At 41.4% G+C, this 67,642-nt stretch overlaps 2 protein-coding genes across 7 annotated transcripts; one reads left to right on the top strand and one right to left on the bottom strand.

Moving 5' to 3' along the window:
* Positions 1-9,751: 9,751 nt before the first annotated feature.
* PCNX4 (pecanex 4) lies at positions 9,752-25,960 on the top strand. Of its 6 annotated transcripts, none has more exons than XM_054198946.1 (13): positions 9,752-9,965; positions 10,676-10,729; positions 12,690-12,740; positions 13,437-14,163; positions 15,785-15,964; positions 16,056-16,570; positions 17,412-17,512; positions 17,661-17,783; positions 18,042-18,405; positions 21,070-21,173; positions 21,630-22,660; positions 23,221-23,407; positions 23,771-25,959. In XM_054198946.1, exons 4-13 carry the CDS (start codon positions 13,475-13,477, stop codon positions 24,020-24,022), a joined length of 3,546 nt encoding a protein of 1,181 aa, XP_054054921.1. In that variant the 5' UTR covers positions 9,752-9,965; positions 10,676-10,729; positions 12,690-12,740; positions 13,437-13,474; the 3' UTR covers positions 24,023-25,959. The 6 variants fall into 6 exon arrangements, with proteins under 6 accessions (XP_054054921.1, XP_054054918.1, XP_054054920.1 ...); XM_054198943.1 differs by having other exon boundaries at positions 10,315-10,729; XM_054198945.1 differs by lacking the exon at positions 10,676-10,729.
* A 2,494-nt stretch (positions 25,961-28,454) lies between these two features.
* DHRS7 (dehydrogenase/reductase 7) lies at positions 28,455-51,008 on the bottom strand. The gene is made up of 7 exons (XM_054198949.1): positions 50,840-51,008; positions 45,732-45,884; positions 38,120-38,226; positions 36,864-37,103; positions 31,101-31,223; positions 29,396-29,611; positions 28,455-28,661 (listed from the first exon to the last, which is right to left on the bottom strand). The coding sequence occupies exons 1-7, from the start codon at positions 50,973-50,975 to the stop codon at positions 28,626-28,628; spliced, it is 1,011 nt and encodes a 336-aa protein (XP_054054924.1). The 5' UTR covers positions 50,976-51,008; the 3' UTR covers positions 28,455-28,625.
* Between the last annotated feature and the right edge of the window lie 16,634 nt (positions 51,009-67,642).

Raw genomic sequence — 67,642 nt, 5'->3', positions numbered from 1 at the left:
AGTCAGTGACATTTCACAGCCAGTGTTTTGCCACATTTTGTATACTTGGGAAACAACACGGACACTCTACTTCCTCACCACAGGTGAGCTGAGGGCAGAGGCGGTGAGGCCCTGTTGTTGGAAACAAGAACCTTGCAGAAGAAACACAGTATACAGAGAAAAAGATGAATTTCAGTTATATAAATACACAGAAAATAAGTGGTTCGTTCATAATCAAGAAGCTTCCGTTTAGACGCATTTATTTTTGGGCAGAATTCCTGTTGTTAAAAAAGAAATGCTATAAATACAAAATTTTAGGACTCAGATTACAATATGGAGAATTAAATACCTACAGTATCTCTTTCTTACAAACTTATAAAGCTATTCCTTGTGCAGATTGCTTTTGTCCTCATTTCAGATTTCTGACAGCCTCCAGAGCTCAGGATGATGACTTGGTCTCAGCAGAGTCATGAGGAAAAAAATCAGATGACTAACGATGTGGACTTTGTGGGAACCTGAGACACCTAAATCTCCATCCCTCCAGCTCTATCCCAAGTGGTTCTTTACAAAGACTTACAGCAGGCAAACAGCAATCTCATCCACTTCAACAAAGAGGACTGGAAAGTCTTGCACCCAGAGATGAATAACCCCAAGTACCAGTACAGGTTGAGGCTACCCAGTTGGAAGGCAGCTTTGCAGGAAAGGCCTTGGGGGTCCTGGTGGACAACAAGCTAGCCATGAGCCAGCTATGTGACCTTGCAGCAAAGAAGGCCAACAGCCTCCAGGGCTGCACATGGAAGAGCATCTCCAGCATGTCAAGGGAGGCGATCCTTCTCCTCTCTTCAGCACTGGTGAGGCCACATCTGCACTGCTGGGTCCAATCCTGGGCTCTCCAGAGCAAGAGAGACATGGACTTACTGGAATGAGTCTGGCAAAGGGCCACGACGATGGTTAATGGATTGGAGAATCCATCATATGGGAAGAGACTGAAGGACCAGGGATTGTTTAGCCTGGAGAAGCTCAGAAAGATCTTACCAATGTGTATAAACTCCTGATGTGAAGGAGTAAGAAGACAGAGACAGACTTTGGTGATGCCCAGTGCCAGACAAGAGGCAACGGACATGCACTGAGGTACAGGAAATTCCATTTAAACAGAAAAAGGTTTTACTTTTTTTTTTACCAGGGGGTCAAACACTGGAACAGGTTGCCCAGAGAGGCGGTGGAGTCTCCATCCAACTGGACACAGCCCTGAGCAGCCTGCTGTAACTGACCCGCTCTAAGCAGGGCTTGGACTAGATGACTTCCAAAGGTCCCTTCCAATCTCAGCAATCTGTGATTCTGTGACTACCTAGACAGTTTTTTTCCAAGTTATTGATGTGCTTTGCAACAGGAAGAGCAACAAGCTGTATCAACAAACTCTTACCACTGGAAAAGCTGAATTAATTGCTAGAATCACACCAGCCAGCTGGAGTGAATGTCAGTTTCTGTTCCAAGGCCTGCCAATGTAAACATTATTGTTGCAGAATTTGAGCTCTAGCTGTGGGCTATATGCCAGATTTCTTAATGTGCCTCAGGAACACAGACATCGTTAGCCACAGTATTAGCACCCTGATAAGAGCTGCATGTGATAGCAATGGGAGGGACTGGCTGAAACAGTGATTGAGCCTGTGCTGCAGGCTCTGCTGCACCAAAAGGACTATGGATGCCTTAGCCTGGCCAGAAAATCATCCTGTGACAAACATATGCCAGACAGGAAAGAACTATGAAGATGGTTACAGTGTACCCAACAGAGAAGCCTGGGAGAGCTGACCTTCTTGTACTGTGGGGAAAACTGTCAGCAGCCCCCCGATTCTTCTTCCATTTCTAGTCTTCCACCTGGCCCCTGGACAAGAAGCATTTCAGGAACATTCATTTTAACAGAAATATTGTACTATTCCATGACTGTAGGTGGAGTGGGAGTAATGGCCAGGCACCAGAGCAGAAAAGGGACGAGGGATAAGCAAGACGGAGCACTGCTGGGAAGGGGTGGGCTGGCAGTCACGCGTATATTTACTGTGGCAGGAAAGAGAGAGGACAAAGGGGGCAGTGGACTCTCGTTAACGCTGCGTGGTGCAATAGGCACAGAGGACTGTGGCATGGGGGACAGACACATTGCTGTGTGGCCATTCCCTACCACCATTCAACCTGACCCGTCCAGCGCCGCAGGCTGGTACAGGACATTATCCCAGCCTGAATGCTGCATTTATCTGAGTATCAGGGTGGAACCATCTAAACCTCTTCACGCATGGAAAACAGAAACGGAGAGAGAATGGTCCTCCCCTTCCATTTCCTGGCTACGTGATGAGCTGCTTGGTGGAGATAAGGGAGGTTTCATCGCAAACCTTGCCTATTTGGCAGAGGGCTTTTTTTAAGCTCCAGCTCCTGGAATACATTTAAGCTTTCATTTTTTTTCAGACCTAATGATTCCAGAAAAAAGAATGTAAATGTAATTCCTAAAGACACGAAGCTGAGAAGCAGTACTCTTCCCGTCTCAAAATCAGTCAGCCTAGTTTTTAAGTCCATCACATAAGTTCAGGGAGGAGGTCTGCCTAATTATTTACTGAGCATCCGCAGATGAAAATACTATTCTAAAGTACATCTAGTGTATTGCTGCCTAATTATTTAGTGAGCATCTGCAGATGAAAATACTATTCCAAAGTACATCAAGTGTATTGCAAAGACCGATTTTAGGCCTAATAGTGTGGTCTGTTACATCAATCACAGGAAGTTATTTCAACGTGAATACGGTTCTAGGTTTTATAGATTTAATTGTGATGCTTGTCCGCCCTCTTCTATACAGATGACATGAAATGAAACAAACTGGAGCTAGATACTAAGGAATGATTTATTTTGAAAAATGACTGCACGTTTTTAATCAAGTTTGACATGGTTGTTTAAGTAGACCTGTTCAGGAACAAAAGTAATCTTTAGACTGGCTTTATTTTTCATTTTGTAATATATTATGTCACTAAATGTTGCACTATAATTTATTTCTAACCATACTGGTGTTCTTGTTGTACACTCGATAAATTAACGTCTGAGAAAGGACGTCCTCTGCATTTTGTTACTGCTCAAGCAATTTTTACTTCTAACCGTGTTATTCTTTACTCCCTGCTTTCTTGTCCAGTACTGCGCATCAGATATCTATAATTGCCATCCTCCAAATTGCAAATACAGCCTGTTTATTTCTCACATCCAAAACAGGAGCACAAGAATAATGGTCAACTGAGAAAAGTATAACTGTTCTTCACTAGAACAATCCCTCGAGATCCAAACCTAGCAAAGTTTGTAAGCATACATTTAATTTAAAACATGTTAGTATTTCCATTGCCTTTGAAAGAATACATTTTAAGTTAAGGCTTCTACAGAATTCTCATACTTCAAATACATACAGGCCAAAGAACTTCACTGGATAGAGGTCTGAGTATCTGCAAGCTGAGCAGACCTACTACACTAAACACAACCCTCTTTGTCGTTCAGAAACTAAATTCCTTTATTGTCTTTATACTGTAATAGACTCAAATTCAATTTAAGATTTAAAATGGATAATAGAAATATGACATATATATTAAGCGAAATTTCAGATATAGGGTTTCCTAATTTGCAAAAACAGCTTTGCTGGAAGCGGTTCATTCTTAGCAAATTACCTGTGACCAGTCAGAATTTCACTGACAAGCCTCTCAAATACTCCAGCTTCTGTTCAGAGGAGTATCTAAAACCTCCTCATGCCCAGTCCTTGATGAAGAACAAGAATTCAATTCAAACTGAAAAGCGGCAGTGCTGGGAAAGGTTCTGACATTCAGAAAGGGTAGGAGGATAAAAGAGAGAGAAAAATGACAGACTCAGTCTGCACCATTACTAAAATTAGATAATTTCTTTTGTTCTCCTGAACCTTCTGCTCTATTTGCCAGGAATCATATTAGCAACAGAAACTGCGAGAATCTGTCCAACCTTATTAGAGAAGCTGGACACAAAGAAATTACGAAAACCCTTTTTAAATGTACTTGCACATACAAAGAAAAAAGGCAGAGTTTTAGAATTCTGCAAGATGAGATCAAAACCCATGTCAGAAAAACTGGACATCAAACTAACAAAGCTTAATTAACAGTATTGCAGTGTGCTGAGCACCAGCACAGAACAAGACTTTACCTTTTGTGTCTATATATACATATTGTTTTACTACTTAGGACAGACCTGGACAGGCTTAAACAGAGGCATGCTCACAAGGTCTTCTCAAGAGCAACAAGTTCACCCAAGATGTTCCTTTACTGTCTAAGCATCCTATCCAATACTGCCACACAGAAGATCTCTGAAGGGCCAGCTCTGCTCCTGGGAAGCATTTTGATGGCTGGCAGTGGATCTCTTCTCCGTGTGGGAGATTCATCAGCAGACCTGATGGTCTGTAACGCTGTAGGAGCAAGTGATGATTCTGGTATATACCAAGACACCATAGCCGAACTCCTCAATAATGTGGAGATTTCAAGTGAGAATCTTCACATTGAGATCTTCTGTCACTGGTCTACTTTTCTGAAGACATAATTAGAAGCAACAGGTAAGGACTACTTAATACTTTAAGTCAGGCACACAAGGGAAATACTCATCCTTGGGTGATGGGACCAGGGTCCCTCTCTAGTCTGATTTTACTACAATAGTAGATAATGCCTCTTTCATAGTCTTGTCTGCAGCCTCACGGTTAGGACATCTTTTACGGAGTGGCACAGTGAGTTGGACTCTTTAAGGCTAAGAAGATCCTCAGCCTCCTTCCTCCCAGGGCGGATGGTCACTAGCCTACTTCACAAAAGGCAGTTCCTGGCATCATACTGCTGACTTTTGGTCCTTCTTAAGCAGGTACCAGCCCTGCCAGGGGCGTCACCGCTCCAAGTGGATAGAGGCACTTTATGCACAACCACAAAACAGATGCACTAAGACAGCAGCTCAGACCTGCTCCTGCAGTGATGTTTCACAATGGCTAATATCAGCAGCTCTTCACCTAGTGAGCACCAAACTATCCTCCAGAGACACCTACTTCACTCTGTTCCCCATCTTGCCCAAAGCCGAAATGTCTCACTTAGAGCTCTGAATTAATTTCTTCGGTCAAGAATATTTTCTTAAGCGATTGCAAAGTTGGATGCCTGATGACAGAGATCTGAACCTAGTCTAACAACTAGCGCGTGTGAATATGACCATTCTTAATTGGGTGAAGTGCAAAAGGACATAGGGTACATTGCCTTACATGTAGACAATACAAACTTTAATACTGCTGTGGCAGCTACAAATTGAACTTAAGCTCCAGCAGTAAAAGGTTTAGTGTCGCTGGAGTGGAGTGTCTTGCACATGATCTGTCTCCATGTATAACCACATCTGTGTGGCCACAGACTGTGGTATAAATGACAACTGTGAAGTCTGCATGGCCTGTCAAACTAAAGATGCAGAATATCCCATAGTCAATCCCGGGTTGTCACTTATGATTCTAGTAGTACACAGATTTGCAATTTGTAATTCTTTCTCTGTCCCTTTCTCCTCAGATCAGTGATAGATTTTCAAACCACAGCAATTGAAAGAGACTTCCAAGGCAAGTGAGTCTTTCCCAAAACATAAAATATTTAACTACATTGCTTCCACAATGAAGAGGTTTTCAGCATTAAATACAAGGAGGGAAAAAAAAGGAAAACTTTTCTTTGTTAAACAACAAAAGGAATTCAGCCCACAGCTCCTGATTTTAAGTATATTCTATACAAACTAAAAGGAAACCTGCAAACTCTGACTGTTTTATCCTTCACTGGCCGCAATATTGGAAGAATACGGTTCTCATAAAATCCAAACCATATTACACACAAAACTAAACTGATAAATACTTTTTATATTGCTTTAATGTCATAATAAATATCTAGGTATCAAGTCTGAAATTATTTGAAATACATGCTTAGCTGCCATACAGGAAGGGTAGCTGAATGGGAGTTGATGCTTCAGTTGATAAAACTCATGACATGGATGAATGTTACCCTTGAACTCTTAATGGTAGTTCAGAACTGTCATCAAAAGCCTTTGCCTTCAGGAAAAAATAGGTATCTTTCACATGTAAGAATGGGGTACTTTTTCATAAAGTTTATTTTAAAGGGATAAAGTCATCCAGAAAGAAGGAAGCTCCCTAGTATGTCATATTTTCTGCCAGCCTAAGGCCATATTGTCAAAAGGCATTAATTCCAAGGGAGCCACAGAAACGTCATCAGGATAACATACATCCAGCACATGCAGCTTTCTAAAAAGCCACACAGACAAATGCAAGATGGGTCTGGTATGGGATGCAGAACAAAAAGCCTGAGTAAAATGAGGAGTCAGATTTCACTCTGACGTCTCCTGCTTGGGAATGACAGATTACAGATCGCAATATACCAATAATTAACTTTGGGCATCAGGAAAAAGAGGATAAATAACTTCCATGATCTGATTTGAAAGTAACCATTTTTTTTACCTAGCACTAATTCTCTTTAAAATAATATCTTCCTACAAGCTCTGTCTTCCTTAATGATCAGTAAATGCAATAACGCATCTGTTTCTCCTACTCTGATCATTGTATAAAGATGCATTCCAAAACAAAAATCATTTTTGGGGTTTATCTTTAAAGAGAAGAAAGGTGAGTAAGAAAAATATTTGCTACTGCATGCATCATTCTAAACAAAGTAAACCTAAAAAATACGGAAATAGGCAAAACGATTATTTGGGGAGTCGGGACTACGAGCCCTTTCACAAACTAAAAAGAAGCAAACACAAACTAAAAAGAAGCAAGCCAGAAACCAAGCCCCAAGTCTGCAAACAGTTTATGTATATCTTAATTTTAAGCAGATGAGGAGTCCTATTAATTTCAGTGGGATAGTTCACATGCTTGCAGTTACACATTGTGAGATAACCTGCAAAAGACAGCTGGAGGTTGGCAGAATTTACCTAGAACAGTTTACTCTGTTAGCACATTTTATCTAACCCAGAAAATTCTTAGAACTCTTAAGAGAAATAAATTAGTATGCTCCCTTCTCCAGTAAGTAGCTTGGAGTTTGCACTGACTGAAATTGTGATTTATTCTGTTGAGCAAGGGAGAAATCATAGGAAATGAGGACAGGCAAAAAGCCTTCTCTGAGTTTTGAAACACAAGCAGCCAAACTTGCAAAGAAATAAATCTAATGTCTGCTTCCCCCCCTGCCAATGCTATTTAGGATTTACATATTCCAGAACAGAATCATCATCTTTACAAAATTGTAACTGAATTAGTGAACTGGTACAGGATGAAACTTGTGAACAAAGAGTAAATCCCTGCTACAGACCTTTAGTGAATTGTACAAAGATGCTATTTATCTTGGAATATCTGTAAGACATAAAAATACTCTATTTGAATAGGATTGCAACAGAAACATTTGAAGGACAAGGTGAATAAATCCGAAGTCAAGGATCCTGAGAAAAACAGACAGTTTGTTTGAGATATTTGTCTTCCAGCAGGCTGGACTTCAGTATCATTTGTACCATTGAACCTCATTTAAAAGAAAGTCAGTGAAAGTAAACGAACGTTTTTGTTTGCTAGCATTTCCAAGGTTTTACACTGGATAGCCCAATCTAACAGCCTTTTTATTATCTCCGAAGAATAAAGATTAACAGACCAACAAAAAGGTTCTGATGCGTCTGATAAGAATTAAATTGATTACAGTAATTCTTTTAGTTTATCTAAAATTCTCAGCATATGCCTGTGTGTTAAATTTTATTAGGGATTCAGATCAAAATGGATATAACTGTTTGTAAGAATTTATACGGTGATTGTTATAACATAGATGTTAAGGTAGACATATGCATGCCCTGGTGCTCTAATGAACAGAGTGAGTTATAAATTTTAGATTTATTAGGTATAAATTACATTAAGCATGCTCACTCTATTAAATATTGTCAATGTTTAATGGGTGTAATTTGAAGTGTTGTATTGCAGTATCTGAAGTATTGCAGTATTTGAAGTATTGCAGTATTTGGATTTACATTCCAACTTGCCAGTGAATGCTCAAATTTATTTAACTTAAAAGAAAACTGAGAATGCATTTTCCTCTACCTGGGGCTAGAATCAGTGTTCTCACCTCCAATTAGTTAAGCAGAGAAAGACCATTGACATTCATGATTAAGGAAATGTTTGAGTGTTTTAGTATCATGTCAGAATGCTGTGGATTGAGTATTTGTGCTAAATGTTTTAATGTAATACTAGAACGTTGCCTATTGAATGTTAATGTTAAATGTTGTAATAATTAAAGAAACAGACTAATTTGTTTGGTTTTGCAGTTTTGTTAATGTGGGAAGATTATGGAAACGAATAAAAAAGTGATGAAAAAACAACCTTTGACACCTCCATGCCACCTCTCAGAGGCACAGAAAGAAACTTGAGGAAACCAAAGCCATCTGGGTGAGGAATTCATCAGCTAAAGAGGGACCAGCCTTGAGAAGCTAGGCTGCTAGCAGAGGGGACACGGACCAATGTAGACAGAGGGGCCCCAGGAGGCGCAAGGCCTGGCTCACGGCTGGCGATGGTGGCCACAGGGAGCCCCTGCCTGCCTTGCCACGGCTCCTCTGCGGACCGAGGGATTTTCTTCACCCTTTCTCTCTTCTCCTTTGCTTCGGGAACCTGCTGGCAGGCCACAGCTAGAGGGAGCGAGATGCTTCATGCCTAGTTTTCCAACAGAAGGACAATGGTTATGTGTGGAAAGCACAGCTGCAGAAACCCATAGCGGTGAGGGAACCGCGGCCAGGCAGGGTGGCCAGGCAGGGCGGCCAGGGGCCACCGGGCTGGTGGCAGCTCCGCCGCAGGGGCGCGGGAAGGCCGTCAGCCCCTCGCCTTTGCCCGCCACTTGCAGCTCTTGTGCCAGCCCCGCCAAAGAGACGCCCGTGTTACCAAAATCCATACCGGAATTATCACTCTCTAAACCAGGTTTGTAGTTTAGAAAGCTGACAGTAGTTTATTTACGGCGCCGGGTGCACGGGTGATCTCTCCCCCTGTCATGCACCCCCATCAGAACTCTCCACACAATTTTTATACACATTTTACATCATCATTATAGTGTTAGTACCTCCTACCTATACTTGATTGGTTAGTAATTTACATATGATTACACCATCATGTTATAGCTATCATGCATGCTCAAGGGAAGAGTCTTCACCTGGGCAAGGGTCTTCTTGACCTATGGGCGTGATTTTTAGTATTATAATGAAAGTAGTTCCGCTTAGGACACTTAAGAACTTTCACTTTCCTGCCAAGGTGGCTAAACTTCTCGAAATGTGTAGATTAGTCCCATCCTCAAGGTCCTTATGCTCGATGTGCTTCCTCAAGAATGATATGCTACTTGCCTCCCTTAATTAGGAGTTCTTTTCACTAGCTCATGCTTGATAAATCAAGGATAGAATCCTGATTATTCGTGAGAATACACATAAGGCCTTTCGACACTAGTTACTGATAACATTTCAGGGATATGCTTTGGTAACACCTGGAGAAGCCACCCGCTACCACTCCGCTGGCCGGAGCCATTTCCCGCCGGCGGCGGGGACCCCCGCAGCGCCTCGACGCCACCGGCTGCCTCAGGCGGCCAAAATGGCGGCGACCGAGGGGAGGGAAAAGGGGGCGGGGCGGGGGCGGCTAGCGCGGCGAGGCCGGGCGTCACCACGGCTGTTAGCCACCGCCTCCTTCTTCCCCCTTTTCACCGTCCTTAACAGCAGCAGCACCGGGGTGGAGGAGCTCTGCTGGCGGGGAGGAGCGGCCGGCTGCGGCCTGCGCTGTTCACGCTCCCTCAGGACAGCCTTGGGGCGAGGAGGGGGGAGCGCTCCGCCATCCTCCTCCTCCCTTTTCTTCTCCTCCCACCGCAGGCTCAGCCCCGTTCCGCTTCTCCCCCCTTCCCGCAAAGCCCCTGACCTACTCCGAGCCTGGGCCAGAGGTAGGTTCCCGCCTCGCAGAGGCACTTTACCGTGGCTGCCTCTCGCCGGCCCCGGCCGTTTGCCGCAGGGGCGCAGGCACCCACCTGCCCGCTTCCCCCCGCATCCGGGAGCCGCGGAGCCCTTCACCGAGGCAGGCAGAGGCGCCACGGCCTCCCCGAAGCGGGGAGGCGGCGGTGCGGTAGCAGCGCCTGGCTCTGCCTGACCGGCGTTACCTTCCCCTGAGTCTCCCCACCGGCCGTGCCTCGGCGGGCCCGGTGGCTGCCTGGCCTCCCCATCCCCTCAGGAGTAAAAAACAGTACAGGCTTTGTTTTTGGTCGCTTAAGTTGATTAGTTCCGTTCCTGCAGAAGATCCGGAGGAGAGGTGGCTGGGTAGAAGGTGTGGTGGCTCTGGTGGAAGCCCATCTGGTCAGGTGCAGAGGTGTCTGGAGAAGGAGGTGGTCAGCGGCTCTTCCCAAAGTGGTCCCAGGACGCTGTTCCCATAGCTGGAGCCCATTGGCTTAAAACGCTTCATCCCCTGGTCGTGCCAGGGGTTGGCATGGATGCTGTTGAGGAGAGGGCCCCCAGCCTGCTCCATCTGGCTCCCTGCTGGCCTGCGGCACAGCTGAGTCTTTAACCATGGAGTAGAGGTGCCGGTGTCAGGGCAGGGGATGTCCGTAGCCACCCCACCCCGTGTCTCCCACGCTGGCATTCCTCCCTCCTGTGCTAGCAGGTGGTTTATAGCCATCACTCAGTCTTGCATGAAGAGACCTCGAAGACCACTGAGGTAAGTATTCTTAAGCCTTATGTGCTTTGGCAGCTTAGACAGCTGAGAGCTGTACACCTCTTCTCCTCTAATTGCTTGAAATAAAACCAGACTGAACGGAGCTGATCTGCTGTCAGTGGACGTGAAGGATGATGGTCGTTTGGACAAAAATTCATGCCCTCCTGTGAATGTCTGCCTGAATTTGAGCAAGATTTGTTTTGTTTCTTTTTATAATGAGGACAGAGAGAATATTGGGTGGGGGGAGTGGAACATGTTAAATGACTTTGTGGTGGTAAAGTCCTTTTACCGTCCTTGTTATGATAGTACTGAAGTTGCATGGATCACTGCTGGTGATGACAAACTGTTGTGGTGCAGGTTGTTTGGGTAACCAAGCAAGTTGTCAAAGTTGGGCCAGTCCTGTATGTTAGGAATGTATATTGAAGCCAGGTCCTGTAAACACTCACTTTTGTGGGGAGCCTTGTTGCTAGGGCTTTGCACAGAAATAACAAGACACATGAGTGTCTTTTTGAAGTCCTTACGTGCTACCTGGCTATTTGGAAGCCAGGAGGATAGTCGAGGGTGTTGTTTCCATAGTCTGTGACCTTCAGTCTTAGTATTTTCATTTATAAATAAATTCACATCTTTTTATGGCTTGTTTTGGAGTGTAACCAAGTAGAACTATATTGTTTATGTACATTTTTTTTTTGTCTCACACAAAGATGTCTATTGTTTACACAGAAACTGTAAGAGGAATGTTTTGTTAACATTTTGTTAGCAATATAAACCGACAAACACAAATGCAGACTCAAACTGGAAACAAAAATAGCCCTTCTTAGAGCAGAAAACCACAGCTGCCCAAAAGTATGTACCTTATGGTTCTACAGCTCTTTTAAAAACTCAGCTTGTATCATTTAGGTGCATAAGAATCTTCTATGATGTGTAACTTCCACAGCAACTTAGTTTCATGCCTATGTAGCCCTCTAAGCAGTGTTTCTTTTTCTAAATGACACTGGCTGAATTGTGATTATTTTTTTCTTTAATTACATTGAAATTTGTTTTTAGTTGGGCGTGTCCCTGTTACATTTTCAAATTCCTGAGCTGACTGGAATGAATTCCCCTCTCCATTGTCAACATGTGTCTTTTCCATTAGGGCTGTCTGCTGCCCTCTTGTTCCCTTAAGAAACTTTCAATGGCTTGAAACAGTATGACCAAAAAAACTCTATGGTTTCAATATTCCGTAGTCAGTATTCTATGTGTAAAAATTCCAATTTGTAAGAAAAAAAAAAAAAGCCATTCCACAGCCTACATGGAGAATAGTTACAGAGCCTGTGGGGTCCTGCTTTTCATTGTGGAGTGTATGGACTTCGTGAACCCTGAATGCAAATTTCCAGTTGTGGTAATGCGTACAAATGGCCTTTATTCTCTCTCATTTGCACTGTTTCTAACTTAGTCGTGTGATGACCAGTATCTACCTTCAGTCAAGTGACTGATAACTGTTTATTAAGGAGTAAATTGGTCTCAGAAGCACCTAAAAGCATTTAGTATTGTATAAAGAAGGGATCACAGTAGTTTGGAAACTCCACGGCAGCAAGTCTAATTTTTAATATATCAGTAATGATGGCTAATAGGTATTCATCAGATTAAACAGGTCCAGTAGAAGAAAGTTAGCATTTCAGTACTGGTGCAACTCCAAATGCATACCAGCATCTCTTTTCTTAAGAATTATTATTAATGAAGTGCTTTAGCACTGCATTTTTGTGCTGTTTTATCACCCTGTTTCTTAGCTGGAGTATTTCTACCTGTCATTCATGGATTCTTGCTTTTGTGACTAGTAGCATAAAATTATATTTGAATATCATAGTTACCTTCTTACATTCATTACTTCTACATTGCCTGATCATGTCTAAATGAGTGGTCATATCTGATTTCAATTTGATGATTTATTGTAAATGTTTACAGGTATCTTTTTTCCTCTTTTCAGCTTTCTCCATTGACAGACAAGAATATATGCCGATTCTGCTACAACTCACAAGTATTGTGTTTATTTTTTTTATTTTATATGTTTTAGGAAGCAGAAAGTGAACTGTTTACTTTACATCTTGTGTAGTGCTTAGTACAGTGAGATCCTGTTCTGCAACTAGGCTGTGTAGGACAGTAAAAATGCTGATGTGGAAAACAATACTAATAATTTTATTTTTTTTTACAGTTAGTTTATTTCATAAGGCTTTGATTTTTACAGGGACCTTGGTGTGACTGTATCCTTGCACTTATATGGCTATTCAGTGAAATCACTGACTCTTCTGTTTGTTTATGAAGATGCTTTATAGGATTAATTTGAGTTAGAGGTCTGTAGCAAGAAGTGATTGTAATCAGACCGCATGGGGAAAAAAAAAATCAGTTTTAGGAAGGTGTTCTGGTGTCGAGATGAGTTGGTTTTACCATCTCCCAAGAACTGATTCTATGTTTTATTTGAAAGCTTCAGATCGTGAACATATTCTTTATTTTAAAATAAATAATGTTTTTCCATTTTAAGTGTTTGCTTAGCAGTTTCTTTAGGTGTTTGCTAGTTTCTAGCAGATTCTGTTGGTGCCTTAGGATGATATCTACTAATGCTAACATGTCAGAATTCCACTGTAACTTAGTAAATGAAAACAGGACCGAAGAATTCCCTGGATAAGTTCTGAGTTCCAGATTCAGTAATGTTTCTTTCTTTTTCTCTCTCTTACAGGAAAAATGATATTCATCCAGCATTCCTGAGTAATAAGAATGGGTCCAGATGTACCTCTGCTGAATGATTACAAACAGGAGTTCTTTTTGAAGCGCTTTCCACAGACTGTGCTGGGAGGTCCCCGGTTTAAATTAGGCTATTGTGCCCCTCCTTACATATATGTGAATCAGATTATTCTTTTCTTGATGCCATGGGTTTGGGGAGGAGTAGGAACACTTTTGTACCAGTTAGGAGTTATGAAAGACTACTATACTGCAGCACTTTCAGGAGGACTGATGTTTGTTACAGCACTTGTTCTTCAGATGACAAATCTATATGCAAAACAGAAAACAGTGACAGTAGAAAGAATACAAATTCAGAATACCCTAACAGATGAAGATGAGTTTGAATTTTCCAGCTGTGTAGGTTCAGAGACAGTAAAATTTATTATTTCTGGCAAGAAGTATATAATCAACACTGTATTTCATTCCCTTCTGGCAGGGGCATTGTGTGGGTTGGGAACTTGGTATTTGCTGCCAGACAGAATAACCTTGCTGTATAGCAACATTGGAGGAACGGTTATGATTTTTGTATTTGGATGGGTGACTATATGTATAGGAGAGTATTCATTAATCATAAATACAGCTACTGAAACAGCTACTTTCCAAGCACTGGATACTTATGAAATCACTGCTCTGATGAGACCTTTCTACATTTTTGTCTTTTTTGCAGTGGATCTTGCACACAGGTAAACATAATACAGCATTTAGTTAATTAAATTAATGGTTATTCTATATATATTTTTAATGAGAAAGATGAAATGATTCTTCTGAGGAAGATTTGAGATTTTAAGCAACTGTAGGAACTACAAAGGAAGAAGCTAGAAGAGTATATGGCAAAAATTGATGCTCTACGCTGTGCATAAAAGGTTGTTCTTAAATTTTTATAGCATTCTATGTAAATTAGGAAGAGCCGTTTCTAAGTAAGGGACAGCTAAAATTATCATCGAGTGTCAATTTCAGTATTTTTGTACAAAAGCATTTGCATCAACATCCTTTTTTAAAGAGCATGTTTTCGAAAAACATGTTCCAGACCTGGAATTATAGACATAAGCACCGCAAACTTCAGGAGCACTGGATTTATATCCAGATCTCATCCTAGAATATTTTCTAATTTAGTCTCTGCAAAGTGATTGCAGAGGGTTATAAATTACATGCAGAAAAAGCACAATGAATTTGTTTTTAATGAATGGATAAGCAAATGTGAACATTGCTATATCTCTATTATGTGGATTTTGAACTTGGATTTTTAAATGCTTTTGTAATACAAAATAACTATATCAGCCTACAAATAGGAGACTTCTATATTTTCACTTTTCCGAAGAATGTCTTAGCTAAAGTATTTGTAGAATCTCTTAAAGCAAGATGCTTTTACGTTTACTTTATGCATTCTTTCTCCCTGTCAGGTGATATTTATATCACTTTGTCACATGTACATATTTTATGCTTGGGGTACTTCAAGTGCGTTTTTAAAAAACCATGTTTGATTTTATTAGTTTTGTGCTTTGAGATGTCTTTGTTAATGATTTGCCCGAGTTGCCTCTTCAGTTATGATATGAGAATTATACACGTGGTCTTGGATCCCAAATTCTTTTATCTAATTTCCTGAGGAGAAAATTCAGATGTTCTTTAAAGTCCTGACAAAATTCCTTTGAGGCTTATTTATTTATTAAGAAGTAGAGAGAAACCAAATATCTTAGCAGTCCACCTTTAAGTTAATTAGCTACATGGCGAACTATATATCGCTTAGAATTTATGCAGATTTCTAATACCGATTTTTTGCATTTTTACAAAAAGATTTTAATACTGCAATGTAGAAAATAACTTTTTGTATTCATAAAGAGAGTTTATATCTTAGTGTACAGGCAACATGCCAGTTCTTTCAGTGTTAATGCTTACATCTTGAGTCTTAGACTTGCATAAGGTTTTGCTTTTGTAATTTTGAAAAAAATACTTAGCATTTTTTTTGTTCAACAATTGTGGTCTGGGCCTTTTGTTTTTGCACAAGTATTTCTTGAGTGTATTATCACAATGGTATCAAAACAATTAGGATAGTTATGTCACTTGACTCATCTGTGTAATCTGAAGGCTTCAAATCTTTTGAATTAAAAATTATCCTAATTACTGTATTACTGCCCCAAGCATAAATTTATGTCCTTATTTTTCCTCTTACAAGATACCCTTTGATATTTTGTAGATAGAATCTGTAATGTTTATGTTTCTGGATTTGCTGTAGTAGTTAAAAAGCCTTCCCACACATCAGTTATCTTTTCCTTCACAGAATTCACATACATTTATTCTTTTATCCAGGTTTGCTGTCAACACACCCATTCTAGAACAGACAAACCAGATCTTGCACATCATATTTCTTTTTCTGCCGTTCTTATGGGCAGTGGGAATTCTGCCCCCGCTTGACGCACTTTTTCTGTGGGGAATGGAACAACTGTTGGAGTTTGGACTAGGAGGGTCACCTATGTCAAGTAACACAAAGTAAACCTTGTTTATATAATTGTAAAATATATCAATATCGTTTATAACCTTTTTCTTTTCAAGCAAATCTTTTTTATTTTCTCCTTCACAGGTTATTAGTAATGTTTCTCATTTCTGCTGGAACAGCAATAGCATCGTATTTCATTCCCAGCACTCTCGGTGTGGTCCTCTTCATGACTGGATTTGGGTTCATACTGAGTCTTAACCTAAGCGAGATTGGTTTTGCCTTCAAACACACCATGATAAGCCATGTAACCTCCAGCAAATTTAAAAATATGCACAGAGGTCTTAGAATACAATTTGGGTGGAGGGAATTTATTTTTTATTTGACTGTATTGACGTTTACTCTCATAGAAGCCAGCCTGCTTCATCAATTTGCAGGCTTTTCATCGTTTTCCAAAGTCAGTCCTCAGGCTATAGTGAGTTACATTCTGATCATATTACTTATAATTGTATGGATTCTTAGAGAGATTCAGAGAGTGTACTTGTTTGGAATCTTCCGAAACCCCTTTTATCCAAAGGATGTCAGGACTGTGACTGTGTTCATGGAGAAGCAAAGAAGGCTAATGAAAGTTGGTGTTGTCAGGAGGATTTTACTAACACTAGGTAGGAATACGCACTGTCTGTTGTTTGTTAGATGATGCTTGTAGGAAGATTGAAACAACGCTAGAATTACTGTATGTGCAAGGTTCTATGAATGAAATAAGAAAATCCAAGTTGATGGAAATATTTGTTGATGTTTGCTAAATTGTGCAGTGAGGTCAAAATTACTGGTTCAGAATATCTGAAAGTGATTAGTGATTTTATTTATTTCTTTTTTTAGGGATAAACCTAAAAAGTTGAGCCTTCTAAAAGTCCAGCTCAGAAGGCAAGGTGTTTTAAAGGATTTTGGTTATAAAATCAGTACTCACTTTTGAAAAAATGGCTCTTTTAGATTTATTTTTTTTTAAAAGATACTGAGGAACAAAAGTGAGTTGAGAGTCTTCAAGCTGACTAAATATTTAGTTCTTACAACTTGCTAGTAAAGAGAACAGTCTCTTTTGTGGTAGGTTAGGGAAAATGTATCTACTTTTGGGGAACCAAAATTTGATCTAAATTATTTAATTTCATAAAGAAGCATCAGTTTGGGGAAGTGGATTGATGAGTGCTATTCCCATGTTTATTTTTACTTATTTGAATATTTCCATTCTGTTGGGGAAACAAACAAACAAAAAAAAGTAATAGCAAGTAACAACTAAGCATCGACATAAATGTTTGCCATCTTGGGCCATTAGTGCAAATACGCTGTTTGATGTCCTGGAAGCATAATACAAAGAGGAATTTGTAATAATGAAGGAAAGAGTTCTCTTTACACCAAGATTTCCATTCTGCGATAAAACTGCTTACCTCTGTAGATTTTAATTATGTTTTTGAAAGGAAATAAATGATTCTCTTATTTCAATTACAGTGTCCCCGTTTGCTATGATAGCATTCCTGTCACTAGACCGTTCGCTACAAAATCTTCATTCTGTGTCTGTTTGCATTGGATTCACAAGAATATTTAGGATGGTAATTTGAATTTTAAATATGTTAGCCTAAGAAATTCTCTTCTACATGATTTGAGTATTAAGGTGACTTGGAAGAAATATTCCAGGTCATGAAAGCAGAGACAGAAAAATACATTTTTAAATGTATGTCTAACATACCTCTATTTTAGGTCTGGCAGAATACAGAAAATGCCCTACTGGACATAGTAGTTGTGTCAGTAGCACAAATGTTGGTGTTAAATCCAGACCTCTGGTGGAACAAGAGCCTTGATACAGGAATCAGACTCCTGCTGGTAATTGTCATGTTGTAAATTTAAGCAGATAGTTGCTACTTAAAGTCTTTGTTTCCTTGCCTTCCCCTATTAGAGAATTACAGAATTCGGGACCTAGCAAACAGAGGCTGAAAAACTGTACTAAGATATGCACTCTAATACCAGTCAATGATGATAACGCTTCATTTTCTTAAAATTGTAGATAAGGCAGCTTTGCCAGTGCTGAATATGATACGATACAGGACACAAATAAACATGCTGCTTGTATGTATCTTGCAGGTTGGTATCCTACGGGATCGACTGCTTCAGTTTGTCTCAAAGTTACAGTTTGCCATAGCTATTGTTTTGACATCATGGACAGAGAAAAAACAGCGTCGCAAATCTACTGCCACTTTAGTCACACTCAATGTCGTTTTCTTCCCGATCCTGCTGACCTTCATCGCTGTCTCTGCGCTCCTTTCTTCTCCCTTGCTGCCGCTCTTCACGCTACCGGTATTTTTGATTGGGTTTCCTAGGCCTATCCGAAGCTGGCCAGGACCTGTGGGTGCTACAGCTTGTGTTTGCTCCGATACCGTGTACTACCAGCAGATGGTTCCAAGTCTGGCTGTTGCTCTGCAGTCTGCACTAGCAGCCGGTAGCCTAGGTAGGTGTGCTGGCAACACTGTGAAGGAACACAACTAAATATTTTAGGAGACATGATTTTGCTGGAGAACAGAAGAATCATAGCATCTGATTTAAACCACATTTCATGGTGTAGGTTAAATCTGACATTCAGAGACTGTTCAATCGGGGAAAAAGTGATTACTTTTATCCTTCTTGTACATCTCTACTTGTTACGTTCTTGTAAGAAAATAATTGTGGTTTGTTATCCTTAAAATAAGGAGAAACTAAATGGCGATGAAACAGTATCAATCCTAATCCTTTTATACTAAACAAAAGAGGATGGTATGCATTCATGGCACCTAATTGGAGGCAATAAATAGAGCTCTCTTGACAGTAGAGAGGAGGTGGTATGTCAGACTGTTCTTTGTGGTTGTGTATATATGTGTCTTTCTCTGCATCAATCCCATTACTCACCAGAAGGTGATTTTGCTAATTTGGCTGTGTTCTTGAGGTATGGTGAATATGGACTGGATGTCTGTAAAATACGTGATGTAGCCTAACTAGCAGTAAGCAGTTGAGAACTGAACCAGTTGATAAGACTTAATGTCACATCTTGTTAGGGTAGAGTTGTAATGGGACTTCTTGTCTTAAAGCCTATGAAAGATGTCATGATGGGTATTTCACAGAATTATATAAACAGAGGTGAAGAAATGCAGAGTCTTTTTCCCAGCTGGAGATAGAATAACTGTTAAAATTGCAAGCTCGTTTTCTTGAGAAACACTCTTTGTGTAACCTAAATAATCAAAAGATTGTTGCCCTTAGACAAGAGGCAAATATTTACATGAACCTCTTGGAAAACGGCTTATGACTAGAAAAAATGGACTAATATTTGAAGACAGTGGAAGTTAACCTTAATCATGCTTTTCTGAAGACTATATGGAAGTGCTTTACATTTGCTGCAGTTTTAGTACTGGTGTAGAGAGGTATTAAAAAAATAAAATTAGGAAGCTTTTTTCCTCTAAAGAGGAGAACCACTTCAGTTTGCCTACTTCATCAGCCTATGTATGGGTTTTTTTATATATATAATAAATAACAGACAGATATAAATATATCTATCTGTCATATCTATCTGTACATATTATAGAGATAGATATGTATTTCCCCACTGCCGTCATGACTGTGGTGGCAGGTATGCCTCGGGTTAAATAATTTAAACATGAGCCTTGAAGGGGAGAAAAAGTCTCTTCTTTAATATGAAAATCTTTGAATTAATGTCTTCAAGCAAGAAAAAATGTGATGTTCTCAGATGAGTTCAAAATGAAGAGGTACCACTTTGTGTGTCTCTATTTTAATTTAAAACCATACTTTTTTCTATGTAAAGGAGCTTTAACAGCTAGCAAGAAAAGAATTAAAATCTTTGCAAAGTGTTAGCAAGAAAATGCACTTCATTAGCTCAGTGGAATAGAAAGGTTACTAAAATTTTAACTACAGCTTAATGGTTGGTTTCACTGATTCCATCTTACAACATTCTAAAACTAAAATTCGCTGTGCAAGTGAGTGATCACTTGGACGTGAGTGAGAGCAGAAGCAGGTCATAAACTGGCAGCAAACGTCATGCCTGGAGAAGTTGACAGTAAGCTATAACTTAAAAGAAATACAGTATAACCACCAGTTGATAGGAAGTCTGACATTGTGCTTTTTGTTAAATAGGTAGAAGAGAGAAAAAGTACCTTTTTATTGGCCATAAGTGTCATCTAATTTTTACAGTGACAGCCAGATTGTGGGATTTTTGAGTACTAATACTTTGATGTGTGATCTGAGGTTGTTCAGGACGTGATTTTCAAATTCCAGTTTATTTTGTGGGGCTGTATTTTTGGTGATGTCAAACTTAAAGACAGTGGGATCCGATTTATTACACATACACGCAGAGGTATTTCAGAAACACTACAGATGATTTCTGCTGTGTCTGCTGTTAGTGTTCAACATGTACAATACCGATTCAAAAATCTTTAAAGATGAGCAGGTGCTCTTGAAAATGTAGATCTTTATGTATCTGTAGAATGGGTGTGATATTACGTCATTTGTAAGCTAACACTTTAGCAGAATTGTTTACACTCTGGGTTTCGCATCCTAAGGGATATTTTCTAATCATTCTGGAATACAGATAAGTCAATGTAGGACCTGGTAGTGTAAGTAACAAATCCTGTTAAGTTACATTTTTTATTTCTCCCATAACAAATAAACTTCATGCTCCACAGCAAATAGCGGCATTAAGGTACTCATGTGCTAGATGACAATTCTTTAATGTATTCAGCAATCATAACAATTTTAGATCTCCAGGTGACATCAGTGGGAACTGTGCGCTTGGAAATACAGCCAAAGATTATCTCTAATCATGAAAGTCATGTCTACAAAGGGAATTGAGGGTGGGGTTGCTTAACCCTGGTCCAGTGTGAATGTTGTAGTCCTGCAGCTCTCTGAGGATTTCCCAGATTTTCACAGCTTTTTCAAAGATACCACTACAATTTCAAGATCTAGCTTTGCAGCTATTCCTTTAAGATTCTAGGGTACTAGGTAGCCAGTTTTAACTGATTTTTGATGTTGATGCAGAAATATTTTGTGTTTGCAGTTGAATTCTGCAGGTTTTCACCAATATAATGCTACAATAATACCATAGTTTTTGTTTTGGATTTTTCTTGTCTAGGTCTCTCTCTACCTGGATCACATTACTTGTGCCGTTTTCAAGATAGACTGATGTGGATATTGGTACTGGAAAAAGGCTTCACATACTGTGGTGTTAACATTAAGGTAACTGCATGCCGAGGGCTGACATATTAATGTTTTGATATCATGCAAACATTTTTCTGCATAATATTTCAGCAATGTAACTGCCTGATGTTACGGTCATTTTTTTAAGCTGAGTGTTATTGCTATATTAACTAGTCTTGCAACTGATGTGCTTAGCAGATGTGAATTTTTTTTATTATCTAGCTTGTGACACATCTTTAATAAGCTGTCTCATAAGATCTGTATGAGGCAAAGATTTATTTTTTTAAGACACAGATCTGTGTCTAATATTGTAGTGAGTGCCTTGCTATTACTATTATTTCTAGTTAGATTTGTAGGTCGAGTTGTGGAAATATTGACAATGGAATGTACCTTTACTTGTTCGGAAGAATTTTGTTTGTGAGAAAACAGCTTGCTATCATTTAAGGATACGTACTGGTGAAGACTAAAGCATAAATGAAAACAATTTGGTTTTAGGGGCTAGAATTGCAGGAAACATCCTGTCATGCTGCTGAAGCTCACAGAGTTGATGAAATTTTTGAAACGGCCTTCGAACATCAGGAGCAGACAAAGATTCTCTCTCCTAATCACTATTTTGGACACATTTTGACTCCTTGTACTGTTCTACCTGTGCGGCTGTATTCCGATGCCAAAAATGTGTTATCTGGAATAATTGACTCTCATGAGAATTTAAAGCATCTGAAAGATGATTTCGTTAAAGTTCTTGTCTGGATGCTTGTCCAGTATTGTTATAAAAAATCGAAAACATGGGAAAGCCTGGGCAATGCTGACGAGAACAAAAAAGGATCATTTCCAGAAAATCAGCATAGCTGTGCAATAGAAAGATCTAGGCCTCTGAGGGAAGAAGATAGTTTTAGCGTTGATACAATTGAGGACTGGACTGATGATAGTGACATTTTTGATCTTGAACCCAGAATGAAAGACAGAAAAGAACCTCGGCAGTGGGGAACTACACCAAAAGTACATCTGTCTATTCCAGGATCTGTAGAAACACAGAGCCAAGACAGCCCACAAGAAATGTCACCAGAAGATAAGCTATACAGGGCTGTTGTGCTTGGGCTTCCTGCTGTAGACAAAGGGAAACAGCAAGAAATTTTACCTAAGGTTGCATTTAGTTGCTCTTACTCGGAGCTATTGAGCATTCCTGAGGAATGGAGAACAGCCCCAGTGCCTACTTCCAAAGTCAATGAAATGAGGCAGAGGTTTCCAGAAGAATGGTACCACTTCATTTTGAGTCAGCTGGACTTCTTTCATCTGAAAGAAAAGCCTTCTAATTTACTTGAAGACCTTATGAAAGATAAAGCTTTGAAAGACTTGTACATCCATGGAGTATTGTCGTGTTGTTTTGGTCTGTTTGGACTGGATAACACCGTGCCTGCCCCGAGCCACGTGTTCAGAGCGTACACTGGTGGTATTCCGTGGTCTGTTGGTTTGGACTGGCTAACTGGCAAACCGGAGCTATTCCAACTTGCATTGAAAGCATTCAGGTAAAAGAAAAATATTCCCTCCTATCATAACAATTATATAAAGACTCCTGTACTTTGAAAGAAAGTATCACTTCTCTAAGAGTAGTTTGTGTTAAAACCGTATCATTTAAATATATTTGTAGCTTCTTCCTCCATAAATATTGCCTGTAACCCCAGGCAGCGAAGACCGTGATATGGAGGTTGCTTCCTTCTTCCCCACAACAGCTGCCTCCAACACTGGAATCTGCTGTGTTAAGTGGGGTAAAACCCACCCATTTTCATTGTCCCCGTAAAGAGAACTGCGATAGAGTTAGATGTTCTGCACTTTCCATGATCAGGCAGCAGTAACAGTGTTTGAGGTGAATGAAGGATGTTTAAGCTAATGTGTTTTACGTCTGGGTGAGCTAAAAGCATCCCCGTACTAACTTTTGACTCAGTGACTCAGCTGACAAGCAATAACTTCCAAAGTTGCTGGTGCCTGATAACACTTGATGGTGCCTCTCTGCCTTTTCTAGCCTGAAGAGGCTTTTTTCCTCCTGTCGTTTGCTGCGCTACTTACTGTGTGGCTCTGTACCTTTCAGATACACGTTTAAACTTATGGTTGACAAAGCAAGCCTGGGTCCAGTTGAGAACTTCAAAGAGCTGGTTAACTATCTGGAGGAATATGAAAACGATTGGTACATTGGACTGGTATCGGATCTTGAGTGGCAGCAAGCAGTTCTTCAGGAAAAGCCATACCTTTTTTCACTGGGGCACGACCCAAACATGGTAAGAAGAAAAATTACTAGTAAGCGAGCTCAAAGTTTTTCTTTTCCACTGTTTGGGTTTTTTTTTTTCCTTCTTTTTAATTACGTTCCAAAACATGAAGGCTGAGCAACCAGAGTTTGCTTGTACTAGACAGGAGCTGACATCGCTATTGCTGAAAATCACACCGCATTGTTCTTTAGATGCAGCAATATTTCCTGACTGTCTTCCTAGATGGAAATGTTGAACCGAGGAGGCTAGTTTATACACTCTGCCATTTTTAAAGGGACCATACCCATAGCGTGTAGCCCCACAGCTTGATTTCGTGCTTTGTAACTAAAATGCTCAGAGACTGTACTGAACACTTTGATCTGTTTGTTCTTAAAGGGAATTTACACTGGGCGAGTCCTCACTCTTCAGGAACTCTTAGTACAAGTGGGAAAACTTAATGATGAAGCTGTCCGAGGTCAGTGGGCAAATCTGTCCTGGGAGCTGCTGTATGCTACAAATGATGATGAAGAACGTTACAGCATCCAGGCACACCCCGTTCTTCTGCGAAACCTTACTGTGCAAGCTGCAGACCCGCCTCTTGGCTACCCCATTTATTCTTCTGAACTTCTGCATTTGCCTTTATTCTAGAACGTCTGTAGCACTTTTTTATTGTTATTACTTTCTATTTTCTCATCTGCATGTTGGGAATCAAATGTTCACGCTACATTTATACACTACAAATAAGATTTTACTCTCAAAGTGGTGTTGGATGGCAGTGCCAGGCCAGCATACATAATTTGCATGGAAATGGTGCTAGACAGAACCTTCAGCAGGCAGGAAGTTTTGAACTGTTTTCTTGCTGCTGGAACACGTGAGACACCATTGCCTGTGTGGCTGACAAGCCAGGAGATGCTGAAATTCTCTTCTCCAGTTTAGAGAAGAGCAGCATAATTCTGATCATTAACGATTTTTGGTGCATTCTGATTTTTTTTTATGTTTGTTTTTCTCTTTTTAATAGTTGGACAGGTGACTTGCACTGACAGTCAGGTTACAGCTCCCTGTAGTACCGTCAACCATAGAGTTGGTAACCAAAGTGTACATACAACTATTTATATGATTTTTTTTTTTTATTCTGGCAATTTTATATTGGACTGAATTGTTAAAATATAAGACTTTAGCTGATCTTCCTTAGTTGTAGTATCAGCCATGCTTTAACAAAGTAAGTTGCAAGGGACGATTTTTACCAAAGTACTCGTTTTGGGGCAAAGAGAATAAAACTGTGCATTCTGACACATTAAAAACCTGTGTGACCTACTGATGAAATAAACGTGTAATTAGGGGAGAGAAGGAATTTAAGTTCAAATGGATTAACTTTATTTCCTTCTCCCAATATCCATGTATTTTTATATATATAAAAATATATGTGAATTTTTTTTGCAACCTACGTCTGTGTCACTAACCAGTCTTCCACAAATACAGTGAGAGCCTGATGATGGGGGGGCAGAATCCAGCTGTCTGTGCCAGAATTAATTTTTTTTTTTTTTTTTAGCCGTACCAGAGGTTAGAACGGAATTTGGCAATCGGTTTGCAATATTACAGGTCTCCTCGAAGACAGGTCTGGCTCCTCTCTCTAGTGGCTTGTTTATCCTGTTCGTTACCGCCCGTCTTTAGCACATCAACATGTCTTCTCTGTAGATCAGTAGTTACAGGGTGGTTACTGCTGGCGTAGGCCAAGCAGGGTGTAGGTTATTATCTTTCTTTAACCTGTAGAATCAATTTAAATCAGATCTGCTCCGTAACTGAATTAGTACTAGTTTAGAACACCCAGTGTTGTATAATTTGGAGCATGCTTATTACTTGGCTATTAGCCATTTCTTTTGATCTGTGACCATAAATGTTTTTTAAAAAAAATATGCAAACCTTGGGGTGGAATTCAGAAGTGGAAAGGAAACACCTGTCAAACTCCATGGTATAATGCTTTAATGTACAGGATGGAATTCGCACAGAACGTTGTTGTAAGCAGCTTTTTAGGTGGTGATTGGTGTGTGGGAGCATGAATAATAAACTGCCACTAACCTAAAATCCCATTGCTTGGCCATGAACTGTGCCTGGCAATAGTGATGGAAATTGAGCTGGAAGGGGCTTTTAGAGAGAACCTGCTTCATCTCCCTCTCAAAATGAACTACTGGCAAGTTTAATCTGATCTAAAACTTTCAATACCAGGAGTATCATGAACTTGTCAAGTAGTTTGCTCCAGTTCTTTGCTGTTCTTGCAGCAGTTGGAAAGTCTGGGGTTTTTCCTAAATCTAATTAAACCTCCCTGCCTTATTGTAAGCCTCTTACTACTTGTCTTCTGTATGGTCACAGAAAACTTACTTACCTTTTTTTTTGCAGCAGTCTTTTATTTGAAGATGGTTATAATTTCTGCCCTCATTCTTTGTCTTCTGTAAACTGAATAAACCATTTGAGGAAAAAATGAGAGCGCTGTGATCGTTTTCTCTTCCTTTCCTCTGGTTCTCTCCATCTGCTGTCAAGTCTTCTTGAAAAGCGCTGCTGGTAACCAGCCCTGGTGTCCCAGCAAGAGATCCTGATTGGTACCAGATGGAGGAACAGAATTACTGATGTGCAGAATTCCTGTTTGTGGACAGGAATGTGGAGCTGGGCTCTAACGCGCTGTAAAATCCTGTCCCTGCTACTGCAGGGAGTGTGTCCTACAGCCCCTTATTTGTTGATATTCTGAGCCAGTTCACACATCCCAGTATGTTTTGCAACAGTATGACCCTGATTCATGTTACAATTTTCTGTAACTCTCTTTAGAGTCTCTTTTTTTGGCAGAATCATGAGTTACAGCCTCTCGTTCTGTATCACAAATTTGTGCAGCTGAGTGCCCCTGTGAAGCATATTGTTTTGTCTGCACATCCTTGAACTGTGTCCTGTTTGTTTTGCAGCATTTCTTTGATTATCAGGAATTTAGAACACCTTCAAGCCTGGTCTTGTCTGCACCTCTCCTAAGCACATAATATACGCTGTTAGTGAGATTACTGAATATCTAGCACTGTCTTTGACAGGCCCCCCCCATCGCTTTCCTGTGTGACTATGGGGAATGTTTTTAACCAGCTGTGTGCATCAGCTTTACTTAATTCTTACCAATGCCTACTTGCTTTACAGATTGTGATGTTCATCACACACAGGTCAGTGTAAGATACCTTTATTGTCACTTTGGGCAACCTTTATTTAATGAGATCAGTTTTAAAACCTTACTAGAGGATTTTCACCCCTTTCTTGAGCCTTTACAAAAACTATTTAAATCCTGGAGACTGCCTTGGTACCATAAAGCAACAGGAATCGGTGTCAGGGAAGTGAGGTTTTCAAACGGCAAATGCTTTGTCCTTTTTTGGCAAGTTTCTACTTCCTGCCTTTTCCTTGAACATCAGCTTCCTCTCCAAAAGAGGCAACTTCCTCCCCACCTGTCATCACTGCTGTCGCTCCTTCGTGCTGGTCTGTCTTGCGCTGCTGGTGGCAATGGCATAGTCCACAAAGGCGGGGCTGTGTTTACTTGTCTAGCAGCAACTGCCCTAAGCTCAAGCAAGGGAAGCAACCTCTTTGAGCGCAAAGGCTTAGGCTGGTTTGGGAGTGAAAAAGGAGACAAACTGGAGAGTGAGCTGCCTGCTGCGTACTGTACTGCCACATCTTCTGTGGATTAGATAAAGCATCCCGTGAACATCATCTGTGCGTGTGTATTGTATTCAGAGTTGCTGCATTTTGTCATGCAGACTTACTGCTGCCCCTTTAGCACATTTCACAAACCACAGTCCAAGAACTGGTGTGTTAGCAAGTGAAATGAACCTCCTGTTCTTCCAGAAGATTGTCATCATGTGTTGTTTTTTGTTTTTTTTTTCCTAGACAGTAGTTTCCATATTTGTTAAATGTCATGTTAAAAAACATCACTCTTGACGGACTTTTTGCTGTGGTTGGAAAGATTCAGTAATTTAGAAATGGGTGGTTGTTCTTTTATTATCACTCAATGATATAATTAAGAATTTTTTCTTACCTGGATAGTGTGTGGCCTGAGGTACGTCCAAACATTACTGAGGCCTCTGCCAACAGGAAGAAGGTCACCAACCTTGTAAGTAGAGATGAATTAACCACGGCAGAGGTACTTTTAGCTAATGGTTGAATTGGGAGTCAGCAGGATGGTAAACGTTTCAAGTACAATCCTTGGTTCCCCAGGGCTCTTGCTGCCCAGCACCAAGAACACCAGCACTGCTGAGACTGGACTCTGTCTGGAAGGGCCTGTTTCTGACTGAGTTGGGAACTCAGCATCTATTTCATGCTTAAATTGCCTACCCTGCGACGGCTGCCCTAAGTCAGCTCTGACACAAGCACTGCTGTCTTGGCTGTAAGCAATCATCTGCTGTGAAATGGATTTCTCGTTAACACCGTGTCCCCTCTTGTAGCTACAGGCTATTCCGCTACAGGCGCTTTCCCCTGATCTTCTCTCCACGATGCTCTTTAGATTTAGCATGTGCCAGGTTCAGAGCAAGGCTGAGTGCTGCCTACGACAGGGGTTACAATTATACCATCACCCTCTCTCTTCCCCACTGCTTTGCTGTGCGCTGCCCAATCCTCAGACTTTACAAAACAACCTGAAGACTGAGGACTGTGGACTCTGCCGTGGTCCTGAGAGACCTAAAGACTAAATACTTCTAAATGTTGTGCCGGAAGTTAAGGGATTAACTCTAAATACACATGATGATATACATTTTTTCTCTCAGACCACCTGTACAGCAAAGATGAAATATAATCTCCTTTTCCCAAAAGAATGTTTCAAACACAGAGTGTATGTCCTTACCCTTTATATCACAAGCTTCTACTTGTGGTGTTGGTTTTTTTTGCTGAAGGTCCATTAGGAATGAAAGCGAGGGAAACAGGGTCCTGTGGGTATTTGATTTTGAGCCTGCTTACCAAGGATTTGCCAATGTCATAGCAGCAGAAAAACAAAACAATGCTGCCTGGCCTCTCCTGTCTCAATTCTTGTAAGCTTAATAATTCAGTTTACGGGAGTCTGACATGAAACAGGTATGTTTAGAAAGAGATTTTTATTTAGTCAAATGTGTATACAGCTTGATAGATTTGTCAAGTTACATGATGATAAAGGTACAACAGATAAAAAAAGCTTTTGTTTGCAGTCATGCAATATGAAAAAAGTTTCTCAGCCTTAGCACAAGCAGGATTTTGTACACGTCTGTCCTTACTTCTTCTTTCTTGAGTAAGAGGCATCAGCATCCTAGAGTGAGAGTACATTAAATCAGTGTTTCCTCCCCATATTTAAGTAAGTCCTTTGCCCACAGTGTTACTTTGCTCGACATACACAGATTGTGACAGTGGGCTGTTACAGTGTGGAAGTAGGAAGCTTGAAGCTGCAGGTGCCACCCTTATTTTTGCATTTCCTGCTTTTAGAGGATTTTTCCTGTTTTTTTTGTACCAAGTTAAACAAAAACCCAGTAAGACAAGTACCATCTACTGAGCAGTATTGCAAGAACAGAACACTGTCTTCAGGGATGTAAATGTTGAGTGAAGGGCCCTGACACGCAGTAGTATTGCTGAATGTACTTCTGGGAGGTGCTCAGATTATGTCTCTGATATAAAAACTAGACACAATCAAGGGAAATGTTTTCAAGTCTTAATTCCAAGCTGCATTAAATAACTTGTACTAATGACTTATAGCTCAGCTCTGCGTTAATGCTGAGTTCTGAACTTGCAGACGTGTGATGAAGACCAGAGCAAGACCTTTGGCGCTACACAACGCACTGACTTCACTGTTCTGTGACGTGGCCCCACTGTGGTAATTCTAGACTGTCAGGCATGCAGTGATGGAGTCTGGCCTGGCATCAGCTGCTAGGGGAGCGAGGAGGGAAAAAAGAAACGGATCCAAAAGGCAATCTCAACATTCCCATGTCTAAAGAGTCTGTCAGCAGAGTAACAAAAGCAAGCAAGGGGAGGAGAGAGGAATACACTTACCACTCCGCTCTTAAAGTTCTGTATCCTCCTCTTGCCCATTCTGTTCATCAGCCACCAAGCCCAAGTGGGTGCATACTGCCAGAGGTAGCAAACGGCCAGATAGGGGTGGTCACTGATCCAAGCTTCCTTCAGGTCATTGGCTGTGCTCACCAGGGTGAGCCGGACACAGCGGTCGGTTGGCATCTTGTGGGACTGATCACCGCTGTTCTCTATGGACTGGAGGGGAGAGCGAGCGAGGAGAGATTAGAACTGGACTTCTGTTTGTGGGAGAGAAAGGGCCAGGCGCTGTGCAGCACACACACTCCTCCCAGTTTCTCCACAGCACACAAGTAGAACAACAACCCAGCCAGTACAGCAGAGACTGGGGCTGGGGACCCTGTGCCTCACTATGCTAATCCTTTAGTCTTCCGTGGGGGAACACTTACCGCCTTCCTTTAGCACAAATACTTAAATAAAGCAGCCTTTTAATTAATGCCTCAATTGATGGGTCAAAGAAGGTTTAAAAATGGATCTCCAACATCTGTCCTGCTTCAGCATGACTTCTACTTTGTTGTGAAAGAGGTTTTAGAACAAGTTACCCATTCTGCAACTGAGGGCTCCGAGAAATGGGAACTTTCCTGTTCCCAGCCACCCACCCCATTATATGCTGCAAGTTATTCAGTAAACAAGTGAGTAGATGAGGCCACATTCCCCATTCACTTGAATATTCCTGCCAGCTCTGCTCTGTGGGCAGCCATCTCAAACGAGAAGAGCAACAGGCTTCTTCCTCAGCGGCAGGAATGCCTTGCCTGACACCCTGTCCACACGTATCGCTTCGTGAACCTAAGCCACAGCGCTCTGAGTTTATGTGCATTTCACTCCAGCAACAACAGACTGCTCTGTCAACCGCTTCTGTTTTCCAGAGCAAAAGCAATTCTGCTCTAGATTCGGTCTTCCTCCTAGGCCTTTTGCCATGCAGAAATCTGAGGAATTTGTTTTGCAAGCATTCCAGACTGTTCAAAAAGTACATCTTTTCTTTCACAGAAGTATGAGGTTCTGCAAGCCAAAAATCCTTTCAGAACTCAATTTAAAAATGGGAGCTTCTCTCCCCGCCCCCACTGGTGGGTTATCCTGAGCTTTAAATTGACTGAATTTAGGACAGATTACATTTTGATGTATCATAGTAGCAATTTTTGCCAGATACTTTATTAGACAGCCTTTATAAAAACCAATTGCGCAGTTGTAAGGTTTTGCTTTTTCCCCTTGAACAATCACTAACAGGAAAGGAATGCATGCCTCGCATCAGCTGACTCTAGCAGTTTTGCCAGCAACAGCGTCAGCCGAACAGGGGACATCGTGACTAGAGCAAACAAAAAGCTACCTGTGCAGAAAGGACAGTATTCCGCGTGCAGAATTGTGTCCAGAAAATCCTGGCTTTTCCCCTAAAACCGCAGCAGGGCGGTTGTACAGTAAATTTTACTAGACTTGGATTGTATGTGTTGGCAGAGAGAAGGCATAGCAACTCTCAAACTTTATTTTCATTTGGTATGGACTTGATACCACAAAGAATTACAGGATTATACATAGTTCTGCACCAATCAAAGCATTTCTTAGTAAGAAGATGAGGTTGGCTTTTGCTATGAGGAGAAAAAGAACAGAAAACCACAAAAGGATCACTGGACCCGCAGCAAAAGTTGAATTTATCACAACAGAACTGAATCCTTACCTTTGACAGATTCTCCGTAAAGACATTTTGTATAATCTGAGACTGTACAGGTCCTGGGCATATGTTGATAATGCTTATCTCAGGGTAGTCAGTCAGCTCCGTCCGAAGAGAATTAAAAAAACCCTAGAAGAAAAGACTATAACATAATCTTCCTTTGCCATATTTCCACATGTAGCAAGGCTTTAAAGACTACATGTTTTCTTCCTAATTCTAAAGATAGCAGTATTCCACTAAAAGCAATTCCTACTGCTTTTTTTGTCTTTCTGTGTTCAATGGCTAATCTAAAATTTTATCTGCAATTATAGACATCATTGATACCTATATCACTGATGAATCAATCCTTGACTTCTCAAATACAACACTTCTCTACTTCTCTTCAATACTTCTCCAAACCACAGCCAGATTCTGCTGTCCCTGTATCGAGGACAAGTCCCACTGACAGAGCATTCCGGGGGCTCATTACTAGAGGTGCCACCCATCGTTAGCTCCCACTGGAGTTAGCCACAGCTACAAGTGCTCAGCCTCGCTGTTCTGGTACTGGAAGTGCCACCAACCGTAAGAACTGCAATATTGTGGATACGATCATTTGCAAGGGAATTGCTCTTTGTGGTGAGATTAAAGATTTTACATTCTTTCTGTTGAGGATGCGGCACTGGTTTTATAGAAGAGGAGGAAGAAAACTTTTCAATAGGTAAAGTCAAGGCCGCACCCTGATATTTTAGGGGATAATTTGGCACCACTCAATTCACTGCAGAGTTTGAAATTTGCATCCACATAGATACAAATCTCATTTCACCTCAGGAATACGCTACCAGCGTATCTAAATTAAACAAGAATTACAAAAATTGCAAGTGTTTCTTTTCTTTAAGCTACCAGGATACAAGTTTTCTTAATCTCTGTGGCAATGCACATTTAGACAGCAACTATTATGGGGAATATGATCAATTTGGGAAGGTGCTTCCCACCAGAGTTACTGGTCAAGCACTGCAGAATTATGATTTAGCAAACTCCACATCATTTCTTACCTTTGATCTGGTTGACAACAGTTCCCTGTATTTATTATAACACATAATTTTGTGTCACAACAGAGACAGAGAGTGAGCACAGGCTGATAAATTCCTCCCACTGTACTAAAAATTTGCAATTTGTAATCCCATCCAGTTTAGGAAGAGAGCTGGCTGACCCAGAGCTCTGAAGTAAATTGCAACCCAGGGATAAAATCAGTCAGATATGCTCCTGTGACGACACAGAAGTAGTCAACTGGGGCAATCCACTAAACCTAGGCAATGAGTTGCGCACTGGTGCGCACCTATGGCCAAGAACATGGTCTCTAATTTCCCAATTGCTGGTGACCAATTCCAGTTTATAGATTGCATACATGCTTTGCAATTACATTCTGTAAAAACACTGACCACATATTTCAAGTTATAAGTACCTGCAGGCCTTATATCTAGTACCGCATCTTCACAGCGTGTTATCAAAGCCTGGAGATGTGTCACTTCTAGAGGAGTAAATTCTAACATAAAGACACTTATATGCCCAGTGTCTTTATGTCTGCTTCTGGACACATGGGAAAGCATATCAGATTTGCCAACCACGCAGTTGTTTTGGATTAAAAACCTGGGCCCTCCCCTAGATTACCTCCTGCCCTGAGAGGAGCCTCCACCAGCCCTGGTGAACACCTTCAGATGTGGCACCGATACGGCTGTGCTTTATCCATTACTCCAGGCTACAGCCCCAACTTGTACTTCCCACATCCCCCTCTTTTTCCCAAGGGGTCTTGAGCCTGCTTGTCTCAGAAAAGCCCCTTAACACCCAAGTTGTGCAGTCCCGTCACAAAAGTTGTGCCATCAGTCCAGCTGAGGAAAAAGTAACACGTAAAAAGACACTAGACCCCAAAGGGGAGAAGGTGTCAGTGTGTACAATGAGCATGGCCACTTGGGTGAGGGGAGACGTGGAACTGCTCCATGTACACATGAATGCTTTGCATCCTGTTCACTGCAGCAGAGACGGGAAGCCCAGGCTCTCCTAGAAACACAGCCTAAACAGCAGCCTACGCAGCTGTCTTCCCTCCTTTGGGCAATCGTTAGTTATTCCATCAACACTAAACTGCATGAGCAGGACCAAGCCAAGAGCTCTCCTAGCCCACACTCCCTGGTGACTTGGTGAGGAACAGAATTGACTCCCATTTTGCCTGAAGCAGACAAACTCAAGATGTACTTCCAGGAGCTGAAGAAGTGGAAGGGTGTGTGTCTGGAAATGCTGCGAGAGAAAGGAAGCCAGAAACGTTGCTCAGTCGCTTGTGACAAAGTACATACACCTGCTCAAACGCTGGGAGGCTTCTGGCATTCAAGTTCTACCTAAAAATGGGCACCTGCCCGCAGTTTCGAGTAGCCACACAAAGGCACACAGCGGTGGCCAGCTCTGTAGGCAACTTCAGACGCCTTCCTGCAGAGCACACTGGCTCTGGCACCCTGCACTCAGACTGCTGCTTCTCTCCAAGTGTTACAAAGGGAGCCTTGCTGACCTGAGCAAGCTGCAAGATACCAAAATCTCAGTATTGGTCCAGTGATCTTATGTTGTCTTTGGAGGTCCTGTCTACACAGCGGCCGAGCACAGGGCTGCTGAGACTTTTTTCAGAGTAGCACTGTCAAAGTCAGTGCTATTTCATTAAAGGGTTGCACAGCCTGTAAACATGAAATGCATGTTGCCAGAGATCACAGCAAGCTCCTGTTTCTGCTCTGTGGGCATTCTGCTATCCTCCTCCATTTCAAGGGTTTTGTGTGGCCTCTCCTTCCCTTGTGCTGCAGTTCCAAGTTTTTGCACCGTGGAAGAGGTGCAGTCTTCACCAACACAGGATGGCCAAGGACACTTGCTCAGCCAAAATCCTGGCTGATGCTCGCTGAACAGAGCCTCCTGAAGAGTCCCCTCTGGAGGCTCTATCTACAGTATATACAGGTTCTCTAATTCCAGCACTTCTCTCGGAATACACAAAGGTAGCTGGTATGAAATTCCTCCACTTCCTCCCAGAAGAGAAGCTTAAAATTCTTAAGCAAGAAAAGAAAGTGCTCTCTTTTCTTTAAATTCAGGCAGGGGCAGAGCCAGATTTGGGAGCAGTAAAGGAACTCAAGTGCAAGGGGAAGAATCTGAGTGTTTCCCCCAAGCCCAGACTGAAGCCAGCTCTTACATGCCGACAAAGGGTCTGTTGAACAAGAACCGCTTTAAGCCATTTCTGGGCCTTTCCAGCTTAGTGACCAAATCCTAGAAGACACTGAAGAAGGCAAGGCTGAACTGACTTCTACTACAACAGAAACATTTAGAAATTCCCCTAATGGCCAAAAACTGAACCAAGAGAGTAGTGGTTGCTGCTCAGTGCAGTCCACGTGCTTATTAGACAAGTTCCTGATTAAGGAACATTTTGATGGCCACCATTTCTGATCCATTCCACGTGCCACCAATTATATGAAAGACAACTAGATCATGATGATGTCCATGAGCATCATCACACTAAGAGAGAAACTGTATCAGTCAGATGCAGACTCCCGTGGACTTGATTCATGCTCTTACAGCACTCCCAGAACCTAAATAAAAGGTAATCTCATCAGTAGAACGTTGTTATGAAGAATTCCAGTTGGCATCAAAGTGCAATTGTTTCAAAGAGAAATTTTAATTCTTAACAGAATTCCTTCCTTCCTTCTTCAACTGCCATTTAAAAGAAATTATTAAAAAAAAAAAAAACAAACAAAAAATGCCAACAGAACAAAAGGAGGGACTTTTTCAAAAAAGGCATAATTAAGATTGCAGCATTAACTGTGTCAGCTGTGGTAGACTCTAAGGCATGAATGAAAAAAAAACCCCAAACCATAACCACAACGCAAAACATACCCATGAATTCATGTCAGATGGGCACACATATTTAATAACTGATGGCCAAAATGCAGTCTTCATTTCATTAAGATCTTGGAATAAAAGTTGATAAATGCTGGGAAAGCGCAACAGGAAAAGCATCACTTTGGCTTTGTCTTATTTTTCCCCTACCCCCCTCTCTCTCCTTTTTGGTCATCACCAGAGATGGGCTACTGGGCTACCTGAAGATTCCTACATTCCTACAGTCTTCCTTTACTTGAACTGTACTGGTGAAGTTTGATATTTCAAAAAAGCTTTTCTAGTTTTTTGGGGTTTCAAACCAACACCTAGCCATAACTCCAGACTGACAAGAGACTCTCAGACTGAGTCTTTTCAAAATCTATATTGCAAATCACATGTTTTAACACCTGCAATTAGTATTTGCAGAATTACCGTGAAATAAACAAGGAAGGAGGTTTGGAGTCTAAGCCTGGTTATTGAGCAGAGGTAGAATCTAACAAAGATATAAGCAGTTCAGTTAGCTTATTTTTAATTAATACAGAAATTTTAGTAAATTATCTCATTAAAGTTTCTTCCATGTTCTTGATCTTAACGTGAAATTCAGACTACTGAGAATTTTTAAAAGCAACACATGAATTCCTTGTGCTCTGCAACTAATTAGCCATGCTTGGACCAGGTACACCACACCCAAAAGATAATTCAACCAAAAGAACGTTTAATAGAGGAGCATAAAGGGAATTCATGCTTCTGCTCATTGCATTCTTCTAATTTTAATCTACTAGTCTTAAACCAAAAGCTGGCCTCTAATGGGCAATTTCATCGCTGCCACTCAAATGAAGAGCACAGATCCCTCCTCGTCACTAACTGAAAACCGTATTAGCAGAGACCTGTCACCGTCTTCTACATCTTCTACTTCTATCAAGTGTCTAGTGGCTTTGCAGTGTCAGCCACTTGTTACATTTTTGTTGGTTTTAGTCAAATTGTCAAAAAGCTATTGATCCCATAGCTTAAGCAAAGCTATTTACTCTGTTTATGTGCTTAAATCCAGCAGGGAGTAAGAAGGTACCAGTTTTTTAAATCATCACTGAGCACAGCTGATGCATATTTTATTGAGATCAAAATGTACATTATCAGGAAGTCAAACACCAGTGAAAGACAAATACGTCTAAATAAATTCACTAGTTAAACAATTCCTCAATGATACAGGCATTCTTTTTTCCCCATATACTTTTCTGAGCTCTTCTTTTACGTTTTTCTACACAAGTGAGGCTGCTTTCAAAAACTCTTACCAAGCAATATTGAAAGTTAAGTGTTACACAGAAGATAACTTCCTAAGACACTACAAGCTGACAGTTCTTCACACCACAGCAAGATTCACAACTGTTAGGAAGATTCATTCAGATGTTCCCAGCTACATCAGGAACTCATTTCTCTGAGCAGTCTGCTTTATCACTCACTGTTCTCACTTTACTGTCCTAAAGATTTCCTGTAGTCTTAAAACTCTCACCAGTGATTTTTCCTCCCTAACTGAATTAAGATGAGGACATTAGGGCTTCTGCATGCAACAGAATATTCCTCTGATTTAGGTATTCCTTAATCTGAAGGCCAGAAGCTAAGGTCTTGTGGTCTTGTGTTTCACATTGGAATATAACTACATAGTGGCTAGACCCAACTAAGATGGCATTGGAATTTTATTCAGGAAAATAAATCTACACTGGGGGCTGAGATATTTCACGTTTCAGAGCAAATTAATTTTAAAGGACTTTCAAAACCTGAGATCTGCGTGCAACTTCAGGGGAGACTTGTGTTTTCTGCACAGAATAAAGTCCTTTGCTACAGCGCTAACTGATGTGGATCTACTACACCGCAAGACTTAAACTCAGAAATTCAACTTACCTGCAGAGCATGCTTGCTGGCACAGTAGCCGGAGGCAAGAGGAGCTCCCATGATACCCATCACGCTGCTCACAGTGACAATCTTTCCTTTTTTCCTTTGGATCATGTGATTCAGGACATGTTTGGTTAAAGAGATTGTGCCTAGGTAGTTGAGTTCGATGATGGCACTGTAGACATCCAGGTTTGTATCCACGAACAGAGAGCGTTGGGAACGTCCACCATTGTTGACCAAAACATCAATCTCAGGAAAAATGCAACGATATATTAAGATAAAACATTTCCTTTAATATCTGCACTTCCTCAGGCAATTGTTAATTGACTATTGTCTTCCTTCTGGTGTTGTCTCTGACGTACACAAGTAAGATGTATCAGCTGCTGAGAAAGTTTCAGCAGCTCCTCTCCCCCACTAGATTCCCCTTTGAACTGAAGGCTGACTAATTTTGAGCTGAGTTGTCAAAACAGGAATACAGTGTTTGATGCCAAACAAGGTTTTAACTCCTAGTACAGGGACACTGGCAACTGGAAAGTTGTTTTCCACACAACATTTTTTAACCTGACTGCACTGTAGGAAATAACACGTAATGCTCAGGTCCTTCAAGGTGACCTCTGAAAATACGTTTTGTGCAAAACCAGAAACCAACTAGAGTAAAGAACAGAAGAAACAAATCTTGCACCAATAATTTCACTGTGAAATCAAAATACCAGTGGACTAATGGCCCAGCTTGAAGTTTTGCACATTGTACTTCACATTGGTTAGATCTGACTGCTGCTATCTTAACTCTGTACTCTGAATAAGCAATCAAGAAAACTGCACAAAACAAGGAAAACGAGGAAGTTGGGCCTGATGTCCGGGTTTGTCCCATAGGGCTCTGAAGCCAAATTACATGCATTACTGGAACTACAAAATAAAGGTTCTGACTTTCATACACAATTTTGAGCCCTAAATATACAGCTGAGGATTGTTCCACATGGTCCAGGAATTCAGTAACTTGATGCAAGTGAATTTTTAGTTGTTGGTAACGACCAGTGATTATTTGTTCATTGCTGCATCTCTGCAAAGCCTGCTGAAACTCAGAAGCAAGCAATAGAAGGAATGAGAACTTAGGTACTTTTTGGCATGTTTAATACTGAAACTTAAGCAAGATGTAGACACTGGTGAATTTACCATATGATAGAATAAAAGTGCAATGTAAACATAAATGCAAGGATAGGAGATAGATAATAAAAAGAATTTTTAACTCCAGAAGTACGCCTCACCTTGCCAAAATGTTTAAGAACACTGTTGGTTGCAGCTTCATGAGAGCTTCTATCAGTCAAGTCAAGACGCAGAACAAGGATATCTTTTTCACTCAAGTTGCTAATCTCTAAAAAGAAGAATAAAGTGAGTGGGATCCAATAAGATCGCTAACATAACAATGTTAGCAACAAATAACATAACAATTGTGGGAAATTAAATGTGCTTTTATACACCACATTTTCACTAAAAAAACATGAAGAAACCATAGCATTAAGTTGGAAATAAAATGCTTGCTGTGTTTTCATTTTTAATCTGGTCCCACCAAATCATTCTTTCTCATCGTTGTGGTTTTGCTTGTGAAAAGCTTGACTTTATTAAACATATATAATTAATTGTCTATATTAAACAATACAGACAATTCTGTTCTTCAAATAAATTGCAATAATTGGGATTAACCTGCAACAGGATTATTCGATACTGAAATTTTTCACGGAGCCATGCAGAAGCGCAGTGCTTGTTGACGCTTTGCTTGTATGTTAACTGGTCAAGCATGTTTATTCCTGACGAGAGGACTCGTACAATTTAGACCCAAAACACAACATATATACGTGACTAGCTATGAGGCAAAGTGTAGAGAAGCTAGATTATTGGAGGAGGTAGAAGGAGAAACTTTTTGTTTAACTGACAGCTTTTAATATATCCATCTCCTTAAATAAAAGTCAGCTGTCATCCAGTTCAAGCCTTCATGTTGAGTGTTTCTACCAGTGCCTCTTCAGAACAACTGACCTTTTCCATAGACAGTATTTCTTGAGCAGTGACTTGTTACCCTGAGGTTTTGGGGCACAAAAATAAAATCTTCAGTGTTAATCTTTTTGGGTTTTTTTAACTACATATAACATGATATTTTTACTTTATTTATATTAGTTTGATAGTGCTATTTTTGTTTCTAAATTGATTCCTAGCCACAACTAAGTGTAGCTGCTCCCCTTTAACCAGCCGCCCTTTTTAAAGGGCCTGTGGCTCTGATTTTTTAATTACTATTTCTTGCATATACAAGTAAGGTTGAACTTTGTCTTTACAGTGATGTACAACTTTGGAGGTTCCTTAAATCTCTAAGTTGCCTCTGTTCACAGGTCACTAGCATTTACGTTACTGGTTACAATAAACCCATCTGGCTGGTTTAAAGCTACCAGTACTTCCATTTATTCCTCCCTCCAACCCCTTCATGTGTCTTTTTCCCTCCCTACCTCTTGTTTCTTCCAGAAAGACAGCAATAAATCCATGTAGTTTAAACTACCCTCTCAGAGACACACTTCTGCCTCATGCTCCCTCAAGCAGATTTGCACAGTTGAAGCTTACTGGGGTGTGGAATGTTTCTGACGTGGATTAACAAGACCACACAGTCAACACAGCCAAGAAAGCTATACGGGAAGAAAGAAAAAAAAAAACAGAGAAAGAGAAGCAAAATGCTGGTAAGGAAGGAAGCAATCTTTTATATGATGTAGGAAACTTTTGACTTCAGGAAAATATCAAAGCAGAGGCCTAGTTCTCATTTTGGAGCAATCAGTAGCTCAGTCTGATTTCCACCCTCCCCCAAAGCACTCAGACTATACATCTCTATCAGCCTCTGTGCTTCTTTTCTAGGGTGAGGAATCCTTGCTCTAGTTATTCCTAGACAGCTTTCACAAAACTTTCAAACATTCTTGTTACCCTTTTTCTAAAACTTATTCTACCATCCACCCATCCCCCTGTTTTTCTGGCAGATGACCAAACTGTGCAGTGTTGAACGTGTACATGTCCCAATTTATACATTGTCAGAATGATGCTCTCCATTCCTAATAAGTCCTAATATTTCACCTCCTTTTTTGGCCACTACTAAACTGATGTTTTTAAGGGAACAATTAAAATAACCCAGAAAAACACTTGCTCCCAAGTGGGAGACCTTAGTTTAAGAGTTCATCATTTTACACACATGCTAACATATGTTAGTTAACATCCTTTAGTGAAGTGTCTCCAGCTGCAAAGTGGAGACACGTGGCCTCCAGCTTTCGGAAGCAACATATCTGAAACTGAGCGCTCAAAATTCAGTCTACACAGACCAAAGGCCACCTTCACACAGCTGTGAAACTGTGCACTTGTAGTGCACAGTATTATCTGGAGGTCCTTTAAAGTCTCCTTATATAGCAGCTTTACAATACATGGCTTCTGGTGGGGATCAAACTGCCCAACCACCAAGCAGCAGGTCTTCTGACTGACATTTTCCTATCAAGCAATCATAAGCTGTCTCTTCCCTCTTGATGGTTTGTTAAGCTCTAGTTACTTTTTAACTAAAATGTGGTTACAATCACTCAAAGCCAACTTGGTTTTTTTTGAAAGACAGCTGCATAAATAATGCTGACTTCAAATAATCTTTTGTTACGACATCAACTGTACGCCTCCTTTCCCTAGGATCCCATAGAGGATTTCAATACATGTTAATCCAAGACAGCAGTTTCTTGTAACATGATAAACACTATTACTCAACATAGACCTTTTATTTTCCAGCTCTTCAGCATTTCCGCTTATATCTTTTATTTCTATCTTGTATAATGCCCTTTAACAGAACACAAGCTTTTAGCAGAGGCTGGACAACAGCACCTCCTGAGGTCCATTCCAAACTCAATTACTGTATAATTCTGTAAATTATAGATTGTCTGTCATTAATTTAGCCTATCCATATTAAAATCATACTTGAGCTTTGTCAAACCAAGAAACAACACCGCAGCCCCCATCTACTTTTTTTTTCCTTTTTAGGGCTTTTGAGAGAAAATAGCCTCCAACATTATTGCCAAATTCAACTCATGTTGCAGAGAGTGCCTGGGGGAAATACAGAAGCCACTTGCAGGAACCGTGTAAGTTATACAAGTTGTTTTCTCTCCCTCCTGCGGAAGTGCAATGAAGCGTTGAGTTGGCATATGCGTGACTCAACAGGTATTACGATAGCTTTTACAGTACTTTTGGTTCTCTCTTTCTCCTTCAGCTTTTAAGCAGTGTAGAACACATAAAAGCGTATCATAGGGTGGTGTCTCTAAATTTTGGACATGATAGACACGCTTTTTTTGATGTTAATATGCAAATTATATAGTTAAGTTGCTGCTGTGTATATAGCATCTACAGCAGGCGTGTTAAAGCCTATTAGCTCCAATTATGCCATACAATTCAGTCAAATTCAAGTTGATATTACCTGTTACAGCTCAATCTTAATCCATCCCATGCTACTCAAACCTTATAGAATACTCTTTAACTCAATTGCAAAAAGAAAACATGCAGGTGGAAGCGGGGACAAGCCACCCAGGAAGCATGTGGACCCACTGCCCAACCATGCAGGGACAGAATCAGGAAGATCAATGCTCAGACGAAGCTGAAACTGGTGAGGAATGTGAAAGGCAACACAGGCTTCATACATACAGCACCAACGAAAGGAAGACCAAAGACAGAGTGAGTTCATTGATGAACATGGATGGTGATGAGTAACGAAGGGCACAGAAAAACATGAGGTACTCATTGCCTTCTTTGCCTTAGTTTTCACTGGCAAGATCTCCTCTCAGGTCTCCCACAGTCCTGAGGCTAGACTCTGGGGGAAAGAAATACTAACAACATCAGAGGAAGACCAAGTTAGGCACAAACTGCACATGTGAGCAGCGCAGTATAAACACCCAAGAGCTACAAGAGCTGACCAACATCGCTTATCTTTGGAAGGTACTTGATAAGTGGAGTAGCTGCCCAGTAACTGGAGAAAACTAAATGTCACACAGCCTAACCTCAGTCCTTGGAAAAATTATGTGACAATTCCTCCTGAAAGCAATTTCCAAGTACATGAAGGACAAGAAGGTGACTGGGAAGGGCCAGCATAGATTTAGCATGGACATATACTGCCTGACCAACTTAATTGCTTTTTGTGATAAGATGGCTGGCTCTGTGGACAAGGGGAGAGCAGTGGAGTTGTTTACTCTGTCTATGTAGCTTTCTATGTTGCCTTCCATAGCATCCTTGAAGCTATATTGGGGAAATACGAGGGGTGTAGATGAGTGATTACAACGCAAGTGAAAAACAGGCTGGGTCACCGGGTCTAAAGAATAGCAATCAACCATTCAAAGTCTAACTGGTGGACAGTTATAAGTGGTATCCCTCCATAATCAGTATCTTCTAATATCTTCATTAATGACCCAGACGATGGGACAAAACACATATTTTCAGCAAATTTTCAGTTAACATCAAGTTCAAAGAAGCAGTTGCTGGAGACTAGGACTGCCATTCAGGGGCATCTTAACAAGCTGTAAGAATGGTCTGACAAAACTCATTAAGCTCAAAGTTTCACACCTGGGACAAAACTATGCTACGCGGGTATAGGTATCAGGTCTCCAAACAAGACCTGAGGTCCTGATAGCAGGACAACAGCAAATTGAACGTAAGTCAGCAATTACTTCTGGCAATTACAAATGCTAATGGGCTGCACTAGCAAGAGTAGACTGAGGGAAGTGATTTCTAAGTGCACCTACACAGCACTTGCCATTTGGAGTACTGTGTCCAAGTTTGGACCCCCTAGTTCAAGAAAAATACTGGTAAGATAGTGTAGCATAGGGACACTAAGATGGCTGGGGGGTTAGCGCACATGATAATCACGGAAAGGAGCGGAAAGCTGGCTTTACATAGACTTGAAAAGAGAAGGATAAGAGAGGAAGTGGGCCCAATTACTCTCTTCCACTACTTAAAGGCTGGCTATAGAAAATATGGAGTAACTATTACTGAAGAGTTTCCATCCTACTAATCTGACCTATAGTTAAAAGTTCAGTAGCGTATACTTGCAAAACACATGGCTACATAAAACTTTAAATCTAGTACATACCACAACTAAGACTGTCCCATCACCCCAGTAAAATCCTTCCCACTGTAAGAGAAGATCAGGTTTATGACCACCTGAGGAACCTGAACATACACAAGTCTATGGGACCTGAGGAGATGCAGTCCTGAGGGAACTGGTTGATGTCGTTGCCAAGCCACTTTCCATGATATTTGAAAAGGCACGTCAGTCAGGTGAAGTCCCCGGTGACTGGAAAAAGGGAAACATTGCACCCATTTTTAAAAAGGGTAGAAAGGAGGACCCTGGGAACTATCGCCCTGTCAGCCTCACCTCTGTGCCTGGGAAGATCATGGAACAGATCCTCCTAGAAGCTATGCTAAGGCACATGGAGGACAGGGAGGTGATTCAAGACAGCCAGCATGGCTTCACCAAGGGCAAGTCCTGCCTGACCAGCCTAGTGGTCTTCTATGATGGAGTGGCTACACCAGTGGACAAGGGAAGAGCTGTGAATATCACCTATCTGGACTTCTGTAAGGGCTTTGACACTGTCCCCCACAGGATCCTTCTCTCTAAATTGGAGAGATACGGATTTGGTGGATGAGGAACTGGTTGGATGGTTGCATTCAGGGGGCACTGGTAAACAGCTCAATGTCCAGATGGAGATCGGTGACAAGTGGTGTCCCTCAGGGGCCTGTATTGGGACCAGTACTGTTCATTATCTTCATCAATGACACACAGTGGTATTGAGTGCACTCTCAGCAAGTTTGTAGACAACACCAAGCTGAGTGGTGCGGCTGACACACCTGTGGGACAAGATGCCATCCCTCCAGAGGGACATGGACAAGCTTGCGAAGTAAGCCCATGTCAACCTCATGAGGTTCAACAAGGCCAAGTGCAGAGTCCTGCACCAGGTCAGGGAAATCCCTGGTATCAATACAGGCTGGGAGATGAAGGGATTGAGAGCAACCCCGCTGAGAAGAACTTGGGGGTACTGGTGGATGAAGAGCTGGACATGAACTGACAATGTGCACTTGCAGCTGCATCAAAAGAAACGGAGCCAGAAGGTCAAGGGAGGTGCTTCTGCCCTTCTACTCCACTCTCGTGAGACCCCACCTGGAGTACTGCATCCAGCTCTGGAGTCTTCAGCACAGGAAGGACGTGGACCTGTTGGAGCGAGTCCAGAGCAGGGCCACCAAAAGTGATCAGAGGGCTGGAGCACCTCTCCTGTGAGGACAGGCTGAGAGAGTTGGGGTTATTCAGCCTGGAGAAGAGAAGGCTCCAGGGAGACCTTATTGCAGCCTTTCAGTACTTAAAGGGGGCTTACAAGAAAGATGGGGACAGACTTTTTAATAGGGCCTGTTGCTATAGGAAAAGGGATAATGGTTTTAAATTAAGAGAGGGGTGATTTAGACAGATAAGGAATACATTTTCTACGATGAGGACGGTGAAACACTGGCACTGGTTGCCCAGAGAGGTGGTAGATGCCCCATCCCTGGAAACATTCAAGGTCAGGTTGGACAGGGCTCTGAGCAACCTGATCTAGTTTAAGATGTCCCTGCTCATTCCAGTGGGGTTGGAATGTCCCTTCCAACCCTAACTATTCTATGATTCTAAGACATTCACATGGTCACTTAAAGCTGGCAGAGGCATAAATCATCTTAGATAAATCTGTACTCTTGGTTTACACCAATTGAAATAGTATTTCGGAATATTTCTTAGTACATCACGCTCTCACACGAGTGCTGGTTGAAAATGGATATCCAGGATTATGGCTCCTGCCAGTCTGTCTAGTGTTATCAGTTTTGCAATGACAACAAATGACCACAGACGCAAATGCAGTTGCATACTTTTACTGACTTCTAAACATTGCATCACACAGTGTTGGAATTTTGCCATGATTACCACTTAATCACACTGTCATCTTATGTCCCTTGGTTCTTCTTGAAGACATCTATTGAAGTGACTGCTTTTTTTGAAGCATCAGAAAACAGAAATAAGGAGTTGTGCATTTTTGAAAGCTCCTTGACAGATTTTCAGAGTAGCCCGCTGCAATGTTTAGATTTCTAGAAACATTTAGTATAGAATACTGCACGCTGAGCCATAGAGGATAAATAGTCTGAAAGAGGCATAATATTAATCATGTTCAAAATTAGTGTGAATTAACTGTCTATCCTTCTTGCTGTAAAGTCAGAAAACAGGAGGGAAAAGGAGAAACAGGAAGAATGAAGCCAGACTAGTGACTTAGCAGGTCTATGAAAGATAACTGGAATAGTTAAACATCCTGCTTCACATTTATTCCTCTTGATCTACGGGAAATTCTATTTCTTGCACTTGCTCAGAACAACTTTTTCTGAACCTTTCTATTCATTCTTTTTCCGGAGAGGAAAATCAGTTGCCAGTCTGCCTGTAACATTCACAAACCTGAAGGAAGACGACTTCTTAGTAGCATCAGCTACATGGTTTGGTTCTTCAAAGGATGATGCCCCTCAGATTGTTTCCTCACTTCCCCACAGTATTAATTCATTTTCTTAATCTAGTATCTTACAAGACCACTTGCAATTGATGAGACTTTTTAAAGTAATATTGGCTTATGAAGGAACTCATAATGCAAGTCTATACAAAGGCTTCTCAGTCACAAGAAGAAAATAACAGCTTCAAATGAACAGTGAAGCTAAGTATAAAGTTCACTTTCATCATGAAATTTATTCCTGTGATATGTGGGTTAGTATTCTGTGGCAACTCCATCACAGCAAGAATGGAATTGTTCACATGAAGTAGTAAGTCGTACTTACGAAGGCATTTCTTTTTCACTCTCTGCAGCTCATCCTCTCTTCTTGCTGAGATGGCAAGCAAGGCTCCTATCTTTGACAGCTGGTAAGCCAATTCTTCTCCGATTCCACTTGAAGCTCCTGTCACCCAGACAACCTTGCCACGCAGTTCATTTTCTATCAAAAGAATCAAGACAGCAGCTCACACATTGCCAATGCTAGGATAAACATTTAAGTCACTGCAGGGGTATAATCTGATATTGTTTTTAAGATATATGCTCTTTTTGGGGGGTTGTTACAAAATCCCGACATCTTTATTTTTTGGTCACGTGCAGTTGTGAAATCGTTCATAGCTGTTCTGTTGTCACTTGAACTTTGTTCCAAGGCTAATCTGAATAAACACTGATTATCTACCTGATGGAAGAAATTTGATTGCATTTCTGCAGCCCACCCACACACAGTGTTTCCACTAACCTCATCAAAAAGAGCTTCAGAGGAAAAGGGAGAAGAGAATTCTTGGAAATGAGAGGAAACAGTTACTGTATTGCAAATCCAAACAAAAGCCAAAGCAAACCTTTCCCAACAATGTTCTACCTCAAAAATGTTCCTAAGTTATCGCCGACAGAAGAAAATTCTCTGAACGAAGACAGCTCATCAGAACAAACCAAATGGGTGTTCACACACTTTGTTTTGTATCTGATGCAGGTTAATTCCCGCATCGGCCAGTGTACAGTACACAGAGTTCTCAAGGTGTAAGCTCACATGTGAATTCCTGCCCAGGCATGCTTTTTTAACCTGTAATAAAAATAATAGCACCTTACTCCTTTTACTTCTCTGCTCATATGCCTGTTCCCTGTTGTTGGCAATCATCCCCACTCTATGATACACCTGGGTACTGGGAAAAGGTTTAGCTTTCCAGACACCTATCCAAAGTCATCAAACCAGCAGATAAGATGAAAATCACCCATTTATTTCTAGAATATGATTTAAGGATGAATGCTCACTAACAGCAGAGCACTTTCCAGAACATATCATTGCCTAAAACTTGTATGTGTTCTTTAAGATTAGTCTTAGTGACTATTAGTCTTAGTGGAAATCTCACTCAAGTACTCAGACCACTGCTGACAAAAGCTCTTCCTTCTATTTCTCAAGTTTGTACAGAAGAGAACTGCAACAACATCTAGACAACCAAGAAAGATTTCATGGTATAATTCAAATAGCAGAGCAAAATGCAGTTCCTGAGACTTAAAGCCAGTTCTATTCTGAAAACGGCCAGAATACCATTTTTCAGCTCACCAAAACTTACCCACTCATTTAATTTAGCAAAAGTACTTCCTTTTCGCTGCAGCCAGTGGCTGGGACTGCTTTTACATCCTGCTCACTTCAGTAATAAGTTCCTGGTTCTTTCCATACTACACTGTGCTTCAAATTTCTACTTTCAGGGTCTTAAAGACATAAATCCCAGGAAGAGATCAGCACCAAAACCTTCCACCCTTCCGACAAGAGCAGAGAGCACTCAAGAATCACTATCACAACTCAACTTGAGTTGGTGGGACTGGCAGTGAGTATTATTTGTCTTTTTTTAAGATTACGGTATTCTAGTCACAGAAAAATCCCTCCTAAAACCAAGATTTGGTGTGTTTCGGTTGTTTGGGGGTTTTTTTGTTTGCTTTTAAAAAGAGTAACAAAAGCAGCAACAGTCCCCTTCCAAAGGAGAGATGTACTTGGAAGGTAGAAACAGCTGTTGCTGAAGTTGCAGGAATAACCAATTTATTAATTATTATTCCGAATCACTGCTGTCTATAAAGCTTATTCACACTCTCTTCCTACAGTTTCATTCCAATACATTACTAATTCATTGAATTAATGACAAGAAACGTGGGTGTTCATGTCTCCTATTACTGGGGTTTTTTTGGGGCAGAACACCTGTGTAGACAAACACTACATGAACAAAAGAACACATGGACATACTTTCAACCCTGCTTACCACGCTCATCTCGTCTTGCTACTGAAAACAAATCCGCTTCATCCTACTATTTAGTTTCCCTGTTCCCAACCTGTCTTGGGCAGCTTCACTGCAGTTATTCAGGATCTTGTTCTGTAGACAGAATAATTAGTTGAGATAAGGAAAGTGTTCCACTGATTCCTCAGTGCTGATAGTTACCAAGCACTGAGCTACTGGGAATTAACATAATGGAAAACCTAGCTCAAATGCTGTTGTAGAACAAGTGTCAAATCAACTGCTTCCTCTAGAATAAACATCCTGTTGTTACTGGAAATAAGTTTAAAAATTAACCATGACAAATTAAAAAAGAAAAGCAGATTATACTATTACTAACCATTAACTACTGTGTTACAAGGCATAACAAATGAGAGGCTGAACAGAGTAGTACTGCAAGTAATCCAAGAAGTGTTTTTGTAGCTCTATTTAGGGTTTTTTTTCCAAAATTTTATAGCTCCTATAGCACAAGGTTGCCATGTATTTCATTCATTAAAAAAAATTTGAAGTGGGTAGGTTTAAAGCAGAACATTCCCCCCACAGCCCTAAGGAATCATACCCTTATTCCCAGCTTTAAGAGCAGGCTTTCAGATACATAGGTTTTCATATGTAAAAGCATCCTCCTTAGCTTGATAACATTATGCTGCCTGTGAAAAGCACACCATTTAGAGTGACTGCTGTTCAGCTAATGAAACACAACACATAAGGAAAGTAACTAAGCACCCAGTAACCCTTGTCTCCTGACCACACAAATATTTAGAAGATAGGAAGCAATCCAGCATCGGCCAATGACAAAATCCAGAAGTGAATTCTCCCAATAGAACTGAACCATTGAAATGGAACCATATTAAGGCCTTTCTTCGCAATTATAGCAGAAGAGAAAGAAGTATATGAGATCAGTCTGCATTCTGGTAAGTATTTTTATCTCCAAAAACTCCAACATCCATAATAATGTTGTAGAAGCAGTAACACAATATAATGACTGCAAGACTGACAGATCTGATAACAGCTTTTAAAAAAAAAATAAAAAAATCAAGGTTTTTTTTCCCATGGGATCCACGTTACTTACGTAGGCACGCTACGTTATGTGCACAATATGGGGAGGAGGAAGAGAAAAGGGGAAATATATTTAAAGAAACATCTTTTCTAGTATTTGTCCCTTCTGTTTTCGTACCTGAACAGTTAGGATCAGCACTGCGGCACCACCATCCCACACATATATGGCTGAACTATCAGCAAAATGACACTTAAATGCTACCATTTCAGCTACATATTTTAGTTAATTACAAGCACTGAGGCTGGGAGACAGGGGGGAGGCAAAACACAGCTCACCTGTTCGCAGAGCAAAGCTCATGTTCACAAAATTCTGCCCGATTCTTCCCACATGTTGAAACAACTACATCAGAAAATAACTACATTGCTCTTTATATGGGAACTTTTAGGGACTAGTTAATAGGTTTCCAGGCTTCCAATAAGACTGAAGGCTACATTCAAATAACACTATGTCTACCTGAGAGCTCCTACATCTTGATGTGCAGTGCACATAGATCCCTCAGGACAAAGCTTCAATTCTGCTTGTATTAGTCAAGATTTATCTTGCTTCTCTGCTCCAAGTCTTTCTGTGATCTTTGCGAAGTCCACACACAAAGCTTTATTGCAGTTTTCTTATAATAAGGGAACTGCCTAACGCAGTTACTATAAAACTTTGAGATGCATATCCTAAGAGTTATGTGTGGTTTGCTCACGTATTTGCTCAAGATTAGAATTTCTTAGTGCTTTATTACTTGTGCATGCTTTTCTGTTCTCTTCTCCATTATATGGACTAGCACTTTTGCAGCAAGCTTCTACTGAAAGCAGAGACAGATGTCTCAACAAGTTTGTTGTACTCTTCTCTCAAGCCCTTTCTAATGCTGACCTTCACCCATGCCACCATCCCCTACTGAATCTCAAGCCCAAACCCTTACTCCACCATTCACCCCAGTCACACATTCCTGATCCACTTTCATTCGATATAGTTCTATCTCCCTATTTCAACCCAACATTCCGTTTCATTTCCCACATGGGACAGGTTGATACTGTCCCCTGTCCCATCTTCTTTCAGATGAGCTTCTTCCCCCGACTGGCGAGATGCGAGAAGAGCTCCTTGCTTTCACCTCAACCACCTGCACCCAGCACAGCTCACAGTGGCCCCGAATCGCCACTGCTGGCTAGGCTAAGGGGGGATATTCACAAATTTGTGGCTTTTCTGATCAAAAGCCCCTATTAAGCAAATAAAACCTGTGATTTTTAAAGATCTTTGTCCAGAAGTAGGCAGAATTAGTCAGATTAGAAAGATCAACACAAGCAAGAGCTGAAAATCCCTGTCTGAAGGCATTTTATTGAACTTTTGTACCCACAGGTGTCAAAAGCACCACGTTACAGAAAAGTGGTGTAAAGCCACAGATAGCAATCGTGTGGTGCTGCCCCCTTATGCCTTTCAGGGCACAACTCTCAGAAGAGCAAACCCATTTAATCCAAACATTAATATTCATGTTTACTGTGTTGTAAACACTTTCACTGCTACTGTGAAACTGAGATCCAGAACAAACTGAAACAGAAGCTAAACCCACTATGAAGCAACTCGTTCTGGCCACATGCGCCAAGCATCCTCTTTTCTTCCTTTTTTTTTTTTTTCCAACTAACGCCGTCTCTGAACCTCGCAGCCTGGGCTACTCCACGGGCCGATGCCAGAGCCAGACATCTGCCCAGAAACGGTGCAAAACAACTGATTTGGGGCCAAAGGAGCCAGAGCTCACCACAGATCTGCTGGAGCTCACTATCACTGCGAAGTTGCTTTTTAGAGAGATATTTTAGTGGTGCGAGAGTACCAAATGCTAGTTAAGGGCAGGAAAATTATGCTTTTGGGGTTATTTTTACTATCTTCCGACACGCCCGCGGGGCAGCTGCCAAGATCTGGGTCGGCCGAGCTGAGGCAACTTCAGCCCCGTCCCTCCCCTCTCCTCCCTCCCCACACGCTGCCATTCCCCTTCCCCTCACGGAGCGCCCCAAACCCGCCCTCGGCGACACCGCTCCCCGCCCCAGGCACCCCCCCCTTGACACCACCCTCCTGGCGGCCGCTGGCGGGCCGCTTTACCTGGCTTCTTCCCCTGCCACTCGGCCCACAGCAGCGTGAGGTCGCCGTCGGCCCGCAGCCAGCGCAGCAGCTGCGCCAGCAGGACCAGGAAGGCGCCGCCCGCCAGCGCCAGGCAGAGCGCGCAGCCCCACGCCATGACTGCCCGCTGCTGCCGCCGCCCGCGGCTCCTGCCGCCCCTTTATCAGGGCCGCGGCGCGGCGGGAGCCGCCCCCGCTGCCTGAAGCCAGCGCCGGCCTCCTCTTCCCCGCCTCCCGCTGCCCCTTCCACCCCCTTTCCCCGGCGGGCAAGGGCAGGCAAGCTCCGCGTCGCTGCCCGCCCCCCGCCGCGGCCTGCCCCTGCTCCCGGCGGGAGCCCCGCGGCTGCCGAGGCCGGTGGATAAAGGCGGACCCGACACAGGCGCAGTCAAGGCTGCGGCGATAAGGGCTGCGGTTGTGGGGGAGAGGCCGTGCATGTGAGACGGGGGTGAAGGTCGGTTTCTGGGAGCGGGGACCTCTTTTAAAAAACTTCCCCTCCTGGACGTTCCCCCGGGGAGAGGGGAGCTGCCCGGCCTTTTCCTGCTTGAAAACAACGCTGGACACTGCACGGCATTGGGCATTGGGCAGATGTCCAGGGCGGTTTGGCTTCGGAGATCAAAACGTGGTGTTCCAGAGATCAAAAACCAGTGTCCATCTTCCTGAGGAGAGCCTCACGGCTGTGCCCTGGGGACACCAGCCATTCCCCTCCCCACTGGAGCTCCCCAGGAGCCCCCAGCCCAGCTGCAGTCACCCCCCGCTCCTGTCAAGGACCATACCGCATCCCTTTGGAGGGGGCAGTGGCTTGTTCCCCACCATGGAGGCCTTCCCCACCCAGGTTTGTGCAGTAATGCTGTTCTTGGCCATGCCTCCCACTGCACTGCCTGGCCAAGGCAAACCAAGTTCTTGCATAGGCCCGCTCTGGCCAAGGCCAGAACTTGGGTTTAAACCCTAGACTCCAAAATCACTGGTGCTGGATACCCACGAGTGCTAAAAGCCCAGGGCCTGCGGCATTTCTGGACATCACATCACTGTCATCTACAGCTCTTCACCATAGATTTGCTAGTGCTTAAGTGCAGAGGCACACAACTCTGTTCTTAATACCTTGGTGCTTCAAAGTCTTTCACAGCAGGAGGTACAGATACAAAAGAGGAACTCATAATAATTTATGCCTCCTTGCCAGACACTCAACACAAACACATGCAGAGTTTATGTAGGACAGGCCACACAGCTATTCAGAGCGACACATAAGACCCTGATCCCAAAATCTCATGGGCTAAGGCCTGATCTATCAGAAGTCTTGGCACAGGATGGCCATGGTTACCAAACACCGCTGCCCAGTCTGTCCCAGCTCCGTCTATGACCAAAGGATTCATGAATCAAGACCTGAATTGCCACAAAATTTGCATTACAGCTTTCTGAGGTATAAATATACTTAAGGAATTATCTTAATTATACACACATGAGTCTATTAAAAAGATTTCTTTTGAGATCCCCAACAGCTAAAAAGCAGTAAAGCTACCACAGGCTGCAGCTTTTACATATGGCTGCTATAAACCATCCGAATCATGCCAGACTGTCAGATTTCTTCTCAACCTCAAAGGAACTGGCCAAAGATTGATGGGAGTCCAGGACTGCCCAAGCTTCCAGTCTCACCTTGATGGCCAGCAGTGCTCTGACTTTCCTGCTGGAAGTACAACTTCCAGTGTTGACAGCAGCATACACTCTTTTTGTTGCTTCAGAGCCAGCAACTACTTAGAGAAGAGCTGTCTGACAACGTACCAAAGCAAAATGAAACATCTCTTAAAGGATCACATCATAATAAAGCCCTTGGATTTGACCAATATCTAAATTCCCAAGGAAAACGTAAAGTATTTCTCCTTCTAATGCCTGAACTTAGTTTCCACACAGGGAGCTAATTTTCACTTTCTGAAGAGGCCATTACTGCTAAATAGTTTTTAAAAGTCAACCAAAGTCAACCTGAACATCAACAGAATGAGTGACAGTTCTGTTGCACTTTGTGCTGTGATTGATGCAGACAGCACTTTGGTGTTCAGTAAACATATTCTGATAACTACGCAAAGTACTTAACTGCGGTTGTGAAGTGCAAGAGCCAATGTAAAGCTGAAGTACAGGCTCTGAAAACATCATGAGAAATAGTTGCCAATGTGGGAGGTCACAGTCTTGCTCCACACCCTGCTCTGAACCTTGCTGAGGTTCCCCATGTTGACTCTGTGGCAGTAGATAACAGATCAATTAAACTCAGCACATAACATGATAATGTGCCATATTCTTAAAAGTTACACAAATTATATTGACAGGCTTAATGTAAATAAAAGCAAGGTAAGCTGCCTTCTGTCTCCAAAGCAATAACGCAGAAATAAATGTTTGATTAGATTGCTATTTCTATGTATTTTTTTTTTCTCCAGTTGTGCAGTATTGAGAAGACCTTGTGCAAAAGTGCAATGGCACAGTGGAACTGGGGGATGAAGGGATTGAGAGCTGTCCTATGGAGAAAGACCTGGGGATACTGGTGGATGAAAAATTGGACGTGAGCCGGCAATGTGCGCTTGCAGCCCACATTCTCCCCCTCTATTCTGCTCTGGTAAGACGCCACCTGAAGTACCGTGTCCAGCTATGGGGTCCCCAGCACAAAAAGACATGGACCTGTCAGAGCAGTTCAGAGGAGAGCCATAAAAATGGTGAGAGGACTGGAAGGCTGAGAGAGTTGCAGTTGCTCAGCCTGGAGAACAAAAGGTGCTGGCAAGACCTTGTTGTGGCCTTTTAATATATAAAGGGGCTCATAAGAAACACAGAGACAGACTTTTTACCAGGGCCTGTCGTGGCAGGACAAGGGGCAATGGTTTTAAACTGAAAGTGGGTAGATGTAGCTTGGGTTTAAGGAAAAACATTTTTACTCCGAGGGTGGTGAGACACTGGAACAGGTTGCCCAGAGAAGTTCTGAATGCCCCATCATTGGAAGTGTTGAAGGCTAGGTTGGACAAGGCTTTGAGCAACCTGCTCCAGTGAAAGATGTCCCTGCCCATGGCAGGAGGGTTGGACTAGATGATCTTTAAGGTTCCTTCCAACCCAATCCATTCTGTGATTCTATGATTCTATAAAATGAGTAAATTTTCACAGATTTATGGGTGAAGTGCTTCCTTTTTGAATGTTCACAAGGGGGCCTCAGATGACCTAATGCCAGCCCTGGTAATAATACTGGCAGAACATGGGTGTGAATATTTTCCATAGTACTGTGACGCAATTTCTTTGATCCATGTTAGAGTAAATAAAGGTCCAGTGCAATTATCTGAGATTACTGTGTAAAACATAGATTTGAAAAATGCTCTGACTTCGGTAAATTATTTATGTTGGTACAATAACATTGAAATTAATAGCAATAAGTACAGCAACACTATATTCCTTTTTCCTGTATTTCCTCTTCCACTATGAGCAAAACAGAACAGCTTCTAAGGAGAAAAGCTCTTTGCTTTGTTTATGAGACCAAAATTTTAGGGAAAATCCATCATAAAATGAGTGCAAGTGAAGTAAGGCCAGTTTTAACTCCATGCTATCTGCTTCAGACTGTTACCTATGCCATATACTTTAGTTTTGCCAGAAGAGGAGACAAACACACATCCAGGCAGACAGTGCCATGTAAATGTAATGGCCTGCCAGAAATACTTCTTACATAAATCTGTCTTTCTATAGTTTTTATTTTATATCTGGTTAAGAAAACATTGTCTCTTTTTTAATAACATTTACTGAAAACTTAAAACTTAAAAAATTATCCTAGGTAAGGGTCGTCAATTCAAGCCTTTTAAATACAGGAATCATTTTGATCTGAGGCTAATTTGAGGTCCGCTAATTCTGCTGTCACTGTGTCTGTGAAATGTTTGCTATTGCCTACAAAGAGCACAAGCTGTCTGCTTTCTGCATCAGAATTACCTTCTTGAGTTCAAGTCTCTGAGCTGTTGTGTACTTAAGCCCCTGCATTCCTAGCCACCCTAATCTCCTCTCATTTCAGCTTTTGGCACGTTGTTAAATCTTCATGTTTATTAGCCCCTTATGCCTGCCTTCTTACTCAGGCCACTTAAAGACAGGCTTGAAGGAAAAAACTTGAATCTTTTCCTTCATATCTCTTTAATTTTACTTATCCCTTGCATTCATTTTATTTCAGACAGTTTAGTTAAGGATTTGTGTGTGAGCTCCCATCAGTTTAAAACTTGGGACTAATTCTGATTAGGGCAAGCTGAACTACTGTGTCTTCTATCCATTTTTAAAACGGTAAATGAAACAGAAATGAAACTTCCTGGCCACTGAATCAGTTTAGTACAACCTGTTCCCAAGCAATAGAAAGTAAGACACAGAAATCACGTTTTTGCCAGAGTAAGCTGCAGCTATACCAGTAAGTCAAACAGGGCCATGGCGTGGAGTCATACACTGGCACATGTTCATCCATACTTTGAATTGTTACTGTGGTTCATGGCATGGCTTTGCCCACAAACACTGTCCCAAGGAATGTCTGAGGGTATGTCTGGGGTATGGCTGAGGGGCATCAGCTACAGACATAAGCCAGGTCAGGCCAGTTGGTCTCAGGAACAGAAAGTCCACAGATTGTTTTACTTACTAGCAAAGATACAGCAAAGATGGTTACTCAAGTTTTTGCAACTGTTCAGTTAAGCAAACCCTAAGTTAAACTGGTGTAACTGTGAGTAAATCATTCTTTCCTCCTCTCCCCTCCCTACACCTCACTGATTCCTCCCTCAGAAAAAAAATACAAAGAAAAATATCCGATGACAACAGAGCATCACAGAAAAATAAAACATAATAAAATAAAAATACACCGTGGCAAGACAATTCTTATTCAGCCAGCCAGGACAAATATAGGAAGCATCTTCAGACACAGAAGTAGATGACTCCTGGTTGTTAGTCAGTGACTTTGTGGTATCCCCTGGGAAGGACTTCCTCAATATGAGAAGCGAGAGCCATTTCCTACCACCTACCCGGTGTGACACTTGTGTTTGAAGCTGTAAAACTCTGCAGTGATCCCAGCCACCTGCAGCTACGCTCGGCCCTGCCCTTCTTCCAAATTTCACATCCATGGCTTTTCAATTATGTTATAAACTGCTTGGCTTCACTTTTTGTTTGCGAAGTGCTCGAAGTGCTTTTACTGACACCTACATTAGCATCTGTTTAAAAGGGGCATGTTACTTTTTAAAGGACAACGCTTGCCTCCGGACAAAGAGCTCCTGCACATCAAGTCTTCCTCACTGACCTACCTGGTATTTGAATGTGACTTAACTCTTCCAGATGTGTCTTTCACATAAGGGTGAATTTTATTCGGGACTGCCTGCCTGAGCCCTTCTCATTCCTCTAGACCACGCTACTTTGACTTCTCTTCCTTTTTATTGCCATTCAAAGCGATTTTACTCGGAGAAGTAATAAAAAGAGAAATGCAGAAAAACTCCAACCTTTTCTGGAGGAGATGGGCCATTTATATGAAGATAAGATTTGTTTAGTGTGATGGGAAAGTGATGGAACCCAGACTCCTCAAGTTGTATTATCCATTTCCTTTTCATAACATACGTTCTTTAGTTTACATTAAGGGGTGTGACTAAGTCACCTATGCTTATATAAATAACAGAAATACAGAACACGTTCAGGTTATTTGAACAAAACTCCATTTGGTGATAATGCCATTTTGCTTGTATGACATTAGTACTTATCTTCATGATTATTCAAATTAAATATTAGAAGAAGTCAAGATACAAATATATGAAGAACTTTTCCTCAGAGGAATAGCTATAGATAAGGCTAGAAAATATCTGAACGCACCATATCATATGAATATATCATATCTGGTTAAGTGAGGGAAAGCAAGTATTTCATGTTTTTCTTTATTAAAAAAAAAAAAAGCTTTCTTGCTTTCTTGGTATAGAACAAACCTCTTCAGATGGTGAAGAAGAGGAATGCATTATCTTTGATATTTACATTCTGATTCTTGGATCCCTGTTCTGCATCCCATTTCTGAAACCCATCCTGGGCTGGGTTTCAAGGTCACCAAAGTCAATGGAAAGATTTGCGCCCCCTTTCCACACCTGGGATTTTCTGAATAAATATATAGACATATATAATAATATTTATTCGGTTTAAATCTGTTGTGATCAATCTAAAAAGGCTTCTTTCTTCACAGGCTTTCTCATTGCACTAATACTGATAAGACTACTCACACAGGGAACTAGTGAAAACTTTCTCTCTTGCAACATTTAATATGAAGTGAGGGACAGGAGGAGGAAAAGAAGGTGGTGTCCCAAAGGCTGATTCTGCAGAACTTTGTCTCCCTGAGCACCCACTGTAGTCAGCCAGAACCCAGGAAAAGATACTTCAGGGAACCAGTCCTTTAGTCGCTGTTAGCCAATGACAGAATCAGACAACTAAAATTCCTTTCCTAATCCCCAAATTATTTTTTTCCTTAATCATTACTACCTCTTTTTTGACAGTCTTTTAATAGTGCAATTTTCCTAAACCAGTTAGTTTCCCTTAATTTTCATTAATTTATTCCTCTTTGTTTTTAACAGAACACTGACTTAAAGTTTATTTCTTTTTTTACGTATTGTTAACAATTCCAGCGCAAATCTGGAACGGGGCTTGCTCTCTAGCTCAGGCACCCTCTGCTGGTCTTCCCAAAGCAAAACACAAAATATCAGAGAATTTTCACTAACAACCATCATTTTTAAGAGAAAAATCCAGACTTCTGTTTCTAAACCTTTTGCTATCAGAATATAAATTATGAGGAAGATCAGATTTGGGGCTGTAATCTCAGCATGGGGAGAGTTTTTTCATGAATTCAAGAAAATAATTGCATAATCAAGCATGTGAACCTGTGGAATTTCTCAGGTAAAAAGTCCAAAAGTGAACACGGCCTAAAAAGCCAATCACAGTCTGACCTGGCTCTTAGCAGAACCCTGTGATTGGCACTTTAATGAAGATATTACGTAAGGAGCTCTAGAAGCATATGCTACTGGGGAAATTTTTTTTCTGTGTATCTCAGTTAACAAAAGTCATAGGCAGTAGTCATGCTTAGATAGTACATATTTTAAGGAGGTAAAGAGGTAAGGAGATACAGTGGCTAAATATTAGCTTCCATTCCAGCAACACAATAAACAGAGAGCTGATCTAATTATTCATCTGGGAAAATCCCTGGATGTCAGAGAAGCAAATTAGAGCACAGCACTTTCTCAAGCAGCTGAAGAATAGGACACGCTGGTGTTAGGAGAGGGTCAGTGCGGTGCACCTGGCACGCCAACAGTCCCTTTCTGGTAATCAACCCCAAGACAAAGCAGCTCTAAGGCTACTCTAACTACTACCAACATCTAAAACAGTTTCCTGCACTGCCTAGGATCAGGAAGACGTGGGCCTGTCAGGAAGCTGGCCCTGTTCCTCTTCCAAGGTGTATAGGACGGTATGCTGCAAGAAGTTTCAGTTAAAATCTACAGAAACACAAATCCAAGACGTGTACATGATCTGATGAGCATTTCACCTATTCCAGTTTCTGAAATCAACTCTTACTTGACATTAAGCATCAGTGCAAGGAACTGGTTGCTTTGTTGAGGATCCATCAGCTGTCTGTGTATGGTAGCACAGGTGTCAACCCAGAGAGGTTCAGCAGAGTTGCAAAAGATATTTTTATTTTGCATAGCTGAGTTTTTTAATGATATTAAAAAGCATTTTATACGATACAGCAACAGGCAAGATCCTAGATACAAGTATTTAAACCAAAGCTATGTAAGCAACCTCCTAGTCCTTCCTGGGTAAGCAAATTCTTCAGCATACTGGAGAAAGTAAAGTGGAGGGCCACCAAGATGAAGAGAGACTTAGAGAACCATCTTTGTTCAGCTGTAAGAGGAGAAGGGTGAGAGATTTTATTGCTGTCTTCAACTGCAGACTCTTCAGAGGTATGTAGTGATAAGACAAGAAACAACAGACACAAATCGCAACTCAGGAAATTCTGATTGGAAACACAGAAACAGGTGCCCAGAGAGGTGGATTTTCCATCCTCAGAGATATTCAAAGCTGGACAAAGGCCTAAGCAACCCCATTTCGCTGGACCTGCTTTGAGCTAGGAGTTGAACTAGATGACCTCCAGAAGACCCTTCCAACCTAAATTATTCTATGATTTTATGAGAAATGGCTACTGTATCATTAATCCAGCTTAAACTGATGAAAGTCATTTCAACAGTACTAATGCTTCCCTGAGCAAAAAGGAAATTTAAACCCAATCCAGACTCACTGAGGTCAGTGGGAATCTTGAGTTTAGTTGAAAGGCATTGGATCAACTTCAACACTTTTAGGATTCGTTTTCAGAAAAGATCCTAAACTTCATTTTTGTAGACAGCATTAGAAATTGCATCAGGGTAGTGGTGTTTTTTCCTATTGGTCTCTCAGCAGGTTGCTTTCACAGCAAGATGAGAATGAAGCATTCCACAACCGCTATCTTTGAGTATTCACAAATTCTATGTAGAAAGTTAGCAGCAGAATGAAGTGTTTCCTCAGTGCTCTGAAGGTATGTAACTTTCCTTTTCAGTTTGTAATTGCAGGAAAATTCCTATTTGCTAACTGTTACTGGTAATGAGCCTCTCATCTAACTTGGGTTCATCTCAGGTCAACTGCTACTTTCATGTTGACACACTGTCCATATTAATTGAAATTTATGTCAGAGAATGGCAATCTTGTGACCTCTGTAGAGTGAGCTAATGATTCCAATCTCGTTTTCAGCAGGCTGCTGTGAATTAACATAGCCAATGCTTTCCCTTTTTCACCTCATCGTTTTTCTCATCTTTGCAAGACAAGCTTTTTTCCTTTTCCTTATTTTGTCTCTTATAAGGGATTATATTATTTATTTTGAACAACACAAGGGAGTAATTAAAATATGACACCACAATGTCAAGTACTACCCAATTATTTTAATTATTCCTATAAAGGTTAAAAATGCAAAAAAGAAGTGTGTTTGTAAAAATATAATGTATGCTTTTACACAAACAAATGTAATGGAAACAGAGATTTATCTTAATAAATACATGAGTGATATACTACAATGAATGAAAACAAGCAAGAAAACAAACATATTTCAAATGCTTAAAAGAAAGAGTTGAGGTCAATGGCTCAATGTCCATGTGGCAACTGGTGCCAAGTGGCATTCCTCAGGGGTCAGTACTGGGACCAGTGCTGTTTAACATCTTTCTTGGTGACATGGACAGTGGGATTGAGTGCACTGTCAGCAAGTTTGCTGATACCAAGCTGTGTGGAGCAGTCAACATGCCAGAGGGAAGGGATGCCTTCCAGAGGGACCTGGACAGGCTGGAGAGGTGAGCCCATGCGAACCTCATGAAGTTCAACAAGGCCAAGTGCAAGGTCCTGCACCTGGGTCAGGGCAATCCCAAGCACAGATACAGGCTGGGTGGAGAGTGGCTTGAGAGCAGCCCCGAGGACAAGGACTTGCGGGTGTTGGTTGATAAGAAGCTCAACAGGACCCAGCAATGTGCGCTCACAGCCCAGAAAGCCAACTGTAACCTGGGCTGCATCAAAAGAAGCATGGTCAAGGGAGGTGATTCTGCCCCTCTGCTCCGCTCTGGTGAGACCTCACCTGGAGTACTGCGTCCAGCTCTGGAGTCCCCAACATAAGAAGGACATGGACCTGTTGCAGCGAGTCCAGAGGAGGGCCATGAAGATGATCAGAGGGATGGGGCACCTCTCCTATGAAGACAGGCTTGAGACAGTTGGGGTTGTTCAGCCTGGAGAAGAGAAGGCTCTGAGGAGACCTTATTGTGGCCTTCCAGTACTTAAAGGGGGCCTACAGGAAAGCTGGGGAGGGACTCTTTATCAGGGAGTGTAGCGACAGGACAAGAGGTAACAGTTTTAAACTGAAAAAGGGGAGATTTAGATGAGATATTAGGAAGAAATTCTTGACTGCAAGTGGTGAGATACTGGCACTGGTTGCCCAGGGAAGTTATGGATGCCCCATCCCTGGAGGTGTTCAAGGCCAGGTTGGATGGGGCTTTGAGCAAGTGGGAGGTGTCCCTGCTCAGGGCAGGGGGTTGGAACTAGATGGGCTTTAAGGTCCCATCCAAGTCTAACCATTCTATTATTCTATGATTCATTCTATGATTCAAATCACATTCCCAAATCTCTCAAGAAGTAGTTGGACTCCTAATCCATTGGATTAACTGAAATTTCCTGAGAAGGAAGGATACCTTTATGTTTAGGGTGGAAACTTGGATTATCTCCAAGTAGCATCCATGTTTTGAGTAATACTCTGATATTAAGCTGCACCACATTACTTGCACTCAATTTTCTACAGAAGAACTTATCCTAATGGGACCTGCAATATGAGGTTTTCCTTCCCTGATAGGTTCCCCCTCCTGAAACTCGGAGCTTGAACTGCACAACAAGCAGTTTCTTATCATAGTGGCCCTTACTGCTTTGCACCATCCCCAAAGTAACACAAGACCGTTCCAGGGAGGGGGCCGAGGGTCATAAAAATGCTAAAAATCCAAATTACTACTTGTTTTGCTTCCTTAAGAAAACCACCACATATAGCTTGTGATCTCATATCCATTTTTATTATGTGCCTTATGCCAGCAAACAGGAAACAATGCCTTTACTTCTTACAGTCACACCACATCAGCACCTATGTAATGAAACTAAATTTAAACTTCAGTTATGTTGTCAACTAAAAAAAGCGTAAGTGGCAAAATCCAGCTCCAGAACAGGATTATCCTTTAAATCCTTCACTCTCCAAAATCCTCAGTACTGTGGAAAACCTATTTTGCAAAATACTAAGCAATGATCAGATTTCAAATATCTCCACACCTTGGCTATTTGATTCTGACATGTTGCTTTTAGTTTCATTTAACTAATTAATTGACACCAAAAAAATTGTGTCCTCAGCTGTGTCCCAGCTAACAGGCTTGTTAAAAGATACAACTGATGAACAGATTTATATGAATGAATGTAGCAAAAAGAAAGTTGTGTTTGGTTGTACAAAGAAGGCGACTAGATCTGGCTATTTAAAGAAAAGGACTAGTAATACAAAAAATGGAATTTACAGAATATAAATCTTATCCTCTCACCACAACTAATCTCCTTCACATGTGGAAATTCCAGTCTTTATTGAATTTCAGAATCTCTTGCTTGAATGTTAATAATTATAAAACTCTAAGAGCATTATAAGACTCTTGATGACTCAGTATGAAGTATTCTTATGCTTTAACAGTCTGACATGTAATTTTAGCTGTGATTGCTAAGCTAATTTTTAGGTTAAACAACTGACAATTGTGGGCAGGCCCATTAAAAATGGCTGGGATAGCAGCCATTTTTACAACATGCTAATGACTAAGGGTTTGATCCCGCAACACTGAGGTCAATGGAAGCTTTGTCACTGACTTCAGTGAGGATACAAGCCTTCATGCACAGACTACTAATAGCAAATGAAAACAGCAACTTACGTATACCCTCACATTTTTAAAACAGAAGAACCATCTAATGAACGGAACAGGCTAAAGCCCGGCTGATAAAATATTCTGGTTGTCCTCTACTTCGCAGCTTGTGTTACAGCACAAGAAGATCTTGTCAAGAAAATCAGACTTTCAGCAATTGAACACAAAGACAGATGAAGACTTACACACTGACAGATGAAGATTCAATAAAGAGCATCCCCTGTAGAAAGGTGTCTGTCCTGGAGTCCTGTCATGTGTGAATTCGGCCCAGCCTTTAGAACATTTCAAATCAACTTATGTTTTCTACTAACGTTGCTTTAGGCTGTTTCATGGTTTCTGTGCTGAAGAGTAATGCAGATGGTCCCAATGAGACCATTTACATCCTACCATCATGAATCTGGTAAATAGCACAGGGGTCAAAATGGATTGGCATACCCTGGAATGCTGTGCCAGCACTTCTTCAGACATCAAACATGTCCATTTTGTCCCTCTTTATATAACAGGTTCAGGACACACAGGCTTTCTAGCATAACTTTTCCATTTCAACTACTGAGGTAGATGAGATTCTAAAGGGAGGGGTAAAAATAAGTGGTTCTCCTGTTTCTCTTGTTTTTCGTTTTCTTTATAATGCTTGTAGACTATAATAGACTTTTAATTTCCCTGTTTCACATGAAAAGCAAATTTTCCTGGCCACCAGGTGTTCAGTGACATTTTGCTACAGATATAAGGAACCATGTGAAATGCAGGTGATTTGCAAATGGGCTCTGAAAACCTTGACAAACTGCATTTATCTTCCTGAGATGCCTGAATTTTTGTCTTCTTACTTTTGTGTAAGTTTTGGACTTTCGTAGAAATTGGGAGGTGCCAGGCTTTTCCCATATTTCACATATAAAAAAGTAGGAGAAAAATGGTGGAACAAAAATAACAATATTCTAGAATAAGGCTTTATATTAATTTTCAGCATAAAAGGATTTTCCCTGTATTGATGTTTAGCTCTTTACTGTACTTTGATTTTGCTGATTTTCCTGAATTGCAGGTTACTTCTATCAGCAAATTCTCACCAGAAAAATAAAACTCATGACTGAGCATTGCTTTCTATCTCTTACAGCTCAAATAAGAAAACCACACTGTGATGCCCTAATGATTTTGTACCAAATTTGGTAGATTGAAAATTACTAGCATTTGTTTTTAACAAATATCCTAACTGTTTGAATGTTTTAAAAAGTTACCAGGAAAGCATAAATCTCATCTCAGAGGGACCAAAGTGCGGCAGTTTGCGTAGCACTTTTCAAGACTCTAGTAGAATGTGAATTATATCAGAACTTATGCACTTCAAGAATGTGGGACGTTTGCATATGATGTTCTTCAAAAGACCAAAGTCTTTGTGACATCTTTCAGATAAATTCAGTCTCGATACAGGATACACCCTAGGTGTGTGCTTTTGATGATTTAAACATCATGTGATTATTAATCATAGCTACAGTACTGGCATTTTATGGGGTTCCCAATGGCACAGCTGCCTGAGCAGATACCTACAGATGTCATCACACCAGGGTGTTGCAGGAATAGTACCAAGAAGACGTAACGCCTGCAGCATAGTCATTCAGCTGGCTTTTCAATTCCAAAAATAGGTACAGTCCACTGGAGGAGATGGGGCAGGGCATTCACAAGCCAAGTACAAAGTTCTGGCAAGTTCATGATCACACTATTACAGGCCACACATATCATGAATATGAAGATTTCTATTACATAACCTCTAAGCACCACAGGTAATTAACTTATTTTAGCCATCTAAAAAGTAAGGGTCTAGTCTAGGTGGTCATCTAAGTGTCTTCTGTAGTCACAGAAACTACAGGAGAGAAAAAGTCACCTTCAGAAGGCAACTCACCCAACCTGCTTTAGACATCAGTGTAAGCACAGGAGTAATGATCATCTGAAGGTGCCTGTCTCCCTCCGTTGAACCAAGACAGCCTGGCAAACAGTTTGATTATATGTCTAATATTTAGATGAGTGCTATTAGATGATATAAATCCTATTCCAAACAAAACAAACCCCACAGTCTACCAGCTTTTTAGGCTGCAGAGTAACTTCAAATACATTATTTCCCATCTACATTGAATATCTGTAGTAGGCAATAAGAGAAACAGGGACAATAAGTAAGGGAAGCTAAAACCAAAAGGCTCTGCTTTTCCTAACCTTTTGAATAAACTACATGTGAGACACTGAAAGAATGACCACTTTTTCACTTAGGGATCAAGAAATCTAAATCATGCAACACAACAGTTAATATTTGCACTAGATGTTCTCTGTTTAAGCAACATCCGGACAAAATTCTGATACCTCATGACATACCTTATAATAAAAGAAGTTTAACCAACTGGTATTAAAACTGAAAGAGTTAAAAGGAGCATTGGGCAATACCAACACGCAGAGATTACAGCAGACTGGCACAGAATATGGCCATTACAATGGAAACCAATTCCAAAATGCAGTTAAATTACCATGTGATCCCAGTAGCAACTGCAATCCCATATCCTCTTTTTATGGGAAATTATGTCATTTTGAACAGCTTCATTGGACAAAGCGTGGAATTTTCTAAATTGACAGTTTCAATTAATACATTGGTCAAAATTATCCTCCTGCCTGCAATAACCAGGCATAGATGGTAAAGTACATAGGTGGTAAAGACCTATTTATTTACATACATAGATTTGTTTTAAATACTCTTGGCAAATACCATCCATATAAAGACTTTTTTAAAGATGTAACAGGAAGAAGGATGTAACAGAAAAAAATCCTCTAAAAATAGTTTTCTCTAAAAATATCCTGTGGAGGAGCACCTCATTTTAAATATGCTTTACAATGCTAATAGAAGTTCCTTGTTCCAAACAGTGAAACGTGATTCTTCTCAATAATTCAGTCACGGTTTATGATACAGTGTTGAAAGAGTTTCGCAATGGTTCTCGTTACTGCCTCCTTGACTGTGGTGCTAATGACTCTAGTGACTACAGGTCCCAATCAGCTGTAACCCATCTTGATCTACAGCTAAAGGGAAAATAGAGAGTTGTATGCTGGGAGATGTAGTCTCATCAGCTACAAATATGCATAGTCGAGGCATATGTTAGACATAGTTGTTTTATCTTCATTAAATATTTATTACTATTGTCAGTACAAAAGGCCAGGCAAAACTTGCAAACTAAATAAAGGTTACACTTTAAGAAAATACTGTGGTAATTTGACTCCATCCAATTTCCCAAGAAAAACATATAAATAGAAAATGACAGCAGCAAACTCTCTGCTGTCATTACATTCATGCAGCTCAAAACTAGGGCATCACAAAAAAAAAGCTGGCCCATGCTTTTGTTCACTTGTATTTAAAAAAAAAAAAAAAAAGAAACCCACACACAAAACCCCAGCTGTAGGTAACACTAAATAGAATCTAAATGCAATCCACGGTCGTATATAATTCAAAATGTTAGGAGAGATTTATTAAAGTGGAATAGGAGGGTGAAAAATTGAATTTATGTTTAAGTGCAGATGTTAAAGAAGCATGGCACGTGCCTGAAGGAATAATTCTGCATCATCTCTGCCTTGTCTGTATATTGCAGAAGTTTTTTGAGAAAAAAAAAAAAAGAAACGCAGTTTTAAAAATCTGAACTTCATCAAAATTTTAAGTAATTGTCTTTGGGCACCAAGAGGAAATTAAAAATTGCATTTACAAAGATTGTGCAAATTACTCCATGATCTTCCAAAATCTCCCTTTCACTGTGGTGTATATATATATTCTGCATATATTCCGCTCCCCTGCAACATATTTTCAGAAAATTTTGCATTTAAATCTCCATGAAGGTTTGTTTCCACTAACAAATTTTGTTGCATTTAACTACAATTTTAAAGGCCTGAGATAGTTAACACAGCATGGAGCACTACTGAGCTGTGTTCAGTATCATGCTAACAAACACGATTAGGATGAATACAGTGAGATGGGCTACAAACACACCATTCAGTCACAGTCAGCAATGGAAACCGGAGATTTTGTAATCACACTGAAACACAGCCAGTTTATCTATTGCAGGAAAGCCCTACAACGATGAGGTTTTGTTGTAGCTTTTTTAGCGACCTCCTTGTAGAGCTTTGCTGGTTTTGTAGGTCTTATCTGTGCAAAAGCCCTCAATTAACTGCCTTCAGTCGCTGGCACACTCGGGTTGAAGCTGCACTGATTGTTATCTCCAATGGCTAGGGGAACATAACCAGCAATTTGAGGGCTTTCCAAACATTCACTTTAGGGATACCTTAACATACATCTGTTTGCTCTGACTGCTGTTAACGGTGGAAACTATCTAAAGCAGACAACCTTACAGATTCTTTAGTTAAGTGCCCACTTCACCTTTCCGCAGACCTCTTCAGTATCTATCTGTAGCCAATTCCTTCTTCACAACCTCAAGACTGTTATGCATCCCTAATCCTCCCTTTAAAAGCACTCCTCGCATCCACTCCACCTTCAAAAATCCCCAGCCCCGGGATTTAACCCTGGCTTGCTGGAATTAGCCACACGGACGGTCCCCCACCCCTGAGTCACCCTCTCCCACCGCAGCCGCCTTCATCATCCTCCCCCACCGCCCCATCACATTCACCTCCCCCGGTTAGACAAAACAGAGGTTTGTCTAATAGCTTGCCCTCTAAATTTGTTCCTTGAAGACTGGCAGGGATATACTCCCGTCCCCTTTGTCAGCCGGCCAGCCTTCATGAATGGGCAGCTGAAAAATCACGGGATTATTAAACCCATAATGCGTTCATTGCTGGCAATCCGCTGCTGATTTTGCCAGCGGTTGTGCTTTCAGCGGGGAAAGCCCGCAGGCCTCAGCTTTAGGCGGGTGACAGGATATCCCAGCGCATCCCTGGCACCTGTCCGCAGCCCTGGGGAGGGGACACGAGCAGGATGGCTTTTCCTCAGCCCCTGGCCCCGCCGAGGAGCGTCAGGTGCTTCCTCAGGGAGAAGAGGCTGATCCCCACAGAGCCTCAACGCCACTCGCTCGGCCTCAGGCGAGAGCGAGGAACCGAAGACGAGAACCGGGAACACGCGCCGTTAGCGCTCGCGCCGTTTCCTCCCCTCAGGGAAAGGGGCGGGACCGATGACGTCTTCCCCCCTTCGCCCACGCGCTCCCGCGCACGCTCAGTCCGGCTCCGCTCGGAGGCGTGGGTGACGACGGTGGGGCGGAGGGTGATGTAATACCTCGAACGGCCTCGCGCCTTCCCCTGTTCCTCCGCCGCAGCCCTCCCAGCCCCGACATCCG

The sequence above is a fragment of the Rissa tridactyla genome, chromosome 4, assembly GCF_028500815.1.
Source record: "Rissa tridactyla isolate bRisTri1 chromosome 4, bRisTri1.patW.cur.20221130, whole genome shotgun sequence".
Taxonomy (NCBI): domain Eukaryota; kingdom Metazoa; phylum Chordata; class Aves; order Charadriiformes; family Laridae; genus Rissa; species Rissa tridactyla.
This window is presented reverse-complemented; position numbering and strand designations above follow the sequence as displayed.

Coding starts and splice junctions, on each gene's coding strand:
- PCNX4 (XM_054198945.1), top strand. CDS start 13,475: ATGGGTCCAGATGTACCTCTGCTGAATGATTACAAACAGGAGTTCTTT. Junction 16,571..17,411: donor GAGGATTTTACTAACACTAG/GTAGGAATACGC, acceptor TTTCAATTACAG/TGTCCCCGTTTGCTATGATA. Junction 18,406..21,069: donor ACTAGCAGCCGGTAGCCTAG/GTAGGTGTGCTG, acceptor TTTCTTGTCTAG/GTCTCTCTCTACCTGGATCA.
- DHRS7 (XM_054198949.1), bottom strand. CDS start 50,975: ATGGCGTGGGGCTGCGCGCTCTGCCTGGCGCTGGCGGGCGGCGCCTTC. Junction 45,885..50,839: donor GTGGCAGGGGAAGAAGCCAG/GTAAAGCGGCCC, acceptor TTCTTTTGATAG/AAAATGAACTGCGTGGCAAG. Junction 31,224..36,863: donor CCAGCAAGCATGCTCTGCAG/GTAAGTTGAATT, acceptor CTTTTCTTCTAG/GGTTTTTTTAATTCTCTTCG.